Genomic DNA, 72,089 nt, shown 5'->3' with positions numbered 1-72,089 from the left:
TAGAACCAGCAGGATACAGAGGACCTCAGAAGGGAGTGAGGAAAATGGAAATATATCTGGGTTAAACAACATTTAAAATAATTTAAGGCTGTGACACAAAATAACACAAACCACTGGATACTTAGGCTTCACTAGAAATTCTGCAGCAGCATAGCTGTAGTGCTTCAGTGTAGACATTACCTATGGTGATGGGAGAGGTTCTCCTGTCACTGTAGTTAATCCACCTCCCCGAGAGGCAGTAGCTAGGTTGATGGAAGAATTCTGCCATCAATCTAGTGCTGTCTACTCCGGAGGTTAGGTTTGCTTAACTACATTGCTCAGAAGTGTGGATTTTTTCACTGCCCCCTGAGCGACGTAGCTGGATCAACCTAATTTTTTAGTATAGACCTGACCTTAGAGTTAAAATCTTACAGCACCAAAGTACATCTCAGCATCGCTATAGTTATGTTCTTGATGTGCCAAGTTGTGCTTAAGTGTTGATGGTCCAGACTGAACTATGCATTTCCTTCATTCTTATTTTGTGTCATTCTTTAAATGTGTTTTGTTTGTTGGGTGAATAACAAGTCAACATCAACCATCTGTTGTACATTAACAATTTTTATCTTAATGCATCCAGTGACGCCTGGCTTAATGGCCTTTTGGACTTGGTTGCCAATATCAGCAGGATGAGTCTGATAATTGACAAGGGTACATAATTGATTGTCACAAGTGGAAAAGGACCAATTATAGTGTATAGTGAGAGAAGTGCCTTCAGAGACTGAGGCTTTTGAGCTGTACAAATGTAAATTTTTTTGGCTTTGAAGGATGCAATTATGCCCTTAAAACAATATCAAAGAGTAGCTGAAGGAGGAGAATAAGAGCCAAATGAGGAAAATCAAATCTGAGCTGTAGGCTGGCAATAAAGTGTTGGCAAATTAGCACTTTTCCAGCCCCAGTTCTCAGCTGCAGCTTTGACAGAGTGCAATGAACAATGCAAGAGACTCAAGTGGAGGCAGGTGCATCTGGTAATGTGTACTATCACCATCCGAGTGTAGTGACAGGACTCTTGCACCAGTTGTTAGTTGAGGATCAAACACTGTAAGAGAAAGTCTTGTCAGCATTGAGCATTGCTCCTAAACTCAAAGCTTAGTTTATTCCACAAGGTCAAAGTGAGGGAAGACTGGGAAGTACTTCTCCTTCTGTCCTAACTTGAGACACCTGGAATAGAATATAGACGTGGGTAATTCTGTCAGAATTTCAGTGAAAACTGTGGTTAAACTCTCTCAGAGACAGCACCTTTTTGGAATAACGGTATTTTGTTTTGATTAACTTCACAAAGGAAGAGTGAAAAAAAGAGAAGGGAAAGACCTCGCCCATGTTGTGGGAGACCAGGCTCATATGCACCATTGCTCCAACCACAGTCCACTCAAGAAAGAAGTGCAAATGGCAGTTTCATATGGAAAAAGCAGAAATGTTTCACTGTTTCACCATCCCCTGCTCTTTATCTGCAATGGCATTAATAAATCTAGTAGTACCCAATCCATCCAGGAAACATTCAAAAATTATTATGGTTAAACCTTGCAAAATGTATTATTTGAGACAAATTACAGCATTTGAGGGAAGCTCTCTGCCATTGCCTTGTGGATACCTGAAATTTCCCCTCACATGGGACCATAGCAGAATGCAAACACAGAGGAGTGAAAAACAAAGATGCCAGAGGGGCATTCATTCTGCAGCTGGGAATAGGATATATATAATTGCTATCTTTTTCATGAATGATGGATCAGTGAACTGGATTAGTGAAGCAATATGAAGGTAAGTCTTGGGCTACATATGCAGAAAACTGTAACCTGAATACTAACACATTCCAGGAAACCCGGAAAACCAATTCCATTTTTTGTGTGTGGAATTCTTAGGACCAGGATACATCTCATCATCTCATTTTAATGGACCCAAATATACAAAAATACTACAAATATAATAATAATAATTAATAAAAGAAATATTCATGTAGAGCTGTGTAAATACAACCAACAACTATTTGTGAACATTCTCTATTTTAGGGTTTTCAATAACACTCATCATTGAAGTTTCTAAGCATTCAGGTTAATTATATCTGTAGGATAAGGTCCTTAATGGGCTTCATGAGTCTTCTGCTCTTCTTCCTTCCTAGCTGTACAGGAAGAGTCTTTGCTTGGGGTATACGTAGAAATTTTTACTTTTCTCCATCCCCCATTAAATTAATTATGGTGGGGAACGTTTTTTTTTTCAAAAAGGGTCCTGAATGTAATCAGATTACAGATTAGCCTGATCTCCTGGAAATTCATTCTTCAACCAAACTCTTCAACTACAAATGATTTCTCTTGATGATGGCCTTGAAGATGAGGACTAAGGCCCAAATCCTCAAAGGCGTTAAGGTGCCTATGCCTAACTCCCATTGCTTTGAGAGTTAGGTACCTAACTACCTTGGCAGATCTGAGTCCAAGACCTTATACTGGCAATAGAAATGGGCTGGGAGACAGTAGAGCAATGGGAGTAGAGGGGTAATATTGCAACAGGCTGCAGATGGCCACCTCAGATATGAGCTGCTGCAACCTCTGCATTACTTCCACCTTCAAACCAGCTACACCAAGGTACAGTTATGTAACGTGTAGGTGAACATGCCTGAATTTCTATTGCCAGATCCTTGTCTGTGGTGGAGGGGAAGCATAGATGTTTTATTCCATCTCCAGTGTGCTAGGCAACAGTTGTCTCTTATGCTACCTGATCATCTAGGTGTGTCATTGGGCTGGTACGCCCCGTCACAGGCATTGGGTCACTTACGCTGGAAAGGTGGGTGTAGGGCGCGCAAGGATATTGTAACGCAAGGATCGCTTAGCATGACAAGGCCAGGCCCTAAAATCCATGAAAGGCTTTATGAGCATTAACAGGCCCCTTATGAGCCAGGCTTGGAAATATTTTTTAGAGGATAAGAGGAACTACTTTCCCTGGGTCTGGAGAGGCCCTGGTTGGTATCAGCAGCAGATGTCTGACAACAAGATGCACCTTGAAGGTCAACTTCTGCTAAATGCCTAACTGTAAGTCCAGTTTTAGACTAGCTATAGGGCAGCTTCTGCTAAAATAACTAGCCACAAGACCAGCATTAAATGTCAGCTTCTGCTATTGAAGATTAATATCAGCTTATTGGGTGGTCCCTAGCTAATTGCCAATAGACTAACAGAAAACAAGTATTAAGGCCCAATCCCTAAATGGATTGAGATATACGTCATTTATTGCTGGGTAAAGCTCATTGTAGGGCTTAGAGGAGAAGGGGTATATCAGGGACCCCCGGGAGCCCCCCTGCCTGAGGCTCTCCATGGAGCCGTCGAGGTACTAGCGGATGACCCGGGTTGGTCGGCTCCCTGGTTGCAACTCGCTTATAGGGTGGAAAATGAGCCTCCCCACCCTCGTGCTGGTAAGCACCTGACTGCCGAATTGTACTCCTAACAGTTTAGCAGCAGCCTAAAATCTGTAACTTAAGTGCTGCGTGAATAAACTGCTGTTTGGAGAACTTCCTTGTCCGGCTGTTCCTTCTCAGCACTGAGATCTAAAAATACGAAGCATCCGTTTCGGCGGAGCACAGTGGGAAAAAGCCATTGGGTCAATTCACCCCACCAGGCTCTCTTCCAGGATGAGGTGGCAGGGCAGTCAAAGGCTGCCCTTTTCTTCAGGGTAGTGCAGCCTAATGGCCAGAATCAGCAAGATAGCCCTCCAATCGGGGTAGTGTAGCCTAACGGCTGGAGTCAGTAAAGCGGTTCCCTAATCGGGGCAGCAGGGCCTAATGGCCTGTTGGGGTAGTGGGCACCACCTATAGAATGTGGTGCCCGGGGTAGTGGAGCTCGGGCCCTCCCTGCTCCTCCAAGCCCCAGCCCAGGGCCCTATCAGTGTGTGTGGGGGTTTACACCCTATACGTCAGCGGAGGTCCACCTGAAACATACTGAGTGACAACCTGATTCACCCCGTGGCACTTTTCAAACCTCCTGGGCTACTTCCTACCCTCTTGTTGGTGGCGATGCTCCATGATTCTCCAGGGGGTCCGGGGTCCCCAGTTGGTGTGTCTCCTAGCAGCCCAGTCCTTCCTCAGGGTTTATCTGGAGGCTTAGGGTCCGTCTGGGGTTCATCCTGGCATGGTTCCGGGGTTGGCGTCTGTAGCAGCTCCCTGGAGAAAACCAATGGTCTGCGTCCTTCCCTGTCAGCATCCAACCCCGACTGAGCTGGGTTGCTGCTTATTATATTCCCCTTCCATGCTAAGCATGCCCAGCAAAGGCAGAGGGGCATGGTCTTTTCAGCCTGCAGTGAGTCCTTAACCCTCTGTAGGTCAGAGTGGAGCTGGTACGCCCCGTCACAAGCTGAAATGCCAAACCTAATAAGATATTAAAGCTTTGCACAACTTTGACAATGCATTTCACAGAGGGGAAGAGAGTGACATAGCTAGTTCTTCAATAACATTCCCATGTCCAGCTAGTATCACTCTGTCTTGCTCAGATTGGGTTTTTAGTTTATGTAGTTTCTTATATCACATTTGGAGTCATTTGCTTTTCATTCAGGGACTGATTTTTCCAGATGTTGTGACATCTTGCAAATACAACCTGCCAGTTTGCTTTGCTCGTTTGCAACTCTGTTGATTTGCTTACTGGCATACATCAGCTGAGACTCTATTTGTTCATAAGAATGTTCACAGAAAGCGAAAATGTTCAGTACAGGCATCAATATTTATTTACAATACAAGTATTCACACTGAAAGTGGTCTCACAAACAGTCTTGCAAACTCTCACTTATCTGTGGATAATTTTGCAAATCAGCGAGGGAAAAAAGGACTCTCCCTCTCTAGAAATCATAAGTATCCAATCAGGGAACAGCTTATGTGACCAACCACATGAAGTGAACTATAGGCTAAAATTTTTGCATACAAAATACATCTTAAATAGTTGCAGCTAATGAACATATGAAGATCACAACCTGTTTTGGATAACCTGTGAACAGAAAGAACAACTATATTTGTTGGATACGTTATTTGCAATGAACAAGTCCAGCAGTTCTATCCTGATCAACCTGATTTTTGAGAGGCTAAAGACAACTTGGACACATTGTCCAAATTTCTTTCCAGCGCATTGGAAGCAAAGCAAACTCTGGAATGTTTACTGAAGAGAGCTGCTTTACTGTGAGTTTATTTTTATTCCTTTTCTTACTCAGTTGTGTTGAAAGATCCTATAATTATCTCTTAGTGGTGATTTACTTGGGGAAGATTGATTAGCACAATCAGTCACTGTAAAGCAATTTTCATCATCAAATATTAGATGATTTATTTTCCCACTTGATTAGCAGTCTTTCCGCAGGTTTACATGGTCAATGTAGTTCTATAAATAATGCTTGGTAAAGTGTGTGTTAAAAGACATATCCATACCTAACTATAGTAATCATTAAGTGTGTGTGTGTGTGTGTGTGTGTGTGTATTATTAATAAATAAAATGAAGATCTGGAATTGTGGATTACGATTTATATGGGAAGTTAAAGATTTGGAGCTGAGGAGAAGGTCTCTCTCTTTCTACATGTATAATGTTTTTGCTTGATCTTATCATCCAGCCCCAGAATAATCACAAAAGAATGCTTAGATATGAACAGAAACTAATTTGCACCTCACAATACAACCAGTTTAATCCATTTTCATTCAGGAATTGTCTCTTAGATTGGTGTCTTATTTGGAATATTTGTATATATGGCTGACCTTACATGTGCTGATCCTCTAGCTGATGAAACCATTTGGCATCCCCAACCTACTATCCACCTTCAAGGTTGAAAGAAAATGAATGTAACCATATCTGTCTATATCTCAATATATTTCAAGTCACATGTAAGTACAATTCATAGCTCATTTTTAGCACTATAAAAATAATAAATATTCTTGCAAAAACTTTGTAAAAAGAATGTTAAGTGTGGATGGGTAAAGACACATTAGCAGATACCCAAATTAAATGTACAACCTTAACTCTGCTTGTTTGTGAATTTGCATTATCATATAACCCATCTAGCACCACATAAGTATAAAGGTAGTATAGTTGCTCACATGCACAGTAGAGCTTTCCTTAGGTGCAGTTCAGGGCCTACCTAGCTTGTCTGTACATTCAGATGGGCCAGACAAATTTCACTATAATTCTGTTATACTTGTGTGGTATGTTGTTTTAAGTACTATACAATATACTTTTTATATAGAAATGATTAGCAGAATAGGTCCCTGGTCCCTGAATGGGATCTCTAGGTGCTATTATAATGGAAATAATAATGTAATTAAAGACAGTGTGCTAATACATACGTTCAAAAACAGAGTTCTGGTTGTGCTAGCAACCTTAGACTTTGTATTTCCAGATTTTCAGGCATTTACTTTAACATTGTTTTTTGTATGGAATTTCCTATGCTTTAACAAAAAATAGATGTTACAGGTTGACACCGGAAAGTACCTTGTCAAGAGTGCACTGAATGAGGCAAAGTTCCTTCTGTCTGTCCCTCCCCTTAAGTGGAAAGAGGATCAGACCATAGGTAGTTGCCTTTACACTTTTCTTTTCTGCTTCAGACTCTATGAAGCACCTAATTCTACTTTGTGTTGGAGTGGAGAGGAACTGCACTCAGATACTCTTTTTCATTGTAGAGGTTGGTTCAGGAGATGTTCAAAGAAAAGAGACTGCAAATGCGCATGTTCTCTTCGTACATGATAATACACTCTCTCCTGGTCCACAAAAAACTAGTTTGGTGGTGTTTGTGATGGAGGGATGTGCCAGAAGGATATTTCTATCTTATCCAGGATATGTATGATCGAGTAACTACAGCAGTCAAAATTAAATGGGGCTATAGTAGAGAATTTCCAGTAAACATTGCCCTGCAGCAGAGGGGCAATGATAAGCTGCTTTTTGTTTGTGGTTGTCATGGATGTAACAAGTGAGAATATATGAAGGGTGATGCTGCCATGGAACAAGCTGTTCACTGCTGACTTAGTGATATGTGCAGAGGTTTTGAGACTCTGCAAGCCAACTTTGAATAGTGGCAACATAGGTTTGAGCAGGTTGGACTTAGCGAATGTTGGTAAAACTGAGGCTACGATAACTGAGGGAGAAGAACTCACCATAAAGGATATTACAGGCTAAGAGCTTAGGTATTTTTTCACTCTGTTAGGATCAGTGGTTGGTGATGATGGTGCCATCCTGAGTGTGGCTGGCATTGTACTAAAGCTGTGTTGCCAATGGTGGGAGCCGACCTCAGTTCTTTGCGACAAAACAATGCCAATAAAGTTAAAAGGTAGAGTGTATAAATCTGTAATTTGACCCATCCTAATGTCCAAAACAGAGACTTGACCAGCTACTAGAAAAGAAATCTGTATGCTTTCCATTACGGGAATTACAATGTTGAAATGATCAAATGGCTGGACACTCCATGACAGGACACATAATAAGGTTGTAAAAGGCCCAATGAAGGTTGCCCCAGTTGAAGACAAGTTCAGGGAGGCTAGGCTATGTTGTTACGGGCATATCCAGTGGAGACCTGAGAGCTATATCTGTAGATGGTTCTTGCACTGGTTATGGATGGAAGATGACCAAAGGACTTGATATGAGCAGCCCTCATAAAGATCAATCCACATCACAGTCTGGTGTATGATCATGAGTTTTGGATGAAGGCTATAAGTCACCAACCCTGAATAGGAAAGTGGTAAGAAAGAAGAGATATAGATATAGAAATCCCAAATGTCAGTGAAATGGTAAGTGCTGCTATTATTTCTTTGTGTGTTAGCCATGCTCACACAGTTATATTAAATTTTGAAATTTTGCTTTTTATGTCTTTTACCACAAAATATAATCATACTTTCATAGAACACAGGAGGGTCTCAGTAATTTGCACTAATGTCTGAGAAGAAATGTATGTAACCAGACTACTGTAAATGCACCAATGAAAGCAAGTGAATATTCTAAAAGAATACAGCTTCACAAAAGATACATTGTTCAATTATTTATCTGAAATATGATTATTAAATTTAAAAAAAATTGAAAAACTAATCCCAGTTGTAAAAATAAGATCTATCAATATTTATATTTACTTACACAGAGTGGGCCAAATTTTCAAAAGTAAGGCCTCCTATTTTCAGGCACAATTGACACCTGAAAAATGTGTACATGCAATTGGATTGCAAGTGCAGCTCTGAATTGTTACACCTCTAATTTATTGTGTGTGCATACCAGGTAGTTAGAGGCACATATATTTAGATTGGCAGACAAAAAATGAGGCTGTAAATTTTATGGGTACAAAATAGGTCTGAGAAAAGGGAAGCCGGGGCTTAGGCCTTTTGAAAATTTACCACACTATGCCAATCTGTCACTAACAATATTATGGAAAAATCATCTTTCCCAATGCATTTACTATTCATGTCATTCATATTCTTTATCTTCTGACACAGTCTTCAATCTAGTCTAGTGGAGCTTAAGCTAACAATAAGAATAGGATCACTTAGTAGTCCGCACTACTCAATTTTTTCTTTTATTTTGAAAAAAAAATTGTTTTAATTTACAATAGTACTAACAGCCCATTAGCAAACATCCTCTAATACCATTTGTAAAAGCAATGAAGTTTTAGTAATAGGAATCTTCACTATAGCACTTTGCCTATTAAATTTAGGCTAAGAAAATAGGGTGAGACCAATGAGTCCTTATATAAGAATTATCAGATTTCTGCATGAGCATCATAGCAGGTGGTGAGGGTCTATTAAATTGCATCTGTTGTAGTTACAGCATAGTTCAGTCAAATGATAATTTGACTTAATTGAGAGAGTTCACTGTTCTGTCATGCTTTGTGTTACTTACAAAATCTTTGATTAGTGGGTTGGAAAAGATTTCTCAGATCTTGCAGTCCAACCTCCTGTGTGGAACATGATCTTCCTATACACTTAGCCAACTAGGAATTTATCTAACTTAGTTTTGAACATCTCTAATGAGGGTGACTCAGCTCCTTCAGTAGACAGTTTTGGGGTTTTTTTTTCATTCGCTAATTACTTTTTCTGGTAAGAATGTTTTCTTATATCTAATTTGAATCTTCCCACTTCTAATTTCAGACCATTACTCCTGATTTTACCCTGTAAAAGACAGAAAAATAGCCGCTTCTTTAATCTTCTATTTAGAAATAAACTAGTATAAGATTTTCAAAGGTGATTAGTAATTTTGGGTGCCCAACTTGAGACACCTTTAAAAGGCCCTGATATTCAGAGGGTGAATACTCCCCACTTTCTGAAAATCAGGCTCCTTCTCCGTGTCTCATGATAGATACTCAAAAATTGATGCTCCACTCCCGAAATCATCAGACACTGTAGAAAATCTTGGCCGTGACTTCACTAAGACTACATCTACCCTTGGAGCTAGGGGTGTGATTCCCTGCTCTCAAAGACACACTCCAGCTACCTCTCACCAAATTAGCGTGATAAAAATAGTTGTGTAGCCATGGTAGCACAGGCGGTGGTGAGTGGTGGTGTGGCCTGGCTGCCTCGAGTACAAACCTGCCTGGCCAATGTGGGTATGTACTCAGGACAGCTAGCCCGGGCACCTGCCTATGCTACTGTGGCTATATTATTATTTTTCGGGTGCTAGCTCAATGACAGCTAGTGAGAGTATGTTTATGCAAGCTGGGAAACACACCCCTAGCTCCAAGTGTAGAGATAGCCATGGCTTCCAAGACCAACTAGCCTAAAGCTTTGGACAGGGAACAAGTTCGGCACTGCTGTACACTATGCATCTTCTATTGAAGTCGAGGGCTACATTTGCTCCTCAACAGGGCTGAGTGAATTCTTCCAAAATTGGTGGGCGGGGGGTTCAAATATTCATTCATTTTTTTAAAATAAAATAATCTATTTTCTTCTGACAAATATACTAATGAACTAGCTGCACTAACAACAAAACTCATGTAAAAAAAAAGAAAAAAAAGCACCATTTCAGCTTGGATGTTATCTAAGAACACATTTCACAAAAGCAGGAATTTCAAATTGCATAACTAACCATCAGTTCAAATGCTGCAAATTTGAATATGCAATGTCAAATGTGTGCTGTGTATGATCAGTTGCTCCAGACATCCAGTCAGGAAACAATAACTGTCTTACTGACATGATCATGGTGTGAGTTCAAACTTTTGCAACAAACTTTCTGTACAATTGGCAGAATATGAAAGTTTTTCCGCTGAAGAACTTGGTAAATAGTTCTGAATGAGTACATATGAGAATTTAACAATTAATTAGTTGATTATATTGGTGACAGGCCAAGATCCTGCCCCTGTCTTCTGCTCTGTCTACGCAGACTAGTCAGAGACTTTCAGTTGTTAAACACCACTGTATAGTTTATTTACATTGCTCCTCCCACCCATACACCACATCATTTACAGTATCCATTGCACCTCTGCCCTCCACCAACATGCTTAGAAAAAAAATATATGAATTGGTTTTACAAAATCTGGATAAATCACAACATCAGTATCATATCACACTGTAACATGCTTAGAAAAAAAATATATGAATTGGTTTTACAAAATCTGGATAAATCACAACAGCTTTTCCACCAATCGTCTGGTCTCCCAAATCATGGGAACTTTTGCTGCTTTAACTGATCTCACATAGATTTTAAATTAACTGTATTCCACACAAGTAATGTAGTGGAGAAGAAAATGGAGCCAAGATTGCCTCCTTTGGTCTGTGAATAAGTGAAGTTCAGAAAAAAATTAGAAACACTTGAAGTAGAAATCAAAACTGTAAGCAATAATACCTAAGCCAACTGAGCTGGGGTTGAGAGTTTATAAGCTCTTTCTATTGTTCAAATAAAGGACTGTGCTTTGTTACAAACCAAGATTGAAATTTCAGCAAATAATAGTAAAAGTTGCAACCTAGGAATACTGGGATTTACTGAAAGAACAGGAAGGGGATATACTTTTGAAAAATATTCCATTATTTTTGGGCAGTCTCTTGAATTTTAAACAATACCCTCCTTTCAAAGTGGTGAAAGCACTACGTAGTCCCATGATGGGGGTAGATTGTCTGACCTCGGAGCCGTTTCAGTGACACTGATGTGACTGCTTGTGTAAGTGCTCACTGGCGTGAGTGAGGGTAACACCGTCTAGCTGTGTTGCCTTAGGAAATTCTGTGAGGCAGAGCACCGAATCTAACTCAGAAGGAGCAGCCCCAGCAGGATCAAAGACGGATTTTATGCCACCTTTATGTCCACCAAATGATGTGCCCAGCTACAGGTCTCCCCAGCCACCAGTGTGCCTTAGAGCATCCCCAGGAATTGTATATTACCACTGCCTTGCATGGCTGGCTAAGGATGTTTCCACTCTGGCCACACTCCCTCTCCCTTCACACCCCTCCACAAGACCATACCCAGCATGCTCAGGGCTGCTAAGGAGATTGGAATAGTGCTCCTCCATCCATCTGGGTGACCAGACAGCAAGTGTGAAAAAGCGGGACAGGGAGTGGGGGACAGTAGGCACCTATATAAGACAAAGCCTCAAATGTTGGGACTGCCCCTATAAAATCAGGATATCTGGTCAACCTAATGGGGGACCCCATTAACATAAGGGCTGTTCCTTAGCAGTCCCTTTGCAGCATCTTTAACACACCAGAGGAAGAAGTGGAGCGCTCTTTGACTGTCTGTGCAGAGATTACACCATTAGAATCCAGTTATCCTTTCGATCAGCTGAGGGACAAGGATACAATAGGTCATTATAGACATTCAGGAAAAAGAGAGCGCCACTTTTCCAGGAATGATAGGTTCATATGTCGCTGGCATCTCAGGTTTGAAGATGTACACTTATGTATTTTATAACATAATTTAACGCAGGAGCTGAAATACCAGCTGTGATTCCAGCTAGGATGTGGATGTTAGTTCTGAAAGGGCAAAAATAAAAACTCATTTTGCCAAAAATGAAGCCAGATTGACCTGTCCTAGACATACACTGGCAACTACATTCAGTGATGGATGAGGCTGTGTGAGTGTACACCTGTAAAGCCATTTGGACCTGATCCTTTCTGCATTGAAATTTTTCAGGATTTTACCATTGTTCAGTTAGAGCAGGCTTAGGCCCTTAGTTACCATAGGCTAGATACACAAAGGGGACCTCGGTTCAGCATTGCACCACCTCACTTTTCGATGCCCTGCCATCCATGGAATTCACAGCCCCAGATCAGGTGCCCAGCCTTACCTAGTGGATGGGGTTCACAGCCATGGATCCTCTCCTGGAGTTAGGTACCTATGGCACATCAGCATTTTCTTGCAAAAACTGTGGTGATGGTGGTGCCCCTGCTTATACTTAATAGTCCAGTGGCTAAAGCATTCATCCAGGTTCAAATTCCCACTCTGCCAGATGTTGAGCAGGAACTTGAATCCAGGTATCTGCCTCTGAGGGCAGATACCTTAATCCCTGGGGTACAGTGAATTCTGGGCTTGTTTTTTCACAATCTCTCCTGTTGAAAAACTTCCAAATTGTATATCTAAGTAAATATTCATTGGGCCATGGAGACAGCGGATAGCATACTGTCATGGAAGAGCTGTCACTGGGTTTTGTGCAGGGCCCAATCCACTAGATCGACTCTAAGGCTCTCAAAGCACATCTACTGGATCAGGCCCTGCAGTTGACATCAGCAGGGGAATGTGTAGTTTGAAAATCCCGCCAGGCATGAGCTAGACACTGGATTTCAGAACTTACGTGGCTATGTGCCTGCCCAGCAGCAGAAATTTAGGTGTCTATGGGACTGTAGCAGCAGTAATGAAGGTGCCTAGGGAATTTAGGCGCATCTAGGGTTAAGTGGCAGCTGAGCATGGGTTATGAAGATCTAAATTTGGGATGTAGATGCCTAAATTCCTTTGTGGATCTAGCTCAAAGTCTAATAGTACTTTCTCTGAGGGAGAAATATTACTAATGTTTTTTTAACTCTAAAAATTACCTAAAATAGCTATTCTACACCTAACAATTTGATTTTAATGTTCAAGATCATGGGACTTCCCAGAGCAAGAAGCAAGGGCTATCAATCCATTTGGAAACCAGAAGTCACCTCTTCCCACTGGTATAAATCTCCCATTTCAAGTCATGAATGGTTAGACTTTAGACCTGCCATTGGTGTAGGACTCACTATTACCCACTCTGAACCTTAGACAAGAGAAATGTTACAGGTGATATTTATGAAAAAACCTAATGTGATGCCAAAACAGAGGCCTCATTCCCACAAACAATACCTTTTTAAACAGTCCCTTTTTACCTTTTTCCAACTTACTGTAGGATTCCAGATGTGGGGCAATGAGACTTCTACATTTTTTTATTTTGAGAGACATAACAGATAATTAGAGGAAGCAACCTAAAATAAAAGGGATCTGTTTTTCTGATATCTAATTTTCTTAATTTCATGATTAAGCACTTCTGATACAATCAATTACCATAACAAACTTATAACAGATATCAGTGCACTGAAGTTAAGATCAAGTTAACATTAGCAACATCCTTTGTAATAAGGGTTGACTGACAGGAATAGCTTGAAGTGGTGTAACAATATTAGGACTCCTTGACATTAACTGTACTGTCACTGGGATTAATCCTGTTTTTTGGAGACCTGCTAATGCCTTTCCACAAAAAAGTATTCTAATAATGACCCATTTAAGGCACAGCAGTCCTCTTCAGTGACACACAATTGCTTCCTTATTAGATCCACTTAACATTCTACAAATGAGTAGGTATGGTAGCAACCACCCACTACTGCTACTCACAGGGACTAGAGATGGGTGAATTTTTTTGTGTGTGTGGCATGTTCAGGTCATGCAAAACACTTCATGAATTCATGTCAACTTTGGTAGTATCCACCCCATCTAACATCCTGGTGGTTAAGAAACTCATATTGGACATGGGAGACCCAGGTTCAAATCCCTTCTTTAGATCAGGGTTCAAGTCCCTGCTCCAGACTGGGAATCTGAAGCCAGTTGTCTCATATCCCAGGTGAGTGCCCCTAACCACTGGGCAATTGGTGGTAGCCTTCCCACCTGCTTTATCTGTGAATCTGGCCTGAACTAGCATTTGCTTTTTTTTTTTTTTTTTAAATCCAAAATTGAAATGAAATGTTTTGGGTCAAACAAATTCCAAAAAGATTCAGTTTTGGGCTGATCTGAAATGAGATTTTGTTTTTCCAGAAATGTCAGCATACCAAAAAAATCAGTTATTCACACACACAGCTCAAAAGGGATATGGAGATTCCAATAAATAAATTCACTCATTTTTCATTATTCTCACATTTCAGTTTTTTGAAGCTATTCCTAGTTCACTTGCTTTTACATGTTTTAAATTAATATATCAAGTAATATTTGTATTAATAAATAAACAATTTTGTAATGTATACATATTCCTATATCTTCTAATTTATTTATCCAGAACTATATCACAGTTAATACGGTTATGTTAAATCCCATTGACTGTGGATGTAATTATGAAAACTTTTACTTCAGACATGCACTGTTTAACCGGAACCTACAGCTAGGTACATATTAGAGCTGCCCCACTCAGGTATAGCCATTAATCTTTACCAGACTGAAAATGAAACACACTTGATGCAGACCACAGAGCTGACTGAAGAGAGAAAGGATGGAAATATTATTATTTAGCCATATAGCACTGCAGGTGTGCATGGTGCTTTACAAAGAAATACAGATGGAGTGAGTTCCTGACCAAAAAAGCATTCATTCTAAGTTAAGACAAGGCTAAGTGGAAGAGCAACTCCCTTGAGATGCACTGCATTCCACAATAAATAATCAAGTGAAGGGGTGCTTTAAAAACATAACTCAACATAGCCCAACAAGCTGCTGCTTTGTCTAAACTATGTCTGTGTTGCTGGGAAAATAGATTCTCTTTTTTTAAAAGAATGAAGATCTTGGCCTTATGTTCCAGCTAATCATATCCTATCATTGGAGAAAAGCATATCAGGAACTAATTTACTCAGTGTAATTATTCAGTACACATGCAGATAACAAACATGAACTTCCTAAGGGGGGTAGTCAATAGAGGAAATGCCTGATTAACTGTGTGTTTTTAGACATCTCCTTTAGAGACCTAGAATCAACAGCTAGCACTCACGAACAGTGAGAATTTGTGGCCCTTTCTGGGCAAAACTTTGGGTGCACAAACTAATAGAGTATGTGTCCTTTTACTTGTGTGACAGTGGTAATATGGGCAACAGAACAATAGAGCATCGATGCCATGCTTCTAGGAGGGAAATGTCTTAACTTGGCTCCTCCTCTACTATCCCTGTCTTTAGGATATTTTGTGCATATAAAATTGGGCTAATGTAGAATCTTATTGGGTCTTTGCACATCTCCAGCCTTGGAGTAATTTTTTAATAAAAGAGACAGCTGTTTCAGTGCCAGTTTCATCCATTTAGATTAATTTAGGTGTACCTCCCCCCTGCTTTTTTTCTGCTTTTGTGAGGCTATTTGCCCAAGAAATCAGGAATCATCCTCGGATGATAGCGCTCCTGCAATGACCTGCAGACTATTACAAAATGTCCTTCTTTTTGTGGCATGTCCTACACTTTGCCCCTTTTGCTCTACATTGCTTCCACCATGTGGTTGAGTGTCTTGCCATATCTGCCAGGGTGTTTTTGTTTTTGTTTGTTTTTGTTCTTTTGTCTTTCCAGCCTGTAAATACTTTTTCCTCCCACTTTTTAGTTCTGGATCATTCTTATGTTATGAGCTTAGTGCCATTGGTCCTTTCATTTGTTTTTCTCATCTTTTACTGTATCAGTGTTATCTGATATGGTGCCTCCTGCTGCTAGCATATAAATTGTAGTACTGTTTCTTTATGGTTTCTTGCGCTCTGACTTGAGTTATAGCTTTCACTAGTATCAGATCTGGGTTTATTGAAGATGCTCTCACAACTTATTATCCCTTACATGTACAGCTGTTCTATCTCTTATTAGTTCTTCTTTTAAGGCCTCCTATCCGCAATGTTCAGCGAGACAGTGAATTGCTGTTATAAAAACTTCAGCTGTTTCCTCTCATTCCTCCCACCTCCTTTTAAATTTGCCCCTTTCCTATATAATATTATGTCTGCCTATAAATCAGGTATCAAATATCTCATTCACCAGGGTGTAATCTATCTCTTCCACATCAGTGAGAAGTAACAAATCCAGACTAGCATCTGCAGCATGGCCAAAGGACAGTATTGGGACATTTATCTGGTTTTCTTCTGACTTGTCTGCTAAACTGGAAACTATCTAGAATTTTTCAAATCTTTGGATCTGGGTAATCCAGTCATAAGAGTTTTTATAACTGAATACTCTGGTGCAGTCTTTTGGAATATGGGCTCCATTGTTGCAATTTGTTTCGAAACACTAGCAGTTTCTGTGCCTTTAAGTTTGCTGCTGTCTCTAGCATGTTATGGAGAAATGTATAAGTATCGCACTTATTTTTTGACTTTGTAGGCAGTCTTGGAGTTTTATTTTTTTCTCTATACAGCTTCTGTTCAGGTCCTTCTTCATCCTTTAGCCTTAATATGTGGCTGTCTTTTGCTTCCAGTTCCCACAGTTAAGGATCTTTCTCTGCTCTTTCTGGAGTTCTCCCTGTTACCTTTCCTGCCTTTCAAACTTTCCCCATAGGCATACCCAGCTGGCAGTGAGGATTGTTTTTTTCTTGTCCGTACTCTCTTTTAGCGAGAGGATTCAATCAGTCCTGATATCATGTTGCTGAAGCAGAGAACACTCACACAGATACCAGGCTTCTAGGAGAGAAACACCCCATTGTCCCAGAAGTTCCCCAAGTCTTTACTGAAAGTTCCCCTTATGGCAATTCCTAGTCTTTTCTAGGATTTGGAAACCAAGACCTTTTTGGTTACAGGAGTGGATCAGTATCTATTTACCATGGTGGCTACTCTTATGCATTCTCTTATTTTATTTGTACATCAAATGCAAATAAAACATATTATCAACCAAACACAAATGAACACAGCCAATTAAAACACACAAGTGGAGATGTCTAGAGTGGAAGTCATGGTAGACAAACTGAACTCTTGTGACAGAAGGGAGGATTATTTTGCTGTTTCTTCGACATCTGTCAGCAACCATCTTCGAACCTCATGGCCACTTCCAATCCTCATAACAGCCCCATCCCACACTGGGAAGCATTGTTCTAGTCCCTTCTTTCTCAAAAGGTCTGAGTGAGTTTCCCTACCAGCTAGAGCTATAAAAGGCTATGAAATAAACCAAGGTCTCCTTCATATCAGTGCAAAGTACTGCCCTAGGCCATCTCCTTCTACTGTCTTAAGTAAAATTAATAACTACAGTTACAAAATTAAAAGCTTTTTTCTAAATAAGAAATCATTTTGAAAAAAAAAAAAACTAAATATATTTTGAAACACTCCATCTTTTGCTTCAGTTGTCATGGACACAGCAGATAAATTTAATATGACACGCTTTAGTTTACATAGTTTTGGAGCCAAGGACATGGAGTCACTCCAAGTCAATATGAAGATGCTAGTTTATAATGCACATGTATCTTTGTTCATACCCAGCACCATTTGATGCTTATGTGCTAAGAAGAAACATCAGCACTAAGCTGAAGTTGTTCACAGCTCAATGAGGCTTTAAGATAATTATGGCACAGCCAGCTTGGATTTGATCCCAAGCCTCATAGGATATCAAAGGGTTATTCATTTTTCATAAAAATAAAACTTTAAAAGTTTACAGGACTTCATAAATTAAAAACTTAGGATTGCTTTAGATCTCCATAGTAGATACCATGTCATTCTTAAGAACATTTATCAAGAAATATGGAAAACTATTTTGAAATTCATGCTTATTTTCATTGGTGATAATAAGGATAAATTCTGAAGTTCTAAAATGTTTCTATTCTTTGCTAACTTTTTTTTTTTTTTTTTGGTACTCTAAAGGTTGGTTTCCACAGTATTTTCTATCAAATTTACATTTGTTCAAACAGGGTAACCTGCACTTATCTGATGCCAAAGCACTTAAGACTATATCAAACTTTAAGCATGTAAATAGTCCCACTAACTTCCCTGGCATTACTTGTGCTTAAATTTAGGCATGTACTTACAAAAACCTTACTGAACTGAGGCATAAATGTTCAGTTATTTCCTACTAACTTTGGTAATTATAAAAATCTTTTTCCAAAAGACAAATAGGGCTATCTCTCACAGAAAACTCAGGCCCTGATTCCCATTTCTATTAATGCCCTGTTTACACTGGTGGTGGCGGGTAGGGTATGTGTAGCTTCACACCACAGGAAAAAGCAGGCTGCATCCACACTGAAGTATGTAGCTACATGAGGCAGTGAAAGGCTCTGGTAGGGGGAAGGCAGCAGGAAAAGGCTCCAGCAGTTGCTTGCTGTCTCCCTCCTGCCAGAGCCTTTCCCTGCACCAAAACACTAAAAACAGGAGTGTAGATGGGGCAGGCACTGCTTGGGTATGTAGAGAGCCATGTAGGGTATATACCTAAAGTTCTGGTAGGTCTATTCTCTACTCTCCTAAGCAGTGCTTTGCCATCTACACTACTATTTATACCCATGCTGGGGGCAGTGTGTAGTATCTGTACTCTAAATGCTGCTGTAAGTGTAGACATAGCCTCAGGTGCCTTGATGTCACTGTACACTGCAAAAGCAGTGTAAAGACACCTTGGTGTAAATAAGAATGAATTCCCATGTTCCTTTAAGTTTTTTTTTATATCTGTGCAGAAATAGAACTCAATTATCTATTGCTTAGTCATACTGAAGGGCCCCATATGAAATGGCTTGTACTTACCCATCACATTCTTGTACTTAAAACAGCTTTTAAACAAAGTAATGTGATTATATTGCAGCACAGAACAAGAGATCAATAACCAGGTTAATTTCAAAATGAACAGATTACCTTAGGCATCTGTTCTTAGCATGCCTCTGCATACACTATCTCCAGCCAAGACTCGAGAGGTAGTGCAAAACCAGCAATGCTGGTTCCAACAGTTGGCTATGGTCCCAGTGCAGTCCAATAAGAATATAAAGTTTTAAGGATTAAAAAATATATTATTTCTGGACGTGATAAAGGAAAGGGAACAAACTCAGTGCAAACCGGAAATTAAAGAGAATATTTGTTGATTCCCTCTGTATTAAAAAAAACAGTCATTTGGAGTCAAAAGTAAAAAATGCATTGATACTGCAGAAATCTTTTCACATTCTCTTCATTCTGTGCTATGGGCCTGATCCTGTATTCCTTGTATGCTCAGAACTGTTTAAATGAATAAGAGTTAAGGAATGCAGGATTGGACCCTATCTAGGTGCTTTAATTTTTATGCTAGTTATAGTGATTTTTCCTCAATCTATCGTATATTCTATGTGTCTTTTAACTTTTCTTTCAGTCAATGGCTGCCATAAATTTAGTACATCCAGTGGCACTCCTTTGAAAGCAGATTAATTACACTGGCCTTGTCTTGTGATGCATGTGTGCACTGGAGCATAGCAATTTCCCTTTTTAAGTTGGTTTGTACTGAAATTAGTCATTTAATTTCAGATTCTTTGCTAATTGTGTGTTCTGGCTCTGTAAAAGTGAGCTAACTGTTCACTTCAAATAGGGATACTGGAAGAGTATGTATAATGGGGGTGCCGAGAGCCATTGAACCAAACTGTAATCCCTGGATATGATGGAAACCACTTCAAGCCAGGCAGTGCGGCAGCACCCCTAGTTCTCCCCCTAGTTCCTATTACTTCAAATGTGCAATGATGTAGAAGATATCCAAAAGTGCATTGAATTCTCTCAGTAAATAGGGTCTGTGCCTGGCTCCTTTGTTTCTCTATTTGGGAATAACCCACGAAGGGGAGAGGAAATGCTCCAAGTTGCACTCTGCGATTTCTCCTAATTTCTGTATTGGGAAGCATGTGGCTTGAACATTCACATATCCCATGGAAATCACACAGAGTTCAATCCCCAAAACCAGAGAGACCCTAATATTCAGAGGGGAGAGACAAGACTTCTAACTGAAGGCTCTTGCCGTCTCTGGCAGCCTGGCTTCCATGTGTGAGGCAAGGACTCTCTCAGATATTACTGCTTTTCAGTATTCCCCTGTCTGCCATTACTTGGACTGCTTTACCCTGCAGATGTGGGATGGAGCTACCTAGCCCCCAAACCCAGTCTGTCCTCTTCTGCTCTGTCTTCAGCAGTGGAATTGGAACTCTGCAGAGCCCTGGCTGAAGATTTTTTGGCAAGCTCAGGTGAAAGCAGGAATGTGGGACTGAAATGAACCTCCCTTCCCCTCTCCACTTCCCAGCTGGGATCTGGACATGGCTCCCATCCTCTCACAGAAAGAGAAGCTTAGGGTTTGTTATTACTCAAATTCTCTTAGCTATCTTTTTTTTGCTTGGATTGCAGGTTAAAAACCAGTGAGATAACACATGGACAGTTTTAGATTTGGCAGGTGGGGGAAAGCATGCTGGGCCTGATTAATCACTGCATTAATCCAGTTTTATGTTAGTGCAACTTGGTTGACTTCATTGGCGTCATTTGAGCAATGTGCAACTGGAGCAATGCAGCTGTGAATTAGTCCCTTTATTTCTAGGGTTCACATGAACCGTTCTCAGGGTACTCCGGTTGCCTTGTTAGCTCCTGGCTCCAGCTTGAGGAAGTATTGTTTGTGGTAACTGGGTGTCAGCTCCCTAACATTACCAGCCTTTTAGTCACACAAACACTCTTTTCTGGGCTATGCCAGCCCTGTCTTTGCCTTGCAGGTTAACAATAGCTGTACCACAGTCCCTGAGTCCCCTTGAATCATTTCCGTGATATCCAGCCCCTGATACCGGCTATTCAAAGGAGCAGTGTATCCCATCTTATCAGTTTTAACTTAAATCACTGCTCCTGTATAATGCACAGCATTTGTGAGCGCTTATAATAAAACAAAAGTAAGTTTATTAAAGAAAGCATAAAGATTCAACTTGAAATGAGTGTGCTGGAAAAAAATAGTTACAATACAAAACAAAATCATAAAACACCATCTAGGGCCTGTACACTATTAAGTTACCTGTCTAATTGATAAAGTAGGTTTTTCCCAAAAAATTTCAGTCTGTTGCAGGCTTCCCAGGAACCAGTATACAATTTTTCATGAAAAATACCCATACTCTAGAAGATGTTTCCTCAGTGAATGGATATAGAGTGCCTCTCCCCAGTCTGTATTACACTGAAACAGTGTTTGGTATGTATTCATAGACAGGACAGTCCCCTGTCTGTTATAATGTTTGTTTTTTACATCCAAGTGGTTTTGATTGTTTGCAGTTCTCTGATGAAAAGTTCCAGAGGGGTAGCCACATTAGCCTGTACACAGCAAAAACGAGAGTCCTGTAGCACTTTAAAGACTAACAAATTTAATTTCTGCAGGCATAAGCTTTCTCTGATGGTTTCCATTGATAGTCTGGGAGGGAGCAAAGCTAGCCAATTGAGCTTTGCATTATATCACTGGCTAACCAGGGCAGGGTAACAACTCCCTCCTGCTTGAATGGGCCATCATTAAAACATAGCCCCCATAACTAACTTTTACATCCAGGACCATGAAGCATACTTTTTCAACATAGCTGTGGTATTCCTTAAATATTACCTGTACTCACATCTTGCAATGATTGACAAGTTAAAAGTTTTCTGTACATACCTTATATGTTGCCCTTTATGGATAAATACCCTGCAAGTCATGTTTGGTGTAGTGAGTTTGTCAGGTCTCAGATGAAATTGTTTGCAAAGAACAGAGGACTCTTTGCCATGGGCTCCCTTAGTCACACGTGCATTTTAAGGGGTTTGGAAAGCTGATCACTTCAAGGACCTAAATTTTTTAAAACACATTTCTAAATGGAACAAGTTGACAGCTGCCATCAGTTTCCTCTTTGGTGCATGTTCCCTCACATTGCTTCATTCAGTCCTTGCTCATTTTTAAACAATAATATTTGCATACAACACATGGATGTAACTCGTAGAGGGGAATGAGTTTTGGACCATGTTCCACCCAACTTATTTTCCCTGTTGATAACCCCTTTAAAATAATAATTACAGGATTAAATTGGTTTTTCCTTGCTGGTCTTTGGTATCTTACTGTGGCTGTTCCATTGATACAACACATGGACTGGCATGGGAAGGAGCCCTCACTGATGACAGATCAAATGTCTCTTTACTTTACTGGTGGTACCAAAGTTGGCTGAAGACTTAAGCTACATGCCTAAATGGATGGTGGAGAGATCTCATCAGTAAACAAGACAAATAAGCTGAGAAGCCAGCTACATGGAAAAATGCCTCACACTCAGTTTTTTTCTGGATTAAAACGAATTTTGAAATTTCAATTTTGCGGGTAATGTTTAACCCTGAAAATAGAGCCCCTTCTAAAAGACTGATGATTAATAAAGCTCTTAAAAGTAGATAGAAATGAAAAGGCATTTCCTGATGTTCTCATTTCCCTAGACACTGTTTGTAATTCTTGAAACTTTGTATTTGATTCTATTTGAAATTTCGTTCAGGATCTTACAATTTTTCACCATAAATTTTTATCCCCTGTACTGATAATTGCAAATTTCCCTTTATTTTTACCACTTCTTATATGACTGAGAGAAGCCAGTGGAATCTTGTTTATTGGTAGCCTTGCTAAGAATAGGATAGCAATTAGTGATGCAGTGTACCATTTGTAGACTCTGTCAAAAAATAGATGACTGCCATGTGTAGGAGGAGGGAGTGGGAAAATAGAGCTGTAGGACTCTTGGTTATCTTCTTCTGAATGTGCAATGTGTGCATGAAGTGAACCTGATTGATTGATGGGGAATGTAGGGAGACACTGAGAAGAAGACTGACAAGAGGCAGAGTACTCTAAAAAGAAACTTAAGTACTGCTTTCCCCTCCAGCCATTCATTAAGAAGTGGGAGTATGTCCTTTAGTCCCATTTTACAGATGAGAAGGCTGAGATACAAAAGTGTGAGGGACTTTCCCCATACTTTAAAATGAGTTGGTCTGCAGAGCTGGAAACAAAACTCTAAGATTCTGGCTTGTGAGTAGAGCTGGCTGGAAAACAAGAATTCAGTTGGGCAAGGATATTGGGTATTCTAATGTGGATGGATCTCTCTCATAATACTTTTTTCAATTTGTTAATTTTTTTCTCATTGGCTTTTATTTGACCCATCTAAACTTGCAGGCTTGAAGGCATTGTTTTTATGAAAACAATAAACAAGCTTGCTGTCTCTAAAGGCTGTTCCATCTCTAATAGCACATGGACATCCAGAAAACAAATGAATTACAGGTTATGTACATGCACAAAAAACAGAGAAACATCAATTCAGCCATGAAAAATAAATTTTTGCTCCTGCTTAGAAGCACATGAGAAGTTCTGAAATATGTGAGTAAAGAAATGTGCTCAGTTAGAAATACAAATGACAATGATTTAGGGGAAAGATTTAAAACAGTGTGAAAGAAATTCCAACAGGAAGCAAAGAGTAGAACAAATGCTCTTTTTTAAATGTGCTAAGTATGAGGGCTCATAGTAATGCACTTGACCATAAGGGGTCATGGTATGTCAGGAGATAATAGACTCCTCATAATCACAGCCTCTGCAGAACAAAGACATCAAAGTATATAGTAGTGCTGCCCATCATCCCCATAATGGACTAACCATGGATATTTGCTTTGCAATATGTGTCACTATGATATCCTGGCATTCAGTTCAGACCAGGGAGGGGCTGTGTCACCCTTCTCCTGCAACCTTGGGTGCCTCACAATGCCTTACGGCTGTAGCTCCACCTGCGCCACTCACAAACAGCCTTCCAGCATGCAAGTCACACCTTGAGTGTCTGTGTGTAGCTGCGGCCTGCCAGCCACTCTTCAGTCACACTCTGGCTTCCAACAACCTTGGTTACCACAAGCAGGGAGACTCCAACACACTCACAATCCTGGATTTTCCCCCAAAAATGTGTATTCTGTGCAGTTCTGTCCAGCCCTCTCCTGAACAGTTTAAATAAAGGTTTGTTGTCCCTTTATGGGAAAAATATACAAGTTGCCACCTTAAATGGAGTTACCCACACAGTTCACAACACAGGATTAATTTTGACTGACAAAAAAAGATAGATTGTAAGTGAGTACAAGCAATGAGGTATTAAAGTCAGAAATGGTTACAAGAAAAAGAAAGATAAAATGCTTTCTAAACTTAACAAGCTAGACTTATCACATGTTTTCAGTACATTGCTGAACAAACTCTTAGGCCAGGATCTGCTCCCAAAGTACAATAGCTGTTTCTTCTGTCTTCTTAGTTGAAAAGAAAGAGCTGGGTAGGGAGAGAGAATGTGGTGTGATTTTGCCCCGCATTTTTATAGTTCAGTCTCCCTCTGAAATGCATTTCCCTGAGAGACCCCTAGATGAAGTTCTTTCCAGCGGAGAGCAAGGAGACATGGCAAGTCTTTTGAGGGGGAGGTTTCATGCTGTTCTTCTCTCCCCTCTGTTTGCTGGGATGCAGATTTTCTTTGTCTTCTTCCTCTCACAGTCTGAGGACTCTGTTTACAAGTTATATGCAAATTGAGGTAAACACACATCCTTTTGTTTAAGACCTGCTTCACCAGTTTTACCTAATCAGGGCTACCTGAGTTTGAACTTGTGCCTTTAACATCATACAGGGGACTTCATAACTTTACACACAGCATTGCTACATACATTTCACCAGGATATTATTGACCAGGGAGTTGTTAGTTTTCAAATGATACCTCACAAGGCATATTTTGTACAAAGATTATTACAACAGTGCGTAGGATATGAATACAGAGATGCATTCCATCACAGCCACCAACTTAACCATTTCCTTTCCTTGTTACAACTACTATCTATTGTATTCATAGGACAGTTCATACTCCATCTCTTCTTTTCCCAAGATAGCCATACTTTGGCTTCATCATGGTCTTCAACTTACAGTTCACCTTTTGTATTTTTTCTATTGCCTTCCATGCTCATCCTTCACTTATATCCTAATCCTACATCCTACATCAGGATCCTACATCCTAATAATTTTCTACACTCTTTTCTCAGTACTTCTGCCTCTTGGTGGGTGTCTCTGTTTTTGCTCGTATGTCATGGCTGGTACGACACTAGTGTCCAAAACTTTTTTTTTTTAATAAGTAAAGAAGGCAGTAGTTCTTTATGAAAAACATCCAGTACTCTAAGGGCTCTCTATCTACGCTGTAGTGATAGATTAACCAGGGGTAAGAAATGTGCTGCTCCTCCCGTGGGTAGTACACTTCCTATTTGGATGATCCTTGCCTTAAGAATCTAGTGTGGTATAACAAGCACTAGCAACCTCTGCCACAATTAGCATGTAACAGAAACACAAAGAAACTTTACACATGGCACCAGATGCAGAGGAAAACTGAACAGTATTGTTACCTTAGAATAACTATGACTACCATTTTAGGGCCCAATCCTGCAACCTTTATGCACTTGTGCAGTGTCCTTATGCTAGTAGCCCCTCTGAAGTCAATAGAACTACTTGCATGACCTATACTTGTGTAAGAGTAGCAAAACTGGACCTTAGCAAGACTACTTCTTACACATGCTCATTACTTTAAAAGGTGTTGACCCATGGGAGTAGAGGGTACTTAGCATCTTAATGCAGTGGACCCTAATTGAGACTTATCAAAACCTTACAGCATAGCCATATTTTCATGGGGATGATAAGCAAATTCCTGACTCCTGGGAGACCCTCTTTGCCAAATTTCAACTCCCTGCTCCTAAGCATGGAGGTACTAGAGCTTCTCAATGAAACAAGTAAGAATTTTTTTAACATGGGCAAAACAATTTATTTCCCCCTACTCTCATTCGTGGAAATGGCTGAACCATTTTAAGTGAAACTTTTCCAAAAATAATTCAGCCTGACACAGACACCTGACATGGAAAATTTCAGCCCAAACTGTTGACGTTTGGTAAATTTATAAGCAATTCCAAAGAGGGTCTTACAATGGAAAGTGTCTGGCAACCTTAACTAAAGACAGGACTACCATCTCCAACCGTAATACACACAATTTCCCTGTGCTGCAAGGATTCTGCTGACATTTACTCCCCTCTTTTGAAATCCTGGGGGAAACACTGAGCCATGATTCTTCATATCATGCTGGTTTGGGTCTAGCTTGGCCCACGTACACTCTTTATCAATTTTTAATCCTGTTCTCATTTTCTAATTATATTTCCCATATTCTTCTAATTAATAATTATAAAATGAATGTAATGCTGAGATTCAAGCAATATGATTGGCTAATGTGTAGATGACTTTTACCTACTAATTGAAACAGCCACAGTCATTAAAAAAAAATCCATACACCTATTTTCCACTCCCTTCCAACTTCATCTTAAAATAGCAAAATGACTCAAAACAGGGTATTTTCTTGGGATTAATGCCTGACCGAGATTAATAGGCTTCAGCTGTACTTCACAAGAACACAAATTTCTGCTCTATAGAACCTTTAGAAATAAAAATCTTCACAACCTGTTAAAAAAAAAACCATTTAATTCTGCTATCATGATTTGGTTTACACATTAAGCATTTTGAAATTGATAATACTATGCTGAGGGGCAGGGGAAATTCTAGAGATGCAGTTCAGGAATGTCCTTGAAAATTAGAAATGGTTGCAAAATATGACAATTATATGTATTGCAATGGCACCTCCAGGTTACCAGTCAAGGGACAGACTCCATTTGTTAAACACTGTACACACCTGTAAGGAAAAGATTGTTTCTGCCCTCCAAAATTTACAGTCTAAGTAATATGATCCTCTGTCTCTCTGGGCTTGTCTATAAGAACACCTAGTGCACAGTACACTGGGGTGTCAAACTAACTTGCACTAGCCTGCCATGCACTAAGTGTCTGTGTGGACCCTGCTGGCACACATGAAAAGTTGGGTAGTGTGCTTTGATGTGATCTTCTATTGAAACATCTCAAAAGGCTACAGATGAAGGAAAACGGGAATTTGGATTTTTTTTTTTTAGGTTGTCATTTACGATCTGATCTCTCACTTCAATGGTAAAATTCCTATGGAGTTCAAAGGTAGCCTTTAGAAAAAAATGGGAGCTCTGAAGAAAGATGGACAACATGCATGGAAAAATAATTCCTTGTATTTAGAGAGTATGATTATTGCTTCCTTGGGGTGCTTTCTCCCACCTACCCATTTTTCATAATCCCAACTCAAATATAAATATAATGATATATAATCATATTTTTAAATCTGGGACTTTAATCAGTATATTTAAAAATAACCTTTACTTAACACCAGAAATGTTCCCAGTCTATTTTCATCTTTCTTCTGTCAGTTGATTTGGAAAATGAAGTGAATAGGACCAGTATCAATGTTTAATAATGACCTTAAAATATCTGCTCTTGACATTCACAGCACTGTAGTGTTACTTAAACAAAACAAACAAAATTAAAACAAAACCCAGGCACAGCACCCATAATTTCTGACTAAATTTGGGATCAGAGATTCAGTTAAAGAACAGGGAAATGGGAAACAGGAGTCTAAATTTGCAAGAAGATTTAATGTTTCTGTTCTTGAAAGCCACACACACACACACACACACACCCTTTGGGGTTTAGAAGTGGCAGAGGGTTTCATCCTTAAAAGAATTAATTATAGTCTACACACTTGGTTGCTAATCCTCAACCGGAAGTGTTCTTTCATTTCTTTGTTAATGTACTTGGCAAAATAATTGTGTTTGAAGTAGGCCTACCACAGTTGGGGCCTGTTAGTCTTACTTCCAGACATAGCTTCAAAGGCATTGCTCCTTCTCACTCCCATTCTTGTTTTCTTCCCTGTCTGCTGGGTTCCTTTCCCTCCCTGCCTGAAAGTCATTCATATTAGTGCCCCAGAAATAAAAAAGGGGAGTAATCAAATCAGAACCCGACTGTGACCAACCCCCAGCATTCTTTAAAAAACCCACCATACGTGGTATTTTCAAGTGTGGTTTTGGTGGATTAGTTCTCACCATAACAAATGTAGGGTTAAAAAAATCTAAATACTAAATTAGCAACTGCATAATCTGCTTTCACGCATCCCAGATGCTTGAGATCATAGGTGTAAATCGAGGTCATCTCCCACCCAAGTTATGAGTAGGGGAGTTTCCTGTAAAGGGTGCCTGGGTGGGGTGCGAAGGAGGGATCTCGTCTACACGGTGCTGCGCTTTCTTATTTGAACTGTGTCTGAGCCGAGTGGAAACCTCCTGACAAACCCTGTGTATGTAATATTCCTGAAAGGGTTTAGTTTTGCGTCTGAACCGATTGCTAAAGCAATGAATCCGGACAAAGTAAAAAGACAGAAGAAAAACCCTAGGGGGCGTAAATTGGAAAACAAGGTTGATTTGGAAACTGCGAATTGATTCTCAAACTGCTCAGGTTCCAAGAGCTCCCGGGAGCAGAGATCTCTCAAGGCTGCCCGGCACAGCCCCGAAGAAAGGGGGCAGAAGAGGACGCAGAGCGGGAGCGAGAGGGGGGAGCAGGGCGGCTGCCCGGGTTGGGGGAAGAACTAGAAGTTCCTAAAAACTTTGTCCCGCTGGGTGGAGGGAGGCGATCGCTGTGAACCAGGCGCAGGAGGGAGCCGATAGGGGGAGTGAATCTGCTTTAGCCTCCCGCGGCCGCCTCCATCTCCTTCCTCAGCAGGAGCCAGGCAACCGGCTGGGGCGTCTCCCCACCCCCGGCCCCACAAGTGACTTGGGAACAGGGGCGGCGGCGGCTCAGCCAGCGCCTGTGGGAGGGGAGGAGAAGGCAGGGCCGGGCCAGGCCGGCTGGGGGCGGCTCGGTGCCTTTCCTCCTTCCCCCTGCTCCCGGGAGGAAGCCCGGGGAGTGACGTGCGAGGCTTGGAGGGGGGCTCCCGGTGCAAGCTCCCCCCCTTTCCCCAGACGGGGGGAGAGGGGAGGAGTGAGCTGGGCAGAGCCGGGGAGGGGAAGCGGGGCTGTGCGCGCTCAGAGAGAGCGGCGGGGCCGGCGGGAGCTGCTGCTGCTGCTGCACCTGGTGCGTTGCGACCGGGGAGGGATCGGAGCAAGCGACGCTGCCCCAGCCCGGCTCCGCTCCCGGCCGCCGGGCTCTCACTCGGCTGCACGCAGCCGGCGCGGCTCCCGCTCTTGCCTTCCTGCGCTTGCCGGGCCGGCGGCGGCGGCGGCGGCTCCTCCCGGCCCCCATGGCTTCAGCCGGCAGCGGCATGGAGGAGGTGCGCGTGTCGGTGCTGACCCCGCTCAAGCTGGTGGGGCTGGTGTGCATCTTCCTGGCGCTGTGCCTGGATCTGGGAGCCGTGCTGAGCCCGGCCTGGGTCACGGCCGATCACCAGTATTACCTGTCCCTCTGGGAGTCCTGCCGCAAGCCCGGCAACTTGGACAGCTGGCTCTGCGAGTCCACCCTGCACAGCGGTGAGCGACGGCGTCCCTCCCCTCCCCTCCCCTCCCTGCCCTCCCCTGCCATGCCATGCAGCCCAGAGCTGCCCCTCCCCAGCCGTGCCACCCATAGCGATCCCACCCTTACCCAGCACCGGTACCCCAAGTCATCCCACTCTTCAGCCACCCACCCAGCGCCATGTCCTGCTCATTCCACCCCACCGCTCCTCACTCAGCACCGCATCCCAACCCCACTCCCTCCAACCCGTCACACTATCCCAGCCCCCCAGCCCGTACCCTGGTCTGCCTGCCCGCCAGCATTGTCTCCAAATCCCGCTCCCCTCCATGCCCAGCCTGTATCCCAGTTTCCCCTATCTGCTGTCTCTCCTCCTCCTCAATGCTGCATCCCAATCCCAGCCCTGGCAATGCGTTCCCGTCTCCCTTGCCTCCCCCGGTAGCACTGCATTCCAGTTTCCCATCTGCTGTACTGCACCTCTACATCTCGCTACTTCCAAATGGAGAGAGAAATGATGTGTATGTCTGTAATGCCTATGTGAAGAGACCTCTCCCATTCCATGTCCTACCGTTCCCTTTATTTTGTGCTCAGGGAGGCAGGAGACGTCTAAGCATGGGCAGTTTCTCTAAGTGAGCTAAGTGGCTACCTACCGGCATGGCTGCATTTGTCTTTGTTATGCCAAAAGGTCCCGAGTTCTGGTTTTTGAGCCGTGGTGGTGGTGGTTCACCAAAGAATGAATAATTGTTGGAGAAGAAGGGTTATATCACTTCTCTCCTTCAAACTGACCAGCAGGATCTGCCTGTAAAGTTGTGGCTTCCAGCCCGGTGATCTGCAGATCAGCCTAGACAAGAAATTGTGTATATATGTGTGGGTGTGATTTTATATTTATATATATATTACTTGGTCCTGAGCAAAGACTCCTTGGATTCTGTCATCCTTTTGCTTCTCTCTGCCCCCTGAATGTATGTTTGCCTCCCTAGCAAGTGTATATCCTTCCTTCTCCTTTCATGCTCCTTTTGCCATATTGTCACTTCCCTTGTTTTGGTTTATTGGTGTTTTTTCTTCTCTTTTGTTCATGAATTGGGGGGATACCTTTCCTATTTAAAACTACTTGGGATACTCAGAAACTGCCTGTGAATGAAACAAACAAGCAGCCTCTTGGATGTCACTCATTTAAAAAAAATGCCTTTTTAGGGTTTTTCTAGGCTTTATTGCAAAAAACTTCTGTAGTCCCAATGAAAACCTTTACAAGTTAAACCAAAACCCACACAGAAAAAAACTGCTAAATCATCCATCTGGGTCAGTCTTTTCCCTCAGATTTTTGATAACCGTGCAGGGAACAGATCATTAGCTGTTTGCCTAGTTTTGTACTGTTATGTTTCTAATGCACGGATTTCTTCTTTTCCTGGCTTCTCTAAAATCCTTTTGTAGTTTTCAGAACCTATCTAATCTCTGCTTGGAAACAATATTACAGAAATCCCTTGGTTGGTTGTTTTAAATTATTTGCCTCATCGTCAGTGTGTGGGGTAACATTTGTTTTAGACTGTACAATGTAAAAATTACTCTTAAAAATGTCATCTTGGTTGAGTTACCAGGGAATTTAAACAAACTTTGGAGGACAGCTTTCTTTTCCTTCTTCAGTATAAATGTAAATTTATGTAGGAATGTCAGCTTCAACGTGTCTCCTTAGCAACGTGAATCTTTTGCCCTTTCTCTGTCTCCTGAAATAATATCCCCTGGATTGCATAAAGACTTTTTCAGATGGCTTGGATGAGGGGGAACCGGTTTCAATCCCCCCCCCTTTTCTTTCACTGTGTTCCTCCCTTCCCCCCAAAAGAATGTGAGGAATTAAAAGAAGCTGGACAGTTTACAGAGCAGCATTTGAGGGCTGTTAATCTGTCTCTAATTGCCTTGTCAGTCATCTTACCTTTTCTATTTTTATGGAAGACAGGGGAGGCAGGTGGGTGAGGAAAGGGGGATGGGCTAGGATGTCAAATGCAGTGTTGCTGGACAGTGCATGTTAAAAATCAGAGCAGATTTGCTGCCCTCCCCTGACCCCTACTCCACCCCTTGCAAAAATTCTTGACTGTTCCATTCTATTCCAGTTCTTTGAAACAGCTTTGCTCATTTTCCTGTAAGGAGAGGCAGGTTTCACAAGCTACTGGGGAAGAAGTGAATGATTGTTTTACTTAAGGTGAGGAGAACAAGCCTTTTACTTTCCTCAGGTTTGGCACATGATCCTGTTCTCAAAGGGAACCTGAAATATGAGAAACTGTGGTGTTCTTTCTGCCCCCCTCCTCTTTAGAGTCAGATACAACTCATTAAAGTTGATAGAAAGGCTCCCGCTGAATTCAGTGAGACTTAGATCAGACCCATATTCCATAATATCATGTGTTCTTACTTAATATTTGAAGTGCAATTTGTTACTACACGAATAATACAGTAAACAGTATATTTTGGCAAACCTTTGTCATAAGTAGGCTAAGGGTCCCCATAGCTGGAAGTAATCCCTTTCCCCAGTTTTCCTCCAAGCCAGTACTTCCATTGCTTGGCATACAGTATACATCTATTCTTGAGGATTTAAAAAAAAAAAAATTTAACCAAGCACTTCATGTCTTCCTTAGCATTGTTATACTTCGTGATGTCTGAGCACTTTCTAGTATTGCCAACCCCATGTGTTCAAAAATCATGAGTCAGGCCAACAAAATCATGAGATTGGATTAAAAAGCATGGGTTTTTTTTTAATGTAAATACATTTTGGGGTTCTTTGTATTTCCCTCCTGGCTTTTGAGTCTTTAGGGTTTATTTGCGTCATGTTTTCAAACTTTTCTCTGCAACCCTGAGAGCTAGAACCATAATTTAGTTTTCAATTGAAAGCTGAGATTCTTACCTAATCCTACATCTCCAGGAGCTGGGGCTTTAAGGAAAAGTCACCAAGTATCACAAGATTTGCAATAAAATTGCAAGAGTTGGTTACCCTAATTTAATATTTTAGAAGTTGTGTTGCAATACAAATTTTGTCTGGGGCAAAAATTTAGGCAAAACTCTGCATTTTATGTGAAAATCTTTCTGTACATTGAAAAAAAGCCACTGCTGATTTTTAGATATGTGGGACTAAACCCAGGGATTTACAGAATTTGGATGCTTTCTTTGGCTTTGTTTTTAAACGGAATCTTGCAGATTATTATTCTGATGTGGGTTAGGCCCTTCTTAAATTTTGATGTGTTTAAGGCAAAAGAAGTTCATGTTTAAATAGGGGTTACTGAGCATGCACACTTAATTTCTCATAATATTTCTATGTAATCGAATGCATCTTATATACAACTGTATGGCAAGTGTATATAGCTGTTCTGAGGACCCATGCTGCAGAACCATATGGTGCCTTTTTTTTTTTTTTTTTTTTTTAAAGAGATCATAGGCATTATAGTCTGTTAAATCAAAAATACATAAATACATAAACTGGCAAACAGATCGGTTCTGAAGGAACCATTTATATCAGGTAAACATTGTGCATTTTGGTTTAAATACATACATATGTATTTCATAGACCAGAATGGCTCCTTGGGGAGCATTATGGCTTATTGCATCAATAATGCACATAAAATTTGTATGAATATGAATGAATATAGTTAACAAGCATTAAGCCTATCTGGTTTAGGGCACACACACACACACACATATATATATATTTAGTAAACCACCTAAATACACAGTTTTGCAACTTTTAATTTCCTTTAAGAAAAGTACAGTCTTTACAACCTTCCAAGAAGGCTTTAAAAGACAAATCAACCCAAATACAACAAGGTCTTTATAGAGCTCTAAATTTAGCTATCAGAAGACATTAAAGGTAAGATGATAATCCATCCTTAACTTGGAACATAGTGCATATTAAAAATTATTTAACAGTAGTTTTATGCTTCAAATCATATTCTAATGTAATAAACTGTTCTTAAAAAGATAAAGCAGCACTGATCTTGTTTGGTGTCAGGTCACTTGAATGAGTTTAACCCTAAAATATATACTAGATGAAAATTTCTAAATTAACTTGGTTCAATAGCCTTGGATGGCATACATGCTTATTTTGAATGTGAGCAGTTGTTCCTATGCAAAATTGCTAGCTCAAAAGAAACTTCCTCCTGGGAAAATATGGATCTTTGCTTTAAGGGAGTTGATGTTGAGCTTTTTGCAAATATGCATCAATAAGATAGGTAGTCACTACAATACCCTCTTCTGGCTTTCTATAAAGTAGTATAAGCAGAACAAATGTAATTTTTTAAAGTCTAAAAAAAGGTAGTTAAACAGGAATGGAAAATTAATACTCAGTCCCATAGCTAACATGAAAAACTCTTGTACTTCACTGATGTATTCAAAACAAGTTATATACCAAACTAAATAAAAGGCAAGTGCAGCATATTTCTCTCTTCTGACTTGACAGAAAATGGATTTTTAGTGATTTTTTTTCTTTGCAAATTTCCATAATTCCGGAACATACACATTTTCCCTCTCTCCCCAAGGAGTGATACTGATCTATAAGGAAACAAACATTTTCAGCATTCTTTTCTCACGGGGTAGCGAAACATTAATCCCCATATAGTAATTCAAGATATCAGGTTGGAGCTAAGGGGCCTGTTGTGTTATTTAATCCACCCTTCAACAAGCTCATCTCTTTTAAATTGGCAGTTTATGTGAACTCAATACAAAAGTAGAAAACTTACTTCAAACCTGCCACCAATGAAGTTATGTTAATAATAATTAGCATTTATATAGAGTTTGAAACACATTCAAAGTGCCTTAGAGTCACTAACTGATTAATCATCACAGCAGCCCCATGGTTTAATATGTCCCCCGTTTTATGGGTAGGAAACCTGAGACACATTGTCTTCCCCAAAACTGTGGTCTGACTAGCAGAACTAGGATTAGCACTCAGGACTTTTTCATTTCAAGTCATATGTGCTCCCACTGTAGCATATTATGAAACACATTGTTTAAGGCCTTTTAGGGTGACAGGCAAATGTGTTCTCCAGTCACCCAAGTGGAAAGTCTGTATCTGGAACCCAGCAATACCCCTGCTACAGGAAACACCCAGGAGATGGGTGCGCAGGTATTCAAATAAACAAAGACATCCAGAAGTGTTTTTTTTAAGCAAGAAGATATTTTCAATAAAGTGTCTCCCAACCTACTTCACATTACCGTAACTGCTTTTGTGCATTATCACTTTTAAAATTATAATGCACACTTTAACAGAAGAGTAAGCTTATTTAAAAAAAAAAAAAAACTGGTTCCAGAAATTTAAGATGCTCTTAATGCTAGTGATAATATAAGTGGTTAAATATTTGATGAGACTTGTATTTAGAACCAAGTGGACTGTAACCTTGGCCAAAGATGATCACATAGGATCCAATCTAACAAACAGGAGAGGGAAGATAGTCTGTCAGGTTGTATTGCTTCATGCATTTTTTGTTTACTCCAGATTAGTAATATAAAAACCATCATTTTGATGGAAAATGCTCTTTGAGCGATTTTGAATTGCTAATCATTTTTCACAAGGTACCCTGGAATGAGTTTTGAAAATGTTAGGAAAAAAATGCAAGTTAGCTTTAAGCACACTGGTAATTCTGGCAAATAATGATATTCATGTTGCAGTGTTAAAGTGTATTTTTCTCTTCTCCCCTTCCCCCCCATTTAGAGTTGTTGACTTATTGCAAGCCAAATGCAGTGGTGTGTATATAGAAGCTCAGAAAAGGAGAGATTAGATTTTTTTTTACCCTGAAAAGTATGTCTTGCCTCCCTCCCTCCCTCTCCACTAGCTACATGTAATTCTAAGGTTTCTAGGTTTCTGTAATTATTGGACTGAATGTCCAGTAATTAGTTTTAACACAGTGAACAGTCTATATGAATCAGAGCAAGACCATATATCCAGTGCAGAAAATTCGTAGGCATACATTACACAGTGAATAAATGATGAATTACATGGTTTCCTGTAACACTGTGCTTATCTTGTGGTAGTCTGAAGACTGGTTGGCTAAAGTGAAGCCTGATGTATAGCACCTTTTAAAAAAAAGTGTTGAGCATTTCACATCAGGTGGAGATGATCTTTCATCTGATGAAAACATTTTCTTCCTCATCACCTAAAGAATAGTCCCATGTGGTTTTAGAAACTTGTGTTCAGTGAGATTAGAAAAAGAAAGAGCAGCTGGCCTAAAAAGGAAAAGCATATCCAATTTTTGTGGGGTTTTTTTTTTTTTTAATTAAATGAAATTGTTGTACTTTGCTTGGGAGCAATATATCAATGGCCAGATGAGCGAGTGCAGGCTACATCTCAAGGTGTTCATACATCTGTAAACCTATGCATTCTGGCACCATTTTTTTTTTACGTGCAAACCTGGCTTATTTACCAATTATTAGATGTTACTATCTTTTGGATAGATTTGACTTTCTTCTAAGAAGACTAAGGGTAAACAATTAAAGCTAACTTGGATACGTCTACACAAGCTACAGTCGCACCCCATGAGTGCAGGGTAGATATATCCTAAGTCTAATTGAAAATCAGAGGAACTTAGGCTCCTAAGCCACCTAGATGCTTTTCAAAATTGTACTATAAATCCTGCTTGTGTTGTGCAAAACTCCTATTGACTTAGGCCCTGATCCTGTAAGCTGCTTTGTGCAAATGGACCCTTGCACATATCCTCATTAACTGCAGTGCAGTTCTGTATGAACACAGAATGCTGCCTGCATGGAGCAATGTTGTAGGTGGAATAAATAGGCCAAAGGTGTGACTAAAAACCAGTCACTGTTGAACATTAAATCATGTTAAACAATGTCCAGGGTTGAGCATGCAGATACCATTAACCACTTAGTACTATGGGAAACACGCCATTAACACTTCTTTTAAAAGTTTTATTAAAGGTACAGGAAAAAAAAGGAAAGCAAGGAAAGCACTTGGAACATAAAAAGACTTTTATTTGAACAACATTCCTTAGTCTCTTTCCCTTTAGCTGGAGAGAATCTTACAAGGAAAAAAAACAAAAACCCTTGTTTGGCAGTCTCTCTGATGGTGTTAAAGATGGTAATAACTGTCCTGGGGAAAAGAGAAGTTACTTAAGATGGGCTGAAGCTGTTCTTGTTGCTGCTGTTACAGTCCAATCCCATTTCATCCCAGCAGTGCCCCGGCACTTCTAGGGTTGGCGGTTCATACCCTCGGCACCTCTGGGCATGCCACGTCAGTTATGAAAGTAAAAAAATTGCTTGAGCCCCGGCACTTCTTTCATTACAAATTAAGCACTGCGTCCTAGGTGGTGTTTGGGATTATGCTGGAGCCGGTAGAGGTAGCGTTATCATCTAGATCCCTCTTTCTGGCTCGGTTTGGTTGGGACTTCTCTCAGGATTAGGATGAAGAAAGTCTGGGATACAGGAAATGGTGGGATGACAGTGAAGATCGCTTCAGTAGCCTCCCTCTATTTTTCCATTTATTTCCTCCAAAGTTTCTTTGTTTAAGGACCCATAAAGGGAGTAATGGATGGAATAGTCTATCCCCTCATTATTTTGTCCACCAATTAGACCTAATCTCTGACACACAAATTTTGATTCACTGATTTCTGGTTTCACACTTTTCTCATTTACTAAGATTTTAGTTCTCATTTATTATGATTTTAACACAGTCTTGAATTATATCAGTAGACCTTTTTGTTTGGATTAATTCAGTTTTTTGTCTTCCTTTCACAGCTTTTCCCATCAAAATGTATTATTATAGGTTATTGTGACGTTTTCTGAACTTTTACATACTTTTTACACTTCAGTTCACAATTAGGGTACATTTGTAGGCCCAACTATCACAACAGCAGTTTGTAGAATAGGGGCCTTAACTGGCATTGTATGTGAGTAATGCAAGTAATATTTGGATCTTTGTGAGTAAAATGGTGACTCTGCATCCCTTAGCTGTGAGTCTTATGCATAAAAATATATTCTGCGATATTTTGTTCAATTAGATAGATATAGATATTTCTTTTAATATGCCTTATTTGGAGTTTGATATAAAATAGTTACTGTCTCCAACTTTTCATGTTCGAAGACAGCAGGAGAACTTGGTGGTATTAGATATTTGGTTTACAAAAATACTTCTGTATTTTCCCATGAGTGGCTGCTTTCAGCACTTCTGTAGACTTAGATAACTGTACTGAGTGCCAAAATTCAGTTTCATGTCACAAACAGAGCAATGACTCAACAAAGTATTTGTATTCTACCCTAAGAAAACTGTTTATACAGCCACAGTAGCTCTGGTTCACAGAGAATGGCTTCATGTAGACAGGATTGGCCTTAGGTAAAATTTTCCGAAGTACCTAAGAATCTGCTACAATATGCAAAGATCAAAGGGGGCAGCAGCAGTGATGCATGGTGATGGGAACAATATAAGCACCTAAATAGCACAGAAAAGTCACCTGTGGTATGGAGTGCCTGTGCAAGGGACTGCCATGGAGGTTTGCTGGTGGACTGGCTTCACAGGGGTATCTGTGTACCTCAGCAAGATGTGTGAAGGATCTCTGTGAAGAGAGTCGTAAGGAGAGAGGCTGCAGATCCGTCTTTATTTTGATCTTGGCGGCCCCAGTACCTTGCGCTAATAGTCGGGGAGGCAGACTGCATAGCAGACTCATGCCCTGGCCCTGGCTTGTGGGGAATGGAAGGGTGGGAGTGGATTTCACATCCCTAACAGCTCTGCACTCTGCCTGCACAAAGTCCAAATAAGTTTGCCAACAAATTCTTCTGGGCATATTGTTCTCCATTCACATAAAGCCCAGATACTTGAGCTCTATGTGGGTGGAGTAATTTCTCCACAAGAGCTTTGTGGTGGTCATCATATTCCTTTTACGCAAATAACTCTACTGACTTCAGTGGAGTAACTTCTGATTTACATGGGTTTGAGAAGAAAATGAAGCCTAGCATCTTAGTCTTTACATATGGATAATATTAAGAAAAGCGATGACAAGTTTGCTGGTCAGATAAGTTTTTAGAAAGTATACTCTCTTCTGTTTTGCTTTAATGATTATTTATGTTTCTTTATGGTTAATATGTTTTTGGAGGTTTATAAATGTAGAAAAGGAGAGGTATGTAGCTATTTATAACTGCACAAACCACTTTGACATTTTAAAGTAATTAGAAATATCTCATTATCTTATTTGCTTTATTAGTTAATTGCTATGACATTTAGTTAATTTCTTTTGCATCTTGTGTAGGTGTATCAATAATTTTTCTGCATTTCACTTGGTGCATTCTTTCAGGTTCATCATTCTTTGATCTACATTCTGTATTACAAACTCTGAGGATATGTACTGTTGCTTAAGTCTGTACACAGGATGCTAAACAGGAGGTGGCTGGAAAATGTCCTAGGTAGAAGCTCAGCAGAGAAGCAGAGAAAATACTATGTTCCTTATTCAAATAGAATTTCTCATTCAGCATTGGAAGAAAGAAATTCTTCCTATGTTTCATTACCACTGTCACCATGACACAAATAATTTCTCTTCCTTCATTCCTTACAAGGGGAGGGCTCAGTGGAGAACTTTTGTACAAATCAAAGGAATCATCCTTGCATTTCTCTTGTTTTCTGAAAGGGATTAACTAAGTTTACTTACAGTATATGAAAGAGCTACCGTATGTTAATATTCAGTATACTATGTGTTTTCACTACCACTTTCAATTCTAAGTTCTGTTGAGAGAAAAATATTTTCTTTTTCAGGAATGCACCAAAACATTAAAGCACTTGACAACACAAAGCATTTGCATGGTTCTTACATATACTAACAATGAATGACCTATTTATTAAAAGGAAATTCATTTTTTATTCTCTGAACTTTGAGACATTTTATCCTTCTTTTATGACTTCTGCTGCTGTTATCCTAATACTGAAGTATTATTTTGGCAAAGGAATAGAGCAGATAAAGCTATTTTTAATTAAGAATAAAGATACAGCTGAGTGCTTAGGTTCACTTCATTTTAGGGGATAGCAGGGAGGAGAGTGATACTTTTCAAGGTCAAATTAACACTGTGCTTATAAATAGCTAAGGAACTGGCAGAATTTCTAAATAGATATGAAACTGAAGCTACCACAGTTAGGAAAAGGCAAAGGCTTAAATATGAATAGCAAATAAGTGACTAACTTAAAAGAGGCTAGGACTAATTATTTTTATTTGATTTAACTGAGGAAGAGCATTTTTTATCTGAAGGGCTCATTTTGTGTTTTGTATGGCATGTTCCAGATGGTGAAAATATGTATGAAATTCTTCTGATTAAAAATCACACAGACTGTGCAAATGTTGTGATACTCCTAAAATAATAACATTATTAATAATCTCTTTGTGTTAAAAACACCCACCAGGATCAGTGTAGGGCTGATTATTTCTTATGGCATGTTACAGTATGTCCCCTTAAGGGCACAAATCTACATCTAGATTTTCAAAGACATTAGTAGGCGTGCATTGAAAGTGTAATTATTGAGACTCCTCAGTACACCAAACCCAGCATGCAAGTGCACCACGACTTGGAGGCAAGCACTGTTGGTACTTCAACAGCTAGGCCTCCTTGTAGATGCTCCAGCCCTGGTGGGTCCCAGTAACTACTCAGATGCATAGCTAAGGGAAAGGACTAGAACTGTCAGGAAAGGGAAAGATTGCAGATATCTGATGCACGGAGCCTTAAACAGTTACAGTTCAAGTGAGTAGTAGCAATTCTTGTTTGGGCCTCCAGGCAGTCAAATCGAGAGTCAGGGCTCTTCATGCCTAGTGCCTGGGGTGCCCATTTCAGTCCAGTCTCTATTCTAGCACATAGGAGCTTGCAGGGTTCTAGGCTAGGTTCAGTCTCTCATAGGGGCCCCTCTGCACTGGTTCTCTGTCCAGCTGCTGCTTCTTCCCCGTAAGTCCCATGCAGATCTGCACCTGCCTGTATCGTCCAACATCCCAGCCTGTTCCACAGGTGGCTCGGTGTACAGTTCCTAGGGATTCCTCCCTTCCTCCCTCTAGCTTCTCTGCAGCTTGTGGCTAGCCATGCGGCTGTTGCTTCAACTTCCCTGACTTCCTCACTGACCATATAGCTGCCACCTCCAAACAGAGCTCAGCCGCTTCCTAGTTCAGGACCATTCCCCTTTCCAGGCCAGGGGAAAGGAGATGTGCAGTGGGAGGGGACTGATGGGAAGTTGTAGTCCTCCTGCTTAGCATATCTATCCCAGAGGCCTTTCATGAGGACTGTCTAGTTACATGATGGTATAAAAGAAGGTATGTTAATTGTGATCATGCAGGTGAGAATGAAAGGACAATTAATGTAATAATTTTTTACGTGTTACTAACAACAATTTTGATTTTCAAAACTGAAAGAATTTGAAAACCTAATTTACTTATTACGCTGTATCCCATTTTGCATTTCTTTCAGTTTGTCCAATGAAAATCAATTACGTCAGTTTCACTTTTGTTCATGACCAATTTCAGGGTCTCAGGGTTGCAAACACTTTGAGTGAAAATAGTTTTCTGTTGACGCTTTAAAAAAAATCTCGAAATATTTCAATTGAGTTTTTAGATTTTTAAAAAGCTATTCTTTCAAAATCTAAGTATCTACATTTGGGTTCAAATTTGAGGTGACCATTCTTTTAGATTCCAAATTATATAAGATGTCTACCATTTAGTCATAGTGAAAAGACTAGCACAATTTCAAACAACTGTTGTTGTCACCCAAGTCTCGCTGTGTTGGTTGATACGTAATGTTGCGTATCTTTCTATGGTGTACTGTACTATTACAATGTAAGTGGATCATGTTTCAAAACCAATAAAACTAATGCTGGTCAATAAGGCCCCAATTTTCAAACTTTGTCAAATGCTTCACTTTATACATGTGAGTAATCCCGTTGAACTTCAGGAATTACTCACATATATAAAGAACTTTTGTGCATGTTTGCAGGATTGGGCCTTAAGTCTTTGAGGAAGCACATTTTGCACATCTCTAAAATAGACTTTGTAGTCTAATACAGGGCATCATCACTCTTAATAATTTAAAATATATATATATAAATTTGAAATAATGAAGCTTTAAATAGAAACAATTTTACACTATTTTATTTTGTAGTGGTAATGCATTCATGTGACATCAACTCTTTATGTACCAGTCATATAGATAGAGGAAACAGAGAAGAAATCCTGCTGTTAACTGCTGTTCTTTCTTTGCTGCCGTTTATTATAGATATAGATATATATATAGTATAAACAAAAGTTTCTTATAGAAAGGAACATTTAGTACGTAAAACTCTCCTTTTTAAAGTTATCTATTCCATTTGTTTGTTTTTGCCTGTGTAAAAGAAGCTCAACAGTCTGCATATTCCTTTAAAAACATTATTTTCTGCATATAGGATGAAATTCCCCTCTATGCAGACACCTCTGAAGTCCCACGCTCATTTAAGTCCCATTTAAGCTCTCCTTTGTCACTAGCTGATATAGTCTTCAAAACTTGAGGGTTGAAATTTTTCTAAGGGGATTTTGATGGACCAGTCTCTTTTAGTCATCTATGCAAATCTCAACCCAGGATTATTTTGTGCACTGTGTATAATTTGACTCTGTTTCATATTGTGCCATCAGTTTTTAAACAGAACTCCCTGTTGATTCCAATAGGGGGCTCGGCTTAAAAATTGATGTTACTATATGGCTCTCTGCGTGGAGACTCTGTGAACCAAGATACAAAAGAGGCAGTCCCTGTTGGAAATCCCCATCTCTTCCCTGGTACATTTCGGTCTGGAATACTGCCTGTGTAGTTAAAATAATTGTCCCTCAACTACTATTTGGAAAGGAATAGAAAAAACAAAAGTTTTGCTATTTTGAGCTGATTGTCAATACCATATTCTTGGGCCCCATGTCCTGGAAGTTAATTCCGCTTGATTAGTCCAAATTTTTTAGTTAGGAAATGGGTGTTTTTCAACATTGATTTGTTCATTTACAGCCCACATCAGAGTGAAATGTGGTGGTGTCATTGTTTTTAACCTTTCCAAAATCCATAATGTGTCTGAGTTAGTGGTTAAGATGTTAGCCCATGCTCACATCTTGTGCTTGGACTATTGCTGCCAGTTGATTGGTCTTCCTGCCTCATCTATTACCTATTTGCAATCCATTTGGAAAGCAATAGCATTATTAACTTTCTCATCACCTTGTAGCTCCAGTGTCACACATCTTTATTTAAGGAGACATGCTGGCTTCTGATCAGCCTGAAGATAACATGTAATCTCTTATTATTTGTAAGCATTTACCTTCTGGGTGAGAGGAATTACATGTCTTGTCTTTGTACTTGTGCAATTTCTAAGTGTAGGATTTTCTCTTGTGTGGTGCCAAGCTGGAGGGATGCCCCTCCATATGATATCTGTGGGTATTGCTATGTTTATATACTCATTTTGCACAGCACTCTGTTACTGGGAGGGTATCTTATAAATCAATAACATAATAATCATTTAACCAAAATTATAATCATTTAAAATTTTCATTGTCATATCAGCATTAACCAATCAGTCCTTGTAACACTCCTGTAAGGTAGATAAGATAATATTTCCATTTCATTAAGAGTAAAACAGAGAAAGAGGGTAAGTGACTTCTTTAATTGCATCCGGGTAGGAGACCTGAAGAGTTCCTGGTTCCCAGCCCCATAGACAGTCCAATATCTCAACCTCAGTCACTGAGGACTTGTCTTCATTGCTGCAAATTTCTCTAATGTAACTGCATCTACATAGTTACACTGGCGCAGACCCATTAGCGTAGAGATGTGTCAGTCATGACTTACTCATGGCAGCCCCTCTTTATGTTAGTCCAGAGTATCTACTTTATGCGTTTGTATCAGTTGTGGACTGTGTATATATTGTATGCTAGTATGTATTTACACTGGCATAAATACATCAATGTAGTTACAGCAGAGCAAACATCACCATTGTAGACAGGGCCTAAGATGTGTATCCTTCTTGCTCATTTTTGTGTGCAAGAAACTCAAATTCACCGAATCACCTGAGCACATCTTCCTAATGATTGCTTAGCTAAGAAAACAAAGAATAGATAGTTTGAAATACGTATGGGTATTTTTCAGTAATTAAAATGACAAAATATATGCATAAACATATAAGTAGCATGACAATAAAACACATACACTCACAAATGTGCCTTTTCAAAAAACAATGCTGTTTTCATTTAAAGATGCATTCACAAACTTCCTTCTCCACAGCTTCCTCCATCTTTTTCATCCATACTGGAAGCCTTCTAATTAACTAATTTTTGAAACCCAAATGTGCTTAATTTCAAACATATTTTGCTTGCTTGCCTCTTTTAAATTAAGGGTTTTGGGCAACATATTCCTCTTGATTTGGTTTTATTCTGGTGGACTTCATGATCTCTAAATCCATGTAGAGAATGAGGTCCTAAATCAGTTCTTTATTAACTTTGTACCAGTCACACATTTTGCTATTTGAATTTCAAGTGAAATATCAGCACTAGATGTGCCAGGCAGTGAGGGATCCAAAGTTACCCATCGCACTTTCTCTCCTTACTAAAGCATGGTAGGGATTTGTGTTGGTGATTATCCCTGTTTTAGTTCTGAGTGAGTGGAGTTGTTGCTTTGATCCTTTTGCTTGATCCACCTTGTTGTAATGGGACTGGGGTAAAATCTGCTTTTTTGCAGATGGTCAGCACAAGGCCTCCAACGTCCTTCAAATCTGGATTAAACCCTCAAATTAATGGGGCATAGGTCCTGGCTGGCCTTCTGTATGGGGTGGATTTTACTGTGTACAGAAATACCTGAATCCAGACTGCCAAGATTTTTGTGACTTATCACTGGGCCAAATCTTGAAGTTTTAGCTAAGCAAAACTTCCATTGTCTTAATTAGGACCCTTGCCAAAGTAAGGATTTGAGTCTAAAGTTAGGACTTGGGATTTGGCCCACCTTGCTTATTCTGATCACGTCTATGTCATTTGGAAGTTTCTGGATTTATCTTCATTTTTATTTCAAAATGAATTCTTCGTTGTAATGTCTCCCTCCTTCCTCTGAGGTTAATGAATCAGGTTATTGAATGTGTATTTTTTTTCTTCAAGAAATTTTTTTGTGGCTATGGCATTTCCCATTTCATACTCATAAACTGGGCGATCAGAACCAATGAGGTTCCTCCTGAGGGGTAGCCTTGACCTGCTCATGCTAATCAAGGTGTTAACCTTTATTCTATATGAGGGGAAATTTGTGATTTAGGGTGTGCTACGCTAGCACACGTTAACTAATCCTGATCTAACCTTGTCCTCTCTTCTTAAACTGGACATAACCAAAGACTCAACCCCTCGGTGTTACTCAGGCAAAACTTCCAGTGAGGCCAACTGAATCTTGAGGAAAGATTGCAGGATTTGGCTTTTAACTTGCATCTATCATATGAGGCATAGGATTTGCACTCCTGGGGAAAAAAATGGCTGTGTTTGCACTCAGGTCTTGTTACGAGCTCTTTACCCTCCATAGTTCCCCTTTTCCTCCGCAGGGCAAGTGGTGGTGGTTTTTCTGCAATTGTTTTTCTTTCTTTCTCTTTCTAGACTGGCAGATAGCAACTCTTGCTTTGCTTTTGGGCGGTGCTGCCATCATTCTCATAGCTTTCCTGGTTGGTTTGATCTCGATCTGTGTGGGATCTCGGAGGCGGTTCTACAGACCAGTCGCAGTTATGCTCTTTGCAGCAGGTAAATCAATTAATCATTTCCAGAACTGTGTTTAAAATGTTATGAGTACAGCTTCACTTCCATGCAGAAGCTGCCCATTGTAGTCATAATAATGGAGAGACCTTTAGTTTGTCTTATGCTAAACAGTATTAAAGCATTTTGGGGATATCAGTTTTGTAATATGTTAATCATTTTTACACTTGCACTGTTGCAGCTTCTAAATCCAATGCAAACAAATACATACTGTCTGAAGTATGTGCTGCATCGGGGACTGCAGGGAATAACTCAAAGTACACGCTTTTTGAGTAGGTTATTTTGTGTTGCTTCATGTTCCTCTTTATTCTTCCTGAAACTCTTTCTGATAAGGTTTTTTTAATGTTTTTTTTTTTTTAAATGTGAGATATGAATTAATTTTTCAATGGGTGAACCCTTGAAGCTCTAAGTATGAAAATAAATAGGATTAAATTTTCAAAAGTGCATATTTCTGCTCCTACACCACCAGAGAAATTAATTTCATTGGTTAACTCTTATTAATTTCAACAATTGTCATACACTGTAACACCCTCCTTTGATTTTTCAAAGCACCAAAATGGAACAGTTTATGCAGAGAAACAGGGAGATCTTAAGAAAGACCTCTGAAAACAAATAGGCCCCAAGAATTCTCTAATACAGTATATAATTGCCATACCTGCTCATTTCCTGTTATACATTCTGGTGTTTTTCAGCTTAGCCAGTAAACGATATTTTTCCCTGAGATCCACCAAGCATGGCATCCCTTCATCCTGTCAATCATATCTGTGCTGGAACCAACAGAATAAGCCTCTCTGATAGCTCATAATGAAGAGACTTGACAGAACCATCTAGTCTGTTAGATGGATTAAAAAAAAGCCATTTACAAGGATAGGAAAAGATAGGCCTTCAGAATTTGGAGGGTATTGAGAGCTGAAACAAAGCTCTGGGGAAGTATCCTGCTGCCCCCTGCTGTATGTATTAATACAGTTGGTCTGCTGCGGTTTAGCAGGGATAGGGACACACTTTTATGTATGCATGTAATATTACTGGTTTCTACCTCATTTGCTTTTACCGAGAAAATGCAAAATGGGTTCAGAATTCTTGAGTAGAAATGGATCTTTTTGATCTGTGAGTGAATTAACTGACACATGCCCACTAAATGAATGCACTAGTCTTTTTTTTTTTTTTTAAACTCACCTTGAATCATAGCATTATAAAACACTCCAGGCAGTTAATTTCTAGGGAAATGAGATTATTGTACTTCTCTGGTGGTTTCTCATTTGGCCTTTGACTTCATGTCTCATAACACTGTGCCGTAATTGCCTAGAAATACACTACCTATCATGTCTTATCGGTTAATTAATATATTATTAATTCTGTAGCTTTAAAAAAAAAAAAAAAAAAACCTTGCTTTCTCTTTTCAGAGAGAGAGAGGGAGAGTGAATCCCAATGTGTTCCACTGGGATTAAAATAAATTTGTTTATATTTTACAACAATTTTGCTCTTCACACATACCTACATCAGTATGACTATATTAATGTCCTACCATGTGGAAGATAATTTACCTATTTCTTTTATCCTAGATTGTTTGTTTGTATTTAATAGCTATGGCTCAAAATGTGTTGGAGGGAGGGATATGATGAGGCTGAGAAGGGCTGCCCTATGCAACAACGTTTCCTGGCAAATCTGTGGGGAATGGCTTTGGGATTTAATGCTGATGTTGTTAGTAGTTCCTAAGGGTCACAGCTCTGATTTTCACTATCTTAGGAGGTGGCTAGGAGCCAGGCATGCTGTTGTGGAATCTAGGCTGCAACACTGAGGAGTTTGCCCTTCATGCGGATGTCTCTAGATTCAGATTGTCTTTGTGGATTTCAGAATATTTTAAAGATTGGAGGGTCCCAGCTCCAGGAACTTGCTGACATCGCTGCCCACTTTGTGCATCTGTGCTTAAGAATTTATTCCCCACCCCACTTCAGATAGAGATATCTATTCTGGGTGGAACCAAAGAAGTGCCTAGAGCCACTGACTCTGTGTGGTGGGGGAAGATGACAACGTGTAAAGATGGGAACCAGCTTCCTCCATATCACATGGGTGAGAGTAGCCTTCAGAGACTTTAGATTCTGGACCATTGTTGAGGGCTTTTGTGATTGGCTACCACTTAATTTTTTTCTCACAACAAAAGGCCTGAGCAAATGAGTGTGTGTGAGTGTGTGTGAGTGTGTGTGTGTGTGTGTGTGTGTGTGTGTGTGTGAGTGTGTGTGAGTGTGTGTGTGTGTGTGTGTGTAGTAGGATACTTGGGGAGTAGGAAGGCAGAGGTACAACAAATGGTGAAGCTGCCCTAGCTAATTATTGAGAATGGGCCAACATAGGGCAGAAGGGTAGTTAGAACAGCAAATAGGGATAGTTTAAAATATATATTTAAAATTAACAATGGGAAAGTAGAGGAGCAGTTGATAATAGGTTATATTAAAAAGGAAAAAAAAAACCAAGCCAACCTCTACAAAACACTATGAAGCAAGCAAGATGCTTGTCAATCATCACCCTGGTCACTTTGCTTGTTTGTGTATCCCCTTATCCTTGGTATGTCTTGGCCTGTTAGTTTGTACACTCTTCAGGGCAGAGGTTGTCTCTTCCTGTGTACAGCACCTATAATAATGGAGCTCTCATCTAGATACTGGCTTTTGAGCTCTGGGCAATATTAGAAACTAATAATAAGTGCCTGTTTGCATGATGTGTCAGAAGCTCTGAAAACTGAAACTTGAAGAGTGTCCTCAGAGGGATTTTCCACAGTACGGCGTGATTTAGTTGTGAGTATTTAAGCATGATCTAGTTTTAGGATAATATATATTTCATTTGTATTTTGAGTTACACTCTCTGGGGGGGCTCCCCTCTCGAGTAACTATTTTGTGCCATACTCTTACCCCTTGCCTTGGGACAGAGATCTATCCTTATAGTCTTTAGAGAGACAGGAATTCACCTTAAAATCTTGCAACACCTTTATCAGCAAACACACAGTCCAAGTGCCCTTTTGGCATCTGTCCCTCAGTCATGGTGTCAGAGCTCCTACTTCCCTTTGTGCTCTGACCAATTCTTGCATGCAGTTTCTGTGACATTACCCAGGGTACATTTTGTACTGTGTTCTCTCAGTTCTCCAGCCTGGGGTATCTTTTCCACTGCTTTGCCGTGAGAGCAATCACTCCTGGTCTGCTCACACCCAGCCTCCAGCCACTCCCAGTTATACTGTATGAGTGTTATAGCCAGCCACTCATGAATTACATTGCAGGGCAACATCAGCCAACTGCCGTTCCTATACTTTCTCCCAGAAATGTGCATCTTATACTGCCCAGCACCTTCCTGGACGATACAAGCTCATATAAAGTCCATCATTTCATTAGTAGAAGATCTGCACAAATCCTGTTGTCCCAAATGAAGTTTCCCAAACACTTCAATCCAAACACACTGGTTTAGATAAAACAATAAAACACATTTATTAATTACAGAAAGATAGACCTTAAGTGATTACAAGTAATAAGACCTAGAAGTCCGAATGGGTTACAAAGAAATAAAAGGTAAAATGCAACTAATACCCTAACTTAACAAGCTAAGTGAATTCAAACCAAAAGTCTCTGTCACCACAAGTTCCAGCCGTTTTATTGGCTGAATCTTTCAGAGTCGGAATTTCTCCCCAGCCCAATGCTGCTCCTTTGTTCTTCAGGTGGTGTTGATGCTGTTGGTAAAGAGAAAGGGTGAGATGATTTGGGACATTTGCTCTCTCCTTTTATAGACATTTCTCTTGTATAAGAATCCTCTCTAACTGAGGTCCAGGAGACAAAGTGTGCGGACAGGAGCCTCAAGCTGCTTCTTTGTCAAAACGCAGATTCTTTGCCCACATCCCCCCTCCCATGGAAAAGGGGCCACTTAATCAGGTGATAGTCCATTTGATCTTGTTGACCCTTCGCTGAGGCATTGGTTAGCCTTTTGTCTTTGGGGAATTGGTTTATGACTGCTCTCCAGAACATGTTGGAAATTGTCTCAGTAATATCACACAGTGGAACCTTAGAATTTTACATACAGTGTTGCCACACATTATTTTACCAAGACAATAATGATCAGCAAATCACGAGGCATACTTTGTACAAGTTTTACCATGATCCTCTAAAAGAGGTGAACATGGGGGTACAGACTGTCACAGTTTCACATCTAGAGACCACACATAGGGGTCCAGCCACTAAGCTGTCCAGGGGAGCTGTCCATGGAGCCATGAAATTGACAAGAAGGCTGGGCAGCTAGAGTCCAGCTGCCCAGCTTTCTTGTCAATTTCATGGCTCCATGCCATAAGAATGACAGCCAAGGTAAGGAACACAGTGGCTACATTGACACCGCATCACCCTAACTACACCAATGTAAGTCCTACACCTCTTGTTGAGGTGGTTTTGTTGTGTCGGCATAGCAGGGGAGTTACATCGGTAGGAGGAGCATTTCAGTGTGTATACCTCCACTGTTTTGTCTACAGAAGTTGAATTTTGTTGACAACATGCTGTAGTGTAGACCAGCCCTAATGAGTCTCTCTCTGTCAGATCTGAGATGCATGAGCAAGACAGGCGCAGCAGCATTGGAGTCAGCAAAGAGAGCTGAAAACTAGGGAGTTTGAGTGGGAGTTTGTAAGGAAAGTTTGGGGGAGGAACTGTGTAGTGTAGTGTGTGTGTATGTTGTTTCCCTTGACAGGAACTTAGGAAGGAAGGCTATGACAGTTACAGAAGCAACAGTGGTAGTGACTCAAGGAATGGAAGAGACAATGAAGATGACTGGATGTGGAAGTTTTGGCATGTACGTTGTCCTGGAGTGGGTACCTGAAAAGTGATTTGTTTGTATGACATGCCACCTAATAGAGCTGATGGAAGAGACAATCTGAGGTTTGGAGTTGCAGCAAGAAAATATGGTTGAGTTTTGAAGGGGATTTGAACAGATGATGGCTGGAAGGTCAGAGGAGGCTGAAGGGAAAACTCAGGACTGCCAGGTGCAAGCTGGACTGGAGAACTGTGAGAACAGATTGCTGGGTGAGGAAAGTGGCCAATGGAAGCATGTGATTATAAGAACCAGGCAGAGGAAAAGACTGGCTAGTGAAGGAGAAATAACTTGCAGGAGCAGGTTTGCTGAGTTGGAAAATGAAGTAGGGGTGCAGCAGGCAGTCACAGAAAGTGGGAGGGCAAGGAAGAAGAGAAGAGCAGATAGTTCTACAAGCGTATGTGAAGAGTCAATAGAGATAAAATTCAAAGCCCCAGGAGGATAGAGGATGACTTGCAAGAGAGAACAAAAGACACAAGGACTTGCAGTCAGAAAGAACAGGAGGAGGAAGGCTGGAGGATTGCACCAACACCAGGAAGAGGCAGGTCTACGTGACTAGGGACTCCCTACTAAGAAGAACAGAGAGACCTTTTACCAGAACTGATCTGGAGAATAGAAAGGGTGCCGTTTGCTGGGAAATAAGATGTCAGAGCAGGAAAGAATCCGCTGATTCATGTGGAAACAAATGTTACTACTGGATTCTTGCTGGAACACATTGAGAGATTATGCTAGACTGGGGAAGATGCTTTAAAAATGGAGGCTCAGGTATCTTCAGTGGGTTTCTGCCTGTCCCTAGAGGAGGAGAGTGAAGGCAAACAACATTGATGATCAACAGATGGCTCAGGCAGTGATACTATAAGGAGGACTTTGGGATGTTTGATCACTGGGAGGCATTCAAGAACAGAGAACATGCTCCACTTGAGTAGGGAGGGGAAGAGTGGAGATTGGCACAACTAATTAAAAGAGCTTTAAACTAGGAACATTGAGCGGGAGGAAAATCAAGTAAGAGAGAATACAGCAAATGGAGAAGGGAACAACAGAGGGTAGTAGAATGGACATCAAGAGGAAAGGTAGTGCCAGTAGCAATGACACTAATAGTAAGGTAGCTGATACCGGCAGTAGAATGAAACTACCAAATCAGGCAAGGAATCTGGGAGAAGAGAAGCAGAAACAACTAAAATGTCTGTAGGCCTGTCCAAGGAGCCTAGGTAACAAAATGGAGGAAATAGAACTACTGGTGCAGGAAGTGAAGCCAGATATTATGGTGGAACTGTAGCCGTGACTGGAGTGCAGGTATTGAAGGACAGGTGCTGTTCAGGAAAGACAGAAATAAAGGTAAAAGTGGTGGCGTAGCATTGCATATTAATGATGAGGTAGAGTGTAAAGAAATTAGAAGCGATGGAATGTATAAAATTGAATGTTTGGGTCAAAATCACTTTGGGGAAGACAGCTAATAGAGGCCCCTCAGGAATTGTACTTGGGGTCTGCTACAGACCGCCAGGATCCATTTTGGTTATGGATAGAGACCTCTTTAATATTTTTAATTAAATAAATACTACTGAGAATTGTGAGATTATGGTAGATTTTAATTTCCTAGATATAGATTGGAGGACAAGTGCTACTAATAATGATAGGGCCAAGATATTCCTGGATGTGATAGCCGACAGATTTCTTCACCAAATAGTCCCTGAACCAACAAGAGGTGATGCCATTATAGATTTAGTATTGTTAAGTAGCCATGACCTCATAGAAAAACTGGTTGTAGAAGACAGGCTGGTTTAAGTGATCATGAGTTCACTGAGTTTAAATTAAATGGAAGGATAAACAAAAATAGGTCTGCAACTAGGGCCCTTGATTAAAAAAAGCCAAACTTTAAAACAATTAAGGGAATTAATTAGGGAATTGAACTGGACTGAAGAACTCAAGGATCTGAAATCAGAGGAGGCTTGGAATTACTTTAAGTCAAAGTTGCAGAAACAATCTGAAATGTGCAAGCAAGGGGAAAAAATTCATAGGGAAGTGTTGCAGACCAAACTGCATGAACAAGCATCTCAAACAGAATATTAAGAAAAAGCAGAAAGCCTCCAAGGAAGGATGGTGGGAAGGACCAGCAAGAAAAAAACTACCTCTTGGAGGTCAGAAGGTGTAGGATAAAGTGAGAACTGCCCAGAGCCAAACAGAGTTGGACCCTGCAAAGGGAAATAAAACCACAGTAAAATATTCTGTAGTGATATAAACCGAAAATAAGGAAAAAAGTGGGACCGCTAAACACTGAGGATGGGGTGTAGATTAGGGATAATATAGACATGGCACAATTCCTAAACTAATACTTTGCTTCAGTTTTTAATAAGGGTAATGAGCAGTTTAGTGGTAATGGCAGGGTGGCTAATGGAAATGAGGATATGGCAGTAGAAATGACCACATCTGAGGTGGAAGTCAAACTCCATCATCTTAATAGGACAATGGGGTCCCAGATAATCTCCATCAAAGAATATTAAAGGAACTGGCACATGAAATTGCAAGCCCATTAGCAAAGATTTTTAATTAATTTGTAAACTCGGGGTTGTACCTTATAACTGGAGAATTGCTAATGTAGTACCTATTTTTAAGAAAGGGAAAAAAGTGATCCAGGAAACTACATGCCTGTTTGACCTCAGTTGTATGTAAGGGCTTGGAACAAATTTTGAAAGTGGTTAAGGACATAGAGGTAAATCGTAACTGGGATAAAATACAGCATGGTTTTACCAAAGGTAGATCATGTCAGACCAACCTGATCTTTCTTTGAGAAGATAAGTGATTTTTTAGGCACAGGAAATGCAGTAGATCTAATCTACCTGGATTTCAGTAAAACATTTGATACTGTTCCACATGGGAAATTATCAGTTAAATTGGCAAAGATGGGGAATTGAAGAATTAACAGGTGGGTAAGGAACTGGGTAAAGGGGAGATTACTGCATGTCCTACTGAAAGGTGAGCTATCAAGCTGGAGGGAGGTTACTAGTGGAGTTCTTCAGGGATTGGTCTGGGGACCAATCTTATTTAACGTTTACATTCATGATCTTGGCACAAAAAGTGGGAGCGTGCTAATAAAATTTGTGACTGACACAAAGTTGGAAGGCATTACCAGTACAGAGGAGGACTGGAATATCATACCAGTAGATCTGGAGGATCTTGAAAACTGGAATAATAGAAATGGGATGAAATTTAATAGCACAAATTGGGAGGTCATGCACGTAGGGACTAACAGTAAGAACTTTTGCTACAAGTATTGCTTGGAAATGACAGAGGAGGAAACAGATCTGGGTGTATTAGTTGATCTCAGGATGACTATGATCCCCAATGTGATGTGGCTGTGAAAAAAGCTAATGCAATTCTAGGATGCATCAGGTGAAGTATTTCCAGTAGAGATTGGGAAGTAGTTATTGCCATTATACAAGGCACTAGTGAGACCTAATCTGGTATACTGTGTGCAGTTCTGGTCTCCCATGTTTAAGAAAGATGAATTCAAACGAACAGATGCAGAGAAGGGCTACTAGAATGATCCAAGGAATGGAAAACCTGCCTTATGAGAGGAGACTCAAAGAGCTTGGCTTGTTTAGCCTAACCTAAAGAAGGCTGAGGGGAGATATGATTGCACTTTATAAATACCAGTGAGGAAGAGCAGTTATATTTAAGTTAAGTGCCAATGTTGAAACAAGAACAGAGGGATATAAACTGGCTTCCAATAAGTTTGGGCTTGAAATTGGACAATTCTTTGGCCTCTGATATGCAGGAGGTCAAACTACATGATCATGATGGTCCCTTCTGGCCTAAAAGTCTATGGGAGAGTGTAGGGTTGAGATGCATTGGCAGGACAATTTTGCATTATTGTTGTTGCAGTTTCTGTTCAGCCTGTAAATCGAGGGCTTTGGTCTCTAGGGCAGTCAAATTGGCATCTTTTGTTAGACTAAAGCCATTTACTTAAAAGAGCAAGAGTGCATGGGGAGGATATAAAAAGCAAAATGAAAATGAGTTTTTTTGTGCAATAAATGTTTAAACACCAGGGTAATAAAATTAAAATTTATTTCATTTTACTATAATTTCTCAGTGTAATTTCAGAAAGAATTCTGTAATTCAGAATAATCCCTTTTTTAATGTCACTTTAATCAGGCACTGGGCTCATAATTATCTCTAACACTTTCTTATTTTTATTACATTCAATACACTTTTTATAGTAGTGACCTACTCTTTTTTAAAAAAAAATGTGATGACAATATCATATCAGATAATATTGTGCTTTCAATAGTGTGTCCCAATCCTGCAGTTATTTAAGCTTGTGCTTATTATCATTGTAGATATGAATAACCCCACTGAAATCCTGGGGCTGCTCCCGTGTGCAGTTACTCAGCTGCTTAAGGGTTTACAAGATGCGGGGCATGCTGTGTACTTGGAATGAGAAAAGGCGGGAAAACACGTTCCTGTGGTGTCTTTTCTCCTCTTTTGCGCAAGCAGTTCATAGATTCATAGAGTTTAAGGCCAGGAAGGACCATTAGATCATCTGCTCTCATCTCCGGTATATACAGACCATTAAATTTCACCCATTTATCCTTGTATTGAACCCGATAACTGTTTATCCCAATTATGCTAATGGTAGTTATGTGCATTTAAGGAAGAATAGACCCTTATAAAAACTGATCTGTGCATATAGAAAATTAGGTTCTTCATCCAAGCATACACACACAATGCATTCTGACTGTAAGCATATTCCATCTCTGGTCAGGACACAACACAGTAGTTATCAGGTTTATTGAATTCCATTGCAAATGTGTTTGGAGCATATACTTCTTGCTGTATGAAATCTTTTGACTCTCTCAGGGACGGTATCATAGAGAGTAATGATTATAACGATCTTGCTGCCTTGAATTTGCTCTGTTTCATCAATTTTCAGTCAGAACCAGACATATTTTTCCTCTCTGTATTTATTGTATGCAGCAAATCTTTTTCCACATGTTAGAGTTTTATAACTTTAAATAGGTAACAAAGTTTTATGAATTCCTTTGGTAATTCACATAATATTATTAGTCCTGATTGCAATAAATGATGTCTTTATAATATATAATTATATAAGAATTGTATTGTAATTGGACATATTCATTAATATCACATATTACTCATTTAGAATAAATTGATTGAGTGTGGTCTGTATTTCTTCTTCGAGTGCTTGCTCATGTCCATTCCCAATTTAGATGTGTGTGCTTGCTACATGCACCGGTGCCAGAAAACTTTTTCTCTTCGTGGTACCATACAAGCCAGCTCTAGCACCCCCTGCAGCAGCGCGCACATGTGCCCGCATATAGGTGCCACTGGCTCCCCTTCCCTCTCAGGGTATGTCTACACTGATGGTGGCAAATTCGCTGCCATCAGATCTACCTTTCTGGATTGATTGAGCGGTCAGTGAAGACCTGCTCAATCGATCCAGAAGTCGACGCTGTAAAACCAACCCCTTAAATGGTGTAGCTTGCGTAACTCCCATCGACTGCCACCGAATTGCCAGCTAAGTGTAGACGAGGGCTCAGTTCCTTCCTGCCACCAGAGACGGTGCTGGAACGTTCTTGCCTTCAGAAGTTCTTCTCGTCTCTCTAGTGGTTTATCCATTGTTTTAGTGTAGATAATTACTTGTTTGGTTACAGTTAGGTCTAGTTTGTTCGTAGTTAAAATCCCAGGGTCAGGGTATACCCCGTTCCCCAGGGTTTAAACCCTGCACTTTGTGTAAGAAGCCTATGCTGAGGAACGACCCTCATCAAAGTAGTCTAAAGTGTCTGGGGGAAGCCCACATCAGTGAGAGGTGTAAGATCTGTAAAAGTTTCTGCCTGCAGACCAAGAAAGACCAGGATATCCATCTTAGGGCCATTCTGATGGAGTCGGCTCTTAGATTGGTCTCAGAGCCCGGCAGGTTGGATTCGGCACTGAGCACAATGGCCTCGACATGCAGTGCCCCTCTGGCTCCCATTTCATTCACCCAGCACCAATCTCCGTCCATGGTTCCAAAGAAGAGGTCGAAAAAGATCAGAACGGGGATGCTCTCCTGTGGAGAAGGCTAAGGGGGACCTGGAGAGACCTGCGTTGGGCTGCCAACTCTCCATGCCTCAGAAGGGTTCCTCACCTCAGTAAGCAATGAGCCCGGCACCGGGCCCTTCACCGACTCTGGGTAGTGGTAGAGGCCCTCATCGCTTAGTGGTGCCGTCGACTCCAGAGGCCTTCCAAGCTGTGAAGGACCTCCTGGCACTGCCGCTTACTGCAGATGCCGAGGGACGGCAGAGCGCCGCACCAAGATCTGCTCAACAGTCCCCATCACCGAGGTACTGTACACTGGTGCTCAGGCAGTCCCCGGAGTCCAGGCTACGCTCTCAAGGTCAGGATACTGCTAGATCAGGCTCCTGTTGCTGTTCCCCGGAGGACTGGCACTGATCAGAGCACCACTATGGAGCAGAGCGACGCAAGTCGCCAGACTCATGGCGCGTTTCCCCAGCACCACGACCCTGCTCACCTAGCGCATACAGGAAGCCCAAGGACAAGAGTCACACTCAGTGTGTTCAGGTTCCTCATGCCGCTCTCCAGTGCCAGCATATCAGCAACACATCTCACATGGCACGGCGAGGTATTCAGAGATGGTGCCACAATGGCCGTCGGATATCAGCATCTCGTCCTCAGACAGCGATGAAGTTGACCAGCCTACACAAGCTCCGGGTCCAGTGCCTGGTTTTCCCAAAGTACCACCAATGGGCGCATGGCCGCAAGGCCAATTGCCTGGACCATGGCTGTACTGGTGGGGGTTTCCCTCTGGGATTCCGCAGGCCAGTTCCGTGAGAGGAACCTCGGTGCTTCAGTCCTCCATCCCTCAGAGCGCGGCTTCGCACTTGGACACGGACTCGGACCATGAAGGTTCATGCACCTCAGACCCCAGGGGTTCACCTCACCTAGAACAGAGGCCTCTCTCCCAGCTCAGATACCAGACTCTTCCTCATTGTCACTGGATGAGGCAGCTGCGAGACCCTCATCTGCGGTACCGATGGATGATTTTAAGGCGCACCAGGACTTATTGAAAAGGGTCACCTCCAACTTGGGCCTCAGGATAGAGAAGCTGGATGAGCCAGTTGATGAGCTGTTTGGAATATTAGCCTCAGCATCTCCTAGTAGAGTGGCCCTCCCAGCCCATGAGGTGGTTGTGAAACTGGCCACGGCCCTGTGGAAAACCCCGGCCTCCCTGCCCCCACCTCCCTCCCCCATCAAATAGGGCAGAAAGGAAATATTATGTTCCGGCAAAGGGGTTTGAATACCTTTATACCCACACTGCGCCGGGATCCCTGGTGGTCACTGCTGCCAATGAAAGGGACATACAGGGGAAGGTCAGCTCAACCCCTAAACACAGATGCTAAGAGACTCGACTTGTTCGGTTGAAAAATTTATTCTACGGCCAGTGGCAAACCAACAGGTGCTGCTAGGTAGATACCATTTTAATATCTGTCAGTCTCTGGACAAGTTTGCAGACTCATTGTCCCCCTCCTCCAAAGAGGAGTTTGAGGCCATCTTAGAAGAGGGGAGATCGGTGGGCAGGGAATCTCTGCAAGCAACTTCCGATGCGGCGGTCTCTGCAGCCAGGACGATGACATCGGTGATATGGATGAGGCGGGTGTCAAGGCTCCAATCCTCAGGTCTCCCATCAGAGGTCCAGCAATCTATCCAGGACCTCCCCTTCGATGGCATGGCCCTCTTTGCCGAGCAGACAGATGCTCGACTGCATGGCATGAAGGACTCCAGGGCAACTTTACGGTCCCTTAGTCTCTATATACCTTCTTCCTCTAGGAAGCATTTTAAGCCCCAGCATGAACAGTGATCTGGGGACCATCTCTGCAGAGACTCCTATAAAAGGAAAAACAAGGCTTACAAGAGGTACCAGGGCTGTTTGTCATCTGTTGGCTCTTGACCAGGCTCTAGCTGCCATAACCAAGATGGAAAGCAGGCCTTTTTGAAGGTGTGCCTGAGGGCAACATTCCAGTTCTTTCAATGGATCCAACCCCCCTTTTTGTTTTCTTCTTGTTTAGCCCATTTCCTCCCAACCTGGGCTGCAGTAACATTGGACAGGTGGGTGCTCAGCATGGTGGCCATTGATTATACCCTCCAGTTTGCCTCGCTCCTGCCTTCCCATCCCTCTTCAGGGACCCCTCTCATGAGCAACTCCTTGAACAGGAGGTGCAAGCACTCCTGCAGGTGGGTGCGGTGGAAGAGGTTCCCAGAGACCTGCGGGGTCAAGGATTTCATTCCCGTTACTTCTTGATCCCAAAGGCAAAGGGAGGGCTGAGGCCTATTCTGGACGTAAGGCACCTGAACAAGTAAGTTCAGAAAGCTAAAATTTCACATGGCATCCTTAGCCACCGTCATTCCCTCTCTGGATCTAGGTGACTGGTACACCACTCTCGATTGAAAAGACGCTTACTTTCACATTGCAATCTTCCCTGTTCACAGGAGGTTCCTGAGATTTATGGTTGGAGACTGCCACTACCAGTTTGCAGTGCTCCCTTTGGCCTCTTGATTGCGGCAAAAGTTTTCACCAATTGCATGTCGGTGGTAGCGGCCTACCTCAGGAGAAGGAAAGTGCAGGTTTTCCCCTACCTAAACAACTGGCTCATCAAGGGCAGGTCAAGGCTCAGGTCCAGGACAGCATCTTGATCACCCGAGGTGTTTGTCAGGCGCTGATCCTCCTAATAAACTAACAGAAATCGGTATTAGTCCTTGTACAAAGAATAGAATTTATCGGAGCGATGCTGGACTCCCAGGGCCAGAGCTTTCCATCCAGAGGAAAGATTCTAGATAATGACAGAGATTATTACCCGCATTTCGGCTCATCCCCTCACAACAGCGAAGGTGTGCCTCAGTCTCCTGGGCCACATGGCGGCCTGTACCTACGTGGTTCCCCGGGCCAGGCTGCATCTCAGACCCCTCCAGATGTGGTTGGCGTCCGTCTGTTCTCCGATCAGGCACCACCTGGACAGGATACTTACAGTCCCTCCAAAAATACTTACCTCCCTGGTATGGTGGTCACGTCCCGGTCACGTCTTCTCGGGAATGCCCTATGAAGCACCTCAGCTGTTGGTAACTCTGGTCTCTGATTCCTCGGACCTGGGATGGGGAGCTCACATTGGTTCCCTGAAGACGCAGGGCACATGGGCCTCAGGGGAACTGGGGTTACATATCAATATTAAAGAATTCAGAGCAATTCATCTAGCCTGTGCAGTTTTTCTACCACATCTTGCCCACAGGGTGATGCAGATTCTCACAGACAATATGACCTCTTTCTATTATATCAACAGACATTGGGTGGGGAGATCCTCTGCCCTATGCGTAGAGGCCATGGACTTCTGGGACTTCTGCATCAGCCACAATATTCACCCAATAGCGTTCACATCCCAGGGGTCAACAACTTTGGCAGACTCTCAGCAGGTCCTTCAGCTCTCACCATGAGTGGTCCCTCCATCTAGAGGTGACAGCTTGCATCTTCCAAAAGTGGGGCAATCCTCGAGTGGACCTCTTTGTCACGAGGGCCAACAGAAAGTGCCGTTGCTTCTGTTCCCATCAGGGCCTCAGTACAGGCTCCATCACTGACGCTTTTCTCCTCTCTTGGTCAGAGGGACTCCTGTATGCCTTCCCACCGATACCTGTGATCCACAAAATCCTCCTGAAGGTGAAGAGAGACAAGGCACAGGTCATCTTTATGGCACCAATGTGGCCCAGACAACATTGGTTCGGGATGTTTGTAGAGCTGGTGGGACCCGGGCATTGGATGCTGCTGCTGTGCCCGGACCTTCTGTCCCAAGATCAAGGTTGCCTGCTCCACCCGGAGCCGGCCTCCCTCCACCTGACGGCTTGGATGCTCTGTGACTGAACCAGGAGGAGCAGGCCTGCTTAACCCAAGTGCAGCGCATGCTCCTGGAGAGCAGGAAGCCATCGACCAGATCGGCCTATAAGGCTAAGCGGAAGCACTTCACCTGCCAGGAGACCGAACGTGGCGTGTCCCCAACAGAGGCCTCGATCCCAACAATCTTGGAGTATCTGCTCCACCTGAAGCAAGAAGGATGGCCCTTCTCATCACTTAAGAGTGGCCATATCTGCTTTCCACCTCTTGGTGGGAGGTAGAACAGTCTTCTCACATAAAATGACAGCTAGGTTCCTCAAAGATATGGAAAGGTTTTTCCCGACAATAAGGAAGTTTTCTCCTCATTGGGACTTGAATTTGGTCCTTTCCAGACTCACCAAATCGCCCTTCGAACCTATGGCCTCATGCTCCCTTATGTACCTGTCCTGGAAGGTAGCCTTCCTGCTCGCTGTCATGTGAGTGAGTGAGTGACCAGATGAGTGTCGGAGATTAGGGCATTAACATCGGAACCACCCTCCATGGTTTTTTACAAGGATAAGGTCCAGCTACGCCCGGACCTGGCTTTTTTGCCTAAGATGGTCTCCCATTTTCACCTGAATCAGGAGATTTTCCTGCCTGTTTTTTGCCCCAAACCACACAACTCCAGTGAGGAGAGGCGTCTGCACTGTCTCGACATGAGGAGGACCCTGACTTTTTACATCGACAGGACTAAGCCCTTCCATCACTCTACACAGCTTTTCGTGGCGGTTGCGGACCAGATGAAGGGTCTACCGGTTTCCTCGCAGTGTCTTTCAAAGTGGATCACGGCCTGCATCCGGTGTTGTCAGCCCATTCAACGAGAGTGCAGGCATTATCTGTGGCCTTCCAAGCACATATCCCAATATTGGACATGTGCAGGTCAGCTACCTGGTCATCGGTACATATCTTCATGTCCCACTATGCCTTGACGCAGCAAGCTTGGGACGACGCTGGCTTCGGTAGAGTGGTGCTTCAAAGGTCACCTCCATGAACTCCTGACTCTCCTCTGGGGAGACTGCTGGTGAGTCACCTAATTTGGGAATGGACATGAGCAAGCACTCGAAGAAGAAAGAACAGTTACTTAACTCTTGTTCTTCGAGATGTGTTGCTCATGTCCATTCTCCACCCACCCTCCTTCCCCTCAGTCAGAGTTCCAGCAAGAAAGAACTGAGAGGGAGGGGGAGCCGGGGGCACCTGTATGCGGGTGCATGTGTGTGCTGCTGCAGGGGCGCTAGAGCTGGCTTGTATGGGTACCACTAAGGGAAAACGTTTTCCGGCACCTGTGCATGTGGTAAGCACACACACCTAACTTGGGAATGGGCATGAGCAATACATCTCGAAGAATAACAGTTATGAGATAAGTAACCGTTCTTTCGGTTCCTTTATGCCTCCTCCTCTTCATTATGTTCTATTTACAGTATCCATTAGATTAGTCATTTTAGTTTTATTACAGAGGGAATCCAAACTCCAGATTTAAAAAAAAGTAGAGAAAAGGAAATTGGGAAGAGATTGCTGTTACTTCAAAACTCTAGGGAATAAATAGCATCATATCATTATACAGTAGCAATAACATTTGTTCATCTCCTGGGGAATATATTGGAATTTCTATACTCTATGGATTAAATAAAGTTTGTATTACTTTTTTTTATATACAAATAAAGCAGTACATACAAATAAAAATTGGACCAAGGGCACTTTTATGATGATTTTTTTTAAAGAATACAAAAAGGTAAATGATGTACTGATTGTATATGTTACCAAATACCTCACGTTTCACAGGATGTCCAATAAAATTGTGCAATGTGCAACTTTACAGCTTGTTAAAGCTGCAAGGCCAAATAATACAAAATCAGAGGATATTACGCAGAAATAACATGTTGGGGTGGGGGCGGGGAGTAACAAAATAAAGGGAAGGCGTAGATTGGAGGATGGAAAGAGGGAGGGGGAGAAAGCAGAGTGGTCAGGTGGAATGGAAGTCTGGCATTACTTAAACTATCAGCATTCTTTACCCAATTGTATCAAGTTTCTTCCAGTTCATGTAATTGCTTTCTACATCGATAAGCTATTCTTTCTTTCACTGCTAACTCAGATAGGTCCACAAAACTAAAGTGTTAATGTGAGTGTTGGTAATGTAATGTTTGTTGTGTTTTATGTAAAGGAATAAAATCCTTTTCTGACTTTTGATTATTTTCTCTTTCAGTTGTTCTTCAGGTGTGCAGCCTAGTCCTTTATCCAATCAAGTTCATCGAGACAGTCAGCTTGAAAATATACCATGAGTTCAACTGGGGATATGGCCTGGCTTGGGGTGCAACTATATTTTCCTTTGGGGGTGCCATCCTTTATTGCCTGAACCCTAAGAACTATGAAGACTACTACTAGAACCACTTTAGTTTGAGAAAAAGAGAAGAAATAACAAAAGGATTACTCCATCTTTTCTAACTCACTGTTTTTTAGAACACTTGTGGAGCACCCAGCCGTCTGCTCTTTGCCTTTTGGCTGCAAACACTCTGACTAGCTTTTACATCCATTTAAGAGAACTGATCCATTTAAGATGGCTGATCTTACATAGGCAAATGCTGCAAGCTGCTGCTAAGTTAATGTCATTTTTCTTGACAACAAGCAAAGGATTTACATGACAGCGATCATTGTGAGGAAACTTGTTGGAATGAAAATGCAATGCCCGCACCTGCCATCGCTTGCAGGGGAGCAGCTGGCATAAGCTCCATTTAGAAGTTTCCTTATATCATGGAGGATTTAGATTTCATGATAAGTAGGCAGTGCCATCTTATATCAATAAGCTATGTTGGTCTCTGGTCACTTGCTTGAAAAAGCTCTTGAGGAATTAGTTGTGAATGACCATATGTTGGGGGCAGTGAATGTAAACGATCAATGACTTTCCTAATGTCTTCATTGGACAGTCTGCTGAAAAACACAGGAGTTTATGCGTTGGCAATCCACATCTTCCCTGCCAACTGTGGCAGATCCCTGAAGGGAAGTCAAGCCCTGGAGACACATGCTTCTAATTATGTGGCTGGAAGTTGTCTCAGCTTTGAGCATTGTGGGTTGAAGGGAGGGAAACGGGGGGGGGGGGCCTCAAATTTCCCTGAGACAAATAAAATGCATGCATGAGCTGCAGTTGTCCTACATACCCTTTTAATTTCCAAACACTGCAGTAAAAAAATGCATAAATAACAAGTCCAACTATTTTTATAGAAGGCATTTATTAGTATAAATGAATATATATAATATATAAATGCATATGCAGAGGAAGAAACACATTACATCTCAGAATAGTAATATTTGCTGTGGTACAGTGGATAAAGCACTAAATTTGTACACCTTCTTAAGAGTCTTGGACTGGGATCTCCATTTTGCATCAGTAATACAAAATAAACATCTTAAATTTGTTTGCTTTCTCTATATGCCCTTATACATGCTCAGTTTTGATGGGAAATGTCTAAAAGTTCATATAAAGTTGAGGTGGAACTGAATGAAATCTAAAATAACTAGTTGCTTTGTACTTAAGTATTTATTTTATAAAAAAAAAAATCTTGTTTAATGGCAAGAATGCCCACTTTCTAAAAATCCAGTTCGTTTCTGTCTCTGATTGAAAGAATGTAGCTGAGACCTACTCATATACAATATAAAAATGTTATCAGTAGTGTATGTAAGCTCAAATATTTGTTTTTCTCTGTGTGTAAAGGGTTGATTGACAGTTACATGCATCCAATTACTATTTGCTGAATATGTTTCCCACTTAAAACTTCTAGAGGCTATACAAAATGAAATGAGATCCAAGTTAAACTAGGGTGGAATTTTTAAATTGACTTACACAGCATAACTTTTATTTTTGTTTAATATTTGCTTATTTGGATACTTTGAATTAATTGTGAACATATTTTTATACAGTTCTATGATACAACTTTAGAAGTAATTATTTTTGTTAATGGAGAAATTGAAACTATTTCCTAGTTGGACCTCTGCAAGAACAGGGACTTTTAAACTATAAAAATGCTCTTTCGTATAGTTGTGGTATTGCTGGTTCCACAAAAGGATTGCAGAATTACTTAACATTAGGACCACAACTATAATATTAAATGTTTTCGCCACAGTTTACAGAGAGAGGCAATTCTGCAATGGGTATAGAAGAAGCATAAGCTTGCCTTTAACCTGTTTTTTGTTTTTTAAATATTTCTGTCAAACAAGATCCAATTCTTAACAAACCTAGGCCTTTCCTGGATAAAGTATATAATATCACAGGAGAATAATCAGCATCAGCATTCTTCCCTGGATCAGTGATGATTAGCTAGACTAGGATGACAGAGCAAAATGATAGCTTCACTTAAATGTTTTTGTGCGGCCTGCCTGCTAAAGGGCAAGAGGAAAAGGACCACAAGGGAAAGGAGGAGAGCATTTTTCACTTTATCTCTCAGGCATCTGAGAATATTTGGAACTCTACATTTTCTCCCTGAGAGTCAGTTAAAGCCGAGGTGTGGAATGTGGTTAATTGCAGATCTTTCTAGACTGCAATATAATACTGCTCTTATTTAGCAGCCTGAGGAACATGGTGTGATGGAATGGGAATTAGGCTAATTTTTAAGAAGTCTACTGTGAGAGGATCTCTTCTCCTTTTAAGAGAAACAGTGCTTTGGTGCTGACAATTACACAGCACTTTGCTTAGTCCAAGGAGAAGAAGCTGTACAATGCTAGACCTATGTCATATCTAGTAATCTTAATAAATTCCCTCTTTCTCTTTCTGTGTAGCTAGAGAGAACATATTCAGTGGGCTAATGCATATACACGTAAGTTGTGCATATACTAGAAAACACACAATTCATAACATAAATTCACAATTCATAACATAAGCAAAAATTTTCAAACGTGAGTGCCTAAAGTTAAGATCCTATATCCATATTTAGTCATCTAAAGCCTGGGCCTGATTTTCAGAGGTTCTGAATACCTGCGACGCCCATTGGGGATAATGGGATCTACAGGTGGTCAGTATATAATCACCTAATCGATTCACTGCCACTGAAAGGGCTGTGGGCCTTGCTGGCGCCTTGGTCTTGCCTGCTCTCTGCCTGTGGCACAGAGTTTAATATCCTGAGGACTGAAATGTTTTGGTCTAACTCAGGGGCATCTGAGCGAAATTTAATAGCCTGGGTTATAGAGGAGATCAGTCTAGATTATTTAATGATCCCTTCTGGCCTTAAAACTCTATTAAACTTATGGGGTTTGTGTGTGGGGAAACTTCTCAGAATCAGGTCCTTTTTATTTAGGAGCCTAAGTGTGGAATTAGGCACCTAATTTTAGCCTAGGCTGCTGCTTTTTTTTCTATCATGGCCACGATTGGCCAATATTGTATGTTTTGGCACCAACTAAAAGTAAATACTATGTAAAGCTGAAATATTTTTTCTACCCACAGAATAAAACACTCCAGTGTTGGAGTGTATATACAACAGACATAATTTTTATATATTATTCTTGTATCATGTCTTCATCACTTCAGTTGTATTTGGCTTTATCTCATTACCAGAATAATTTATCATACCACCAATCCATTGTTTCTCTTCCATATATATATATATATATAATGAACTTGCAAGCAGGGCTAGTTATTTTAAGCTTAAAGTATACTATCCGGTGCTGACAAGTATCAAGCAACTCCTTTGGATTTCTTGCACAACTACATTTAGCTTTTGTAAGTTCAACATGTAAATTTTAAAAACATAAATATAGAGACCTATGTGTTTGAAATATAAATGATATATGGATTAGCATGTAACTGTATATTATTAAACATGCAATGAACTAACTGGTAAGTGAAGTCTAATCTTATGGCTAGAAATGTAATTTATTGGGACTGTATTTTTGTACAGAACTGTGCACACTAACCTATTGCCTCTGTGTCCTCTATAATGCCTAAAACTGTGCCTAGAGATTTCATTTGTCTTTAAAAAACAATTAACTAAATACTTCATGCTGTTGATGGTATTAGTTTCTCTAATTGTTCTCTATTTATTTTTGAGAAGTGTATGGTATGTTTATTGAATGAATCCATCAAAATGTAGTTCATTTTTAATGGTCATTGTTAGGGGGGAAAGAAAAGTGTTTTTTATCTAAACTGTTTTAAGTTTGCAGTTTTATTACCATTTCTGCATTTCACAACTTTTGCAGCTTACATGAAGTTATATGTGAAAAAGTAACTGAAATAAACAAAAGGTTACACTAAGAAAATGCACTTGTTTTGCCCTGTGTAGAATATTTAAACATTGAAAACTTTAATGTTTGTAACATTATTTACTTTAATGAATTTGTCAGGCCCTTACATACATGCTAAGGGCATGTTATTTAAAAAAAACTACATAGTCAAGTTCTGCCCTAGTTGGTATCCTATGGGGTTGGATGTGGTATACATCTCGGCACTATTCAGCCCATAAGGCCTATATGCAATATATTGTAACATTTGAATAACAGAGCCCTTTAACTTGTTAAATAACAAAGCAGTGTATTGGCATTCAGAATGTACCACTCCAACTACGTCAATGGTAAATTAATCTGATATAGTCAATATTCTTTTCCACATTTCCAGATTATACAGTGCTATTTTTGTTTGAACCTGAAATGTGGATTATTTTTTCACTTTAAAAAATCTCTTACACTAGTCTTCCCTTCCAAAGTGGTGAGTTATATTGAACTGTGTATTAAAAAGTACAGTTTAAATAATGAAAACGTGTTATGATCTCCATAACATTCAGGTTTCAGTTTATCAACCCCTTTCTCGCACTGGTAAGCTGAGATCAGTAGAATCTCAAAAATACGAATACCTCGGGAATGGAGGTTGTTCGTAACTGAAATGTTCATAACTCTGATCAAAACATTATGGTACAGTACCCTGCAGTCAGTGTCTTCCAGCTGAGTCTTGGAGAGATCTCTGCAAAGATGGCACCTGGCAGCTCTGCCTGGTTTGCAAGCAGCTCCCTGCCCTATTCCTGTTTCTTGCCTTTGGGCTGAACTGGTGGGGCCCGCCATGCACTTTTGGCACTACTAAGTCCCAGCCCTCAGCTGCCTTTCCACAGGGGTCACTCTGCTCAGTGCACTGCTTGCCGTGCTCCAGAGGCAGAACGTGTCAGGGGGTTGGTGCCAGCTCACTGCCAACGCCCCTGCTTCCCCTGCCACTTGCACTCCCAGAGGTGCTGGCAGGATCCAGGAGTGCAGCCACGGGCAAAGCTTGGGCCACATCGGTGCACAGGCTGTGGCCCTTTAAAACTCCTCCAGAGCTCTGACTTCCATTCCAGCTCCAGGCCTGGCTTTGGCTGCAACCTTCAGTTCCTTGCAGCATCAGCAGCTCCCTGTGGCAGCTTTCTTTCCTGGGCTGGAGTGGAGGGTGAAAACAGCTTCCCCCTCCCAGTGGGGTGGGATGGGAGGGGGTGAAACAGCACCCTTGGCTTACAGGAAACAGCACAGTCCCCGGGCTGTTTCTGCTCTGCATACCGACCCATAAGATGCAATACAGGCACAATATAGTATTTGCTTCCCCCCCAGTTCTGCCTGATTGCTTACTTCCGGTTTCACGTGGTGTTTGGTTGACTGGTCAGTTCGTAACTCTGGTGTTCATATCTTAGGTTCTACTGTACTTGAGTCCATTCCATGTGAAAATGCTCTTATTTCACCTTGCAAACATAGTGTATTGTGCAGCTTGCTACAATAAGATGGACAGTGTTGGCCATGCTGGCATTCAAAAAGCTTTGAAGGGAGTGCCATCTTGCTTTGAATCTGCCAAATGTGCACTCAGCCACCAGCCTGTAACCACTAAGCATGCTATTGAGCTTTCTTTTGCCAGGCTCCTTGAGCTCAGGTTTCATGAGCAGGACAGTGTGGGGACAGAGACCCCATGGATAACGATGTTGTTTGGATGAAATAAGGTCCCTACTTGTCCAAAGAGGTAAACACCAGATCTTAGCACCATGGCATTATGCACCTTGCCAATACATCCCACACTGGTGTCCACAAACCTGCCTCTCTGGTTGACCAAGGCCTGCATAGTAATGGAGTAGTATTCTGCAAAGGAAACTACTCCAGTGCTGTTCAGGCCTTCATCAACCAAAGAGTTCACATAGTTGCTTGCTCCTTGCGGAAGGCAAGCCATGGGCACGTGTATCATCTGTAGCCATGGGAAACCTATTCTCACAAAGCCAGCAGTTATTTTGGGCACCTTAGTTATGCCAACCACATTTGGGTAAACCGCAGTCCTAATTGCATCACAAAACTCCACAGCCCCAACAATTGACTTAGGATCTTGTTGACTTAGCCTGGGATAGCCAGCTTCCAGATGTCAATAGCAGTGGGATGGCCTCCCTCGTGTGTCTCCTGGCACTGGAGCATTGATGCAAGCTCCGGACACAGCTCCACAAAGGTGTGTTTCCTAATGCGGAAGTTCTGGATCCACTGCTGGCCATCTTGTAACTTCACGACAATGTGATCTCACTAGTCTGTGCTTGTGGCCCTGCTCCAGAAACTCCAATCTGTGTGGGGAATCCACAGCTGTGGCAGCACACAGCAGGTGCATCGACTGTTCTGTGGCTGTACCTCATGCCGAGACCCACTGCCCCCTTCAAAAGGACAAACTACTGCTAAAATGTTAACTAATGTCTCCCCAGTGCTCAGTCTGTCCTGCCATACTAGTGAAGCTGTGAGCAGCAAAAGCTCTTGCACCAATGCCAGATCAATAGCTGTCTCCACCTGGACCAGACAAAAGCGGGAACAGAGCCGGAAATGCCTCAGCTGGATGTGTTGGTGGGGTAAGCAGACAGAAGTTCTCCCACAACACCATGAACCATATCCTACAATAGCTCCACGTAGTAAGGGGCTAAGAATCTTAGCATATGGCCCCAGAAATCCCAGCATTAGACTTGTTAATGCAATGCCAGTGGGGCCATGACATCACGGGTATGAGACATTCATAGTGCGCAGTGTGGACGTTGGCAAGCGCAGTGTGGACGTTGGCAAGTTCACAGGCTCAGGTGCCCAGGCTGGGTACGCTATGCCGTTCAGACATTCTGAGTAATTGCTCTCCAAAGCAAGAAAGGGGGTGGACAATCACAGGAGGTTGTGTAAGCCTTGTCATTGCAGGTTTTTAAGGTAAGACAAATGCTAGTCAGGGTTAGTCTAGGTTTATTTGGTCCTGCCTTAGCACAGGGCAGCTGGCATTGATGACCTGTTGAGACCCCTTTCAACCCTACATTTCTATGATTCTATTATAATAAATGCTTATTTAAATGACTCTTTTCAGGGTTTTTCCTTTGCATCATCTTTGTTCCAAAATTATTGCTGTTGCACTGGTCGTTTTTGGTTTGTTTGTTTTTCTTCAGCTTCTTATTTATTTTTCCTCATCCACAGGAAAGAGAGAAAAACAGTGTGAGCTGTTTGGGAATCAACAGATTGTGAGAGCAGCAAAGTGGAATGCTGTGTTTATCTTAGTATAATAGTGAGAAGTTTTTCTTCTCTGCAATATATAATTGAGTGCTTATCTAATTACAAAAATATCTGATAAGTAAAAGGATTAGCAACAGAGAAATATGCACCCCCTCACTCATTTTTTTCTATTTATATGCTGATAGCCATAAGACAAGGACTATTTCTTTCAGGGTTTCTGTTTAAAAAAAATTGTAAGCATGGGGCTATAACAAAGCACTTGTTAAACTAAGTTCCAGTATTTCTAAAGGAAACCTTTGGCATGTGTAATTTCTGAAGCATACTTGGAAGCAATTTAAATTATTGTTTTAATAAAGATTGCTTGGGAAGAAGCCAGTAGGGCTTTCCAAGAGTCTTAAATGTAGCTTATATATATAAAAACACAGATCAAGAAGTCCTGCATGGAGAAATTTATTTCAAGTGTGAACTATTTGAATAGCTTTTTGGCTGTTGAATTCAGTTAAAAAAATGTTAATCCCACATTGAATAGCAATTTTAATGTTTAAAGTAGAAGCATAAGGTGTTTTCTGACAAGTGGATCATGCACAGTGGATTAAAACAACTTGTAAAAATGGTAAAGACTTTTCAAGATGTGTATGTGTGAACAGATTGCACTCCATTTGCTTGCAGACCGCCTTTACCTGGTTTAAGTGCAATGGAAGTATATTCTGTACCAAACATCTTATAATTCTAGCATACATGTACACCTTTGTCGTTGTCTGAAAGTTTTTAAATCAGGCAAAGGTGGATAGCACAGTGATTTAAGCCTTAGGTTTTAAAATATCCTAGGCTCTCTGAAACCAGAGGTTTTTATAGCATGCTCTGAGTCCTAACAAGATCAGCTCATTTCTTCATCCTTGCAAGGAAGATTGAGTTCCATGCAGTTTACTCTGTGTTGGTCTCTTGGATGGTAGTTTAAAATCTGAGGTCCTGTCTGTTCTGAACAGGCATAAAGATTGCTTCTTTGTGGAGACAAGAGTTGTGAGGGTTTGGGGGTTTTTTTTGCTCCATTGTCTTATGACTCTTTCCCCTGTTATTTTATACTGTGCTGTGTGTCTGTTGGCAGAGGCACTCCACACCTGAGGTTCCCGCAGACTAATGCTGCTGTTAGTAATTGCTACAGTGAAGTTTCAAAATGGTTTCTGAGGCATTCACCTTTGGGTATGAGATTTTCCTGCTGATCTCTTTTCAATAGTGTGATTGTGTATTTGGGTAAAGTTTGACCATAAAACACCTTCAATTACTTTTGATTTAAGGGAGAGTGGGGATTAAAAAGCTTTCCCATTGTATGGTAGAAAAAAGTTCTGAACCACCTTTTTTCTTGAATAGTTACAAAAATGCCTGAAGTTTGGAACTTGGCATGAAACTTGCTGCTCATGAGCTAAAAATACTCTGTAGTTAATGATGGTAAAAACACTTTGGAGCATACTCAGTAGGTTTCTAAGATGTTTGCAGCCTAATGAAACTTCACAAGCTTCAGGGGCTCACTGCACATTCTTTTTGCCTAGTCTGATAGGCACAGAGAGCTGCTGCTTATCAAGTGCTCCTTAGGAAACTTACAGAAAACGATTGCAAAGGGCTCACTGAAATGGACACAACACAATCCTAAGAACAATCTAACATTAAGGACAGGCAGAAATTGTGCACCCAAAACAAAACAAAAAGTGCAATGGCCATCTGGCATATTCTATATACATTAAGCTATTGTTTTAAAAAGTTTCAAGTTTTTTTTCTGTTGCAAAGATGTGCGTGCAAAGGCATCAAAATGTAGAGATGTTTGCTAGTCTGTTAACCAGCTCTGCAACAAACAGTCTATAGTAATGGGTCCCAATTTTTTTTGAGTGAAAGCCCCACTAGTTAACACTAGGTAAAATACATGCTCTCTCTCCCACCTCCCACTTCCCCCGCCCCGCCCCCTCATCGGTCATAAACACACACAAACCCTATATACACATATAATTATAATAATAACACTAAATTACATTACATTACTCTTAACTGAGTAAGAAGCTAAGCCTTCCCTGGCGCAGCCACCACTGCATGTCACATGTGGCCCCGCTTTTTCCTGTCCCTCATGGACTGAGGGTAAAGGAGGCAGTGGGCACTGAAGGGCTGGCTGGGGCTGCTCCAGGCCTCCACCAGTGTGGGGTTGGTTGCTGCTCCCTCAGAGGGTCTGCTTCTTTGCTCTGGCCGACTGGGTGCCCAGCCGACTTGGGACTCGGGGGGGGGCGCCGTGCCCGGCCGGCACAGGGCTCAGGTGGCGGGGCGGTTCTCCGCTCTGGCTGGCATAGGGCTCAGAAGGCTAAATGACCTCACTATTACTGATGCCTCCCGGACCCCCTCTAATCTTTGGCACCCCACAAGGGAGTCGTGCACCCCAGGTGGAAACCCTTGGTCTATAGTGTGTGTGTGTGTGTGTGTGTAGTATCAACAAAGGTAAGAACTCATCTCTCCTCCTTCCTGTTCACATCAAGATGTGCAAACTGCAACTAATGCTAAAATTATTTCATAAGTTCCAAGAGTCTCCTTAATTAGAGGTGTGCTGCCAATGTTTTACTAAGGGCTCTCTCAAAATTGTTCTGCCTCAGTCAGTGATCTGGATTTTCCTGTTTGCTTCTGCACCACTCCCAGCCTCTAAATGCATCCTTTTTCTTCCCATTCCCAACTCCCAAAAAATCAGTCGTATGCTATTTTCCCCTCCATTTCAGTGATCTTTGACCCACCATGCTTTCCTTGC

The 72,089-nt window shown here is 41.2% G+C and overlaps 1 protein-coding gene across 1 annotated transcript; it reads left to right on the top strand.

The window, feature by feature from the left end:
• Positions 1-28,192: 28,192 nt before the first annotated feature.
• On the top strand, positions 28,193-62,980 carry TMEM47 (transmembrane protein 47). Its single transcript, XM_067545100.1, has 3 exons — positions 28,193-29,427; positions 44,974-45,114; positions 62,079-62,980. Exons 1-3 carry the CDS (start codon positions 29,202-29,204, stop codon positions 62,255-62,257), a joined length of 546 nt encoding a protein of 181 aa, XP_067401201.1. The 5' UTR covers positions 28,193-29,201; the 3' UTR covers positions 62,258-62,980.
• The last annotated feature ends 9,109 nt before the right edge of the window (positions 62,981-72,089 follow it).

Source organism: Emydura macquarii, unplaced genomic scaffold, assembly GCF_026122565.2.
Source record: "Emydura macquarii macquarii isolate MOO-44397 ecotype Brisbane River unplaced genomic scaffold, CSIRO-AGI_Emac_v2 contig_1043, whole genome shotgun sequence".
Taxonomy (NCBI): Eukaryota; Metazoa; Chordata; order Testudines; family Chelidae; genus Emydura; species Emydura macquarii.
This window is presented reverse-complemented; position numbering and strand designations above follow the sequence as displayed.

Excerpts from the sequence above, each read along its gene's own strand:
- TMEM47 (XM_067545100.1), top strand. The coding sequence starts at position 29,202 with ATGGCTTCAGCCGGCAGCGGCATGGAGGAGGTGCGCGTGTCGGTGCTG. Across the intron at positions 29,428-44,973 it reads CGAGTCCACCCTGCACAGCG|ACTGGCAGATAGCAACTCTT; the intron begins GTGAGCGACGGC and ends TTCTCTTTCTAG. Across the intron at positions 45,115-62,078 it reads AGTTATGCTCTTTGCAGCAG|TTGTTCTTCAGGTGTGCAGC; the intron begins GTAAATCAATTA and ends TTTCTCTTTCAG.